At 44.0% G+C, this 72,089-nt stretch overlaps 4 protein-coding genes and 1 pseudogene across 5 annotated transcripts in view; all 5 read right to left on the reverse strand.

The window, feature by feature from the left end:
- LOC310789482 (WAS/WASL-interacting protein family member 1-like) overlaps positions 1-4,447 on the reverse strand; it is a 42,250-nt gene extending 37,803 nt beyond the window's left edge. The window contains 1 exon segment of the mRNA XM_083651128.1: positions 4,309-4,447. The gene's annotated coding sequence lies outside the window, so the exon portion shown is untranslated.
- A 2,506-nt stretch (positions 4,448-6,953) lies between these two features.
- On the reverse strand, positions 6,954-14,076 carry LOC310788941 (tubulin beta-4B chain-like). The gene is made up of 7 exons (XM_083650529.1): positions 13,957-14,076; positions 13,475-13,583; positions 10,813-10,923; positions 10,373-10,617; positions 9,472-9,794; positions 8,477-8,821; positions 6,954-7,810 (listed from the first exon to the last, which is right to left on the reverse strand). The coding sequence occupies exons 1-7, from the start codon at positions 14,011-14,013 to the stop codon at positions 7,663-7,665; spliced, it is 1,338 nt and encodes a 445-aa protein (XP_083506655.1). The 5' UTR covers positions 14,014-14,076; the 3' UTR covers positions 6,954-7,662.
- Positions 14,077-16,371: 2,295 nt separating this feature from the next.
- LOC310789470 (tubulin beta-4B chain) lies at positions 16,372-22,618 on the reverse strand. Its single transcript, XM_083651116.1, has 7 exons — positions 22,487-22,618; positions 21,267-21,375; positions 19,734-19,844; positions 19,294-19,538; positions 18,391-18,713; positions 17,851-18,195; positions 16,372-17,265 (listed from the first exon to the last, which is right to left on the reverse strand). The coding sequence occupies exons 1-7, from the start codon at positions 22,541-22,543 to the stop codon at positions 17,118-17,120; spliced, it is 1,338 nt and encodes a 445-aa protein (XP_083507242.1). The 5' UTR covers positions 22,544-22,618; the 3' UTR covers positions 16,372-17,117.
- Positions 22,619-24,546: 1,928 nt separating this feature from the next.
- LOC310789489 (receptor expression-enhancing protein 5 pseudogene) lies at positions 24,547-25,107 on the reverse strand (annotated as a pseudogene). The gene has a single exon. The product of its transcript is annotated as a receptor expression-enhancing protein 5 pseudogene (transcript).
- Positions 25,108-28,845: 3,738 nt separating this feature from the next.
- LOC310789598 (acetylcholine receptor subunit alpha) lies at positions 28,846-49,861 on the reverse strand (the record flags this gene model as incomplete). Its single annotated transcript, XM_083651244.1, has 10 exons — positions 28,846-28,983; positions 30,835-30,959; positions 31,117-31,231; positions 33,551-33,774; positions 34,319-34,556; positions 35,313-35,508; positions 35,670-35,779; positions 36,068-36,112; positions 36,332-36,474; positions 49,807-49,861. The coding sequence occupies 10 exons, from the start codon at positions 49,859-49,861 to the stop codon at positions 28,846-28,848; spliced, it is 1,389 nt and encodes a 462-aa protein (XP_083507370.1).
- Positions 49,862-72,089: the final 22,228 nt, after the last annotated feature.

Raw genomic sequence — 72,089 nt, forward strand, 5'->3', positions numbered from 1 at the left:
TCCCACTGCGTCAAGAAGGTTTGTTGTAGTCCCACTGCGTCAAGAAGGTTTGTTGTGGTCCCACTGCGTCAAGAAGGTTTGTTGTAGTCCCACTGCGTCAAGAAGGAATGCCAAGAAGCCACAACTCGACTGAACGAGAACTAGTTCTGTGACAAAGCACCTCCAGAGAGAAGACGAGACACACTGACAGAATGAGAAGATAAACCTCCAGAGAGAAGACAAGACACACTGACAGAATGAGAAGATAAACCTCCAGAGAGAAGACGAGACGACACACTGACAGAATGAGAAGATAAACCTCCAGAGAGAAGACAAGACACACTGACAGAATGAGAAGATAAACCTCCAGAGAGAAGACAAGACACACTGACAGAATGAGAAGATAAACCTCCAGAGAGAAGACAAGACACACTGACAGAATGAGAAGATAAACCTCCAGAGAGAAGACAAGACACACTGACAGAATGAGAAGATAAACCTCCAGAGAGAAGACAAGACACACTGACAGAATGAGAAGATAAACCTCCAGAGAGAAGACAAGACACACTGACAGAATGAGAAGATAAACCTCCAGAGAGAAGACGAGACACACTGACAGAATGAGAAGATAAACCTCCAGAGAGAAGACAAGACACACTGACAGAATGAGAAGATAAACCTCCAGAGAGAAGACGAGACACACTGACAGAATGAGAAGATAAACCTCCAGAGAGAAGACAAGACACACTGACAGAATGAGAAGATAAACCTCCAGAGAGAAGACGAGACGACACACTGACAGAATGAGAAGATAAACCTCCAGAGAGAAGACAAGACACACTGACAGAATGAGAAGATAAACCTCCAGAGAGAAGACGAGACGACACACTGACAGAATGAGAAGATAAACCTCCAGAGAGAAGACAAGACACACTGACAGAATGAGAAGATAAACCTCCAGAGAGAAGACGAGACGACACACTGACAGAATGAGAAGATAAACCTCCAGAGAGAAGACAAGACACACTGACAGAATGAGAAGATAAACCTCCAGAGAGAAGACAAGACACACTGACAGAATGAGAAGATAAACCTCCAGAGAGAAGACAAGACACACTGACAGAATGAGAAGATAATGAGAGACAGCACATGAGCACGAGTCGAGTCGGGCCCCTGGCTTCTCTGCACTGCAGCACATGGCTCTCCATCGACCACACATTGAACACATTTGAGGCTTTGATCAGACCCTTAAAATAGCCTCGGTGTATATTTAGACGTTTAAATGTATGATGAGGCTATGCGAGAATTAGTGAACGCCCTGTGCAGAGCAGTGCTAATGTTACTTTTCAGACACCAGCAGCAGCACAGGAACCCATGTGTCGTCCAAAATAACCTGCTGCACATTTAGAAGTCTGTAGAGTTTTTTTTTTTATTATTATATCAAAGAAATAGTGCCTTTTAATACAGGGACGTTTCACATGGCAGCTTCATCAGGTCCTCTCACTGATGGTATTGTTATATTAGGTTCCTCATCAAAGTTCAGTTAGTGTCTCAACGTATCTATGGCTTTGGTTCAGTTCAGAAAACTATTTTAGTCCATTTTTATGGATGAATCAGAATCAGAGTCTCTGTATCCGTGTCTAAGTATGAGAAATATACAGGGATTTGTGCTGGTGGTGCAGAAAGATATAGGCAACTCACATAGTGACCATAGTTCACCAAAAGATCATCAATAAATACACACACATACATACAACACATACAACATATATATATATATATAATATATATATATATATATATATATATATATATATACAGTATATATATAGCCTATATATATATAGCCTCTTCAACATGTTTCTCAAAGTAAAGACGTAAGGTTCCCATGCAAGACCGACCCCCCCACTCAAAACACCACAATCGGAAACGGAATAATTTCTCTACATCTATTTTACAATTATGAAATAATTTAGGTTGCTACAATAATTAGGTGGCCGTCTACTTGAGATTTTTATCATTTAGGACTACTTTTATCGATTACAGCCAAAATATGGACAATTCTGCAATATTCCATCATGTTTTACAGTTGACTCCATTTTTATGACCAAATTGCATGATTCTGTGTGTTTTGCAGAAATCCTCTGGCCCCAGCAGAAGGCAGCATGCCATGATACAGAGATGCTGGTATGTGTATGCTGCTTAGGGAAAACTGTTGACTCTCCACCATCCAAAACCAGGTGGACCCCCCGCTGAGAGTGTAAACACACAGGATGAACTCGAGCTGCTTTCATAACTGTTTGTCCACAATATGATTTCATCATCTGCCGTCTAACAGTTCCTTAACCGTACATAGACTTGCCTGTGACTCTCGCTCTCAAGCTGTCTAAATCAGCGATTTTTTACCGAGCTTTCGACCAGAGTGGCGCTGTTGAGGGCTGCGACGGCTGGGAGCTCTAACCCGGAAAAAATTATATCACCACTGGCACAGAATTCGGATAAAAAGAGGCATTTATGATCAGCATCAAGCTTTCAAAATGTTTCTGTGACACTTGTAAATATGTGCGTATCGCTGATTTAGACAGCTTGAAAGCAAGAGTCGCAGGGAAGTCTATGTACGGATAAGGGACTCTTGTAGGGGTAGACGATCACGTGACGATGACGTCATACCCGGAAGAGTCCGAAAGGGGCTAGATGAACTCTGGCACCACATCAGTGCAGCCTGTTGGATTATTCTATAAGTCAAAAACACACAAAATCCACTACCGATACAAAGTACTGTAGATGGAATGAACCCACAAGAGAAGAGCTCACATATCTTGGAAGTTGGAACCACTGTTAGATATGATGGAGGAACAGGCAGTGACATCAAAAGCCGTCTCAACAAGGCCAGAAACACCTTCAGAATGATAAACAGTGTGTGGAAGTTCCTCCCAGTAACACCAAGCTAAAACTGTAGCAGAGCTGTGTGCTTTCTACCCTGCTATAGACGGTTTTCACGGAATGGTCAGTCCTGCACTTGAATGTTTTTTTATTTTTATTTATGTCCATAGCAAAAACTGCAACAGGAAGTGAGCGGGGGTTCAATTTAGAAAGTTTTTGTTGTCAAGTTAAAACCGTCTATATACAGCTCAGAATGCTGGAGTATGACAGAGAATGACCTCTCCAAGCTGTCAACATTCCACACAGAGCCTGAGAAAACTCCTGCGTATCTTCTGGCCTAACACCATCTCCAATCAACAACTACCTGCCCGGACCAATCAGGAGGAGAGCATCGACACCATCATCATGAGAAGATGGTGGAGAGATGGATGGGACACATCATGTGAAAAGAACAGGATGACATCACAAGAAGCACCCTGCACTGACTGGACACCAGAGGGAAGGCAGGCGGAAGAGAGGAAGAGCCAAAGAAAGCTGGTGTGGAAACAGTGGAGAAGAGAACTGAAAACCCTGAAGCAGACCTGAGGCACCATCCAGAAGTTCACCCAAAATAAAACAGAGGAGTGGAGATCCTCTGTTGCTAGTATTAACTTTAGCAGACTAGCTAATGTAGCTGGTGGTGGTGCTGTCTGTGTGTGTGTGTGTGTGTGTGTGTGTGTGTGTGTGTGTGTGTGTGTGTGTGTGTGTGTGTGTTGCTCTGCTGCCGATCAGATTAGTGTCACACTGTTTACTCTGAATTCCTCTATTCAAAACTAGCAGCTCTCCATAAGCTAAATGTTTACAACACCGCTCAACCCCAGAGCCTGTGTGTGTGTGTGTGTGTGCAACCAGTTTGACAGAATGCCTTTTGGCTGTAATCAGTACATGCACTTACACTTACAGTACACACGTGCACACACACACACACACACACACACACACACACACACACACACACACACACACACACACACACACACACACACACACACACACCTTGTCTTACTCAACATTCAGACTTTATATTTAATGTCTGTCTGCAGTCAGGACTATTTTCCTTGACATACAAGTTTAAGTGTGTGTGTGTGTGTGTGTGTGTGTGTGTGTGTGTGTGTGTGTGTGTGTGTGTGTGTGTGTGAATCAGCCCTTGCTCCTCTCTCGCTCTCTCAAAAACACACATGCATTTTCTTCTTCTGCAGACTAATGAGGTGTCCCATATCAGCACAGCTGTTAGAGGCGCCTACAAGCAGAGTCAGACCCATGATGACCTGACCATCACTTGTGGATGGAAGAAGAACATAGTCTATCTATGGGAAGCTTTTGGCCCGTTGCCAAACCCGAATAGGATTTTGCAGCCGACTAAGTTAAATGTCGTTGCAGGTGGTAACGTAAAGGGAAATCATTCACCTTAAATCATCCGGTATCACTGCTGAAAATCACTCCCAACAACACAACTCCCTCCAAGAACTAGATGACAACTTCTTCTGTGGTTGTAAAATGTTACACCGACCGAACTCCGATCTCACGGTTTCCGCTCCACCAAAGCTATTTCCCCGGCAAAAAAAAAAACCCGACTCGAAACTAAAGCGAAATGTTTGCCGAGCCTACCTGAGAGAGTGTGGAGTTACTTTGCACGGCTAATACTCTTCCATCCAGCGGTCACTGTGCTGCTGTTAGCAGGACTCGTGTGCAGGCAGCAGATCTCCTCTGTCTGCAGCAGCACTGCACGACTGTGAACGCCACAGGCAGCCTTGCCAGAGCTACACACACAGGGGGTTGGGCCTGCGGAAACATGCCCCGTGTCAGTGGTCAAACCCGGTAGTAGAAAAAGGAACTATAAGCTACAGTAGGGCTAGGCTGCTGCAAGTCATTTATAACTTTAGTAGCCTACTACTACTGACTGACACATTCATAGCTTTCAAGGGGCGTTACGTGCTGCCGGGAACGCCCACCTGACGGTCAAAAAAAAAACTTGTTCATTCTGCTGCCCGCCGAGTCGACTAGTTTCTCACGCTGTTTGTTTTAGAGCTGCACGCTTTGCATATTAAGGACACGTCAATTGACACGCAGCCGCCCCGTGAAGTACTGTTTGAGCGGACGACAGCCCAGGCATCACTTTTTAGCAATAGTCTCACTAATCCCACAGTGGTTTACCTGCTTTTGAGATCTGCAAAAAATAGTTTGCTTCTGTCTCACCCGTTCTCCCTCTCTCTTCACACGCGACGAGGGCTGGGCTCCACAACATTATAAAAACGAGTCCGCACTCCGCACGCAGTCTCTTGTTGTGAAACAATTTCCCCCGAACTGCCATGTGTTGGACAGTAACGTTAACGATAGTTCGGTTTGTTTGAAGTGCCCAAAACGTGTAGTTTGTTTAGATATCGTTCTTTTTCAACGCTTGATAGATGGTCTAAATATTCCTGACTGGAAACTGGTGGAAAAAAGACCGCTTTTTGCTGCAGCTGCGTCTGGAGTGTTCAGCGCCATTGATGTTTTGAGTTTTGACCGCCAGAAGGGGCGTTCCTTGTACTTACGTAACGCCCCTTGAAAGCTATGAATAGGAGTAGCTGTTAGAAGTAGGCTACTATTGTGATTTTGTCTAGAAAAATATTGGGACATTTTTCAATATATTCAGCATTCTGTGAATAAGTTGAGCATCACTAGTTAAAGAATATATTTAGTTAGCTCGTGTTTAGTTAGGTTAATAATATGGCCTTGGTGAAACAAAACATACGGCTATTATGTAAACATTGCATTTATATTTATTTATCAGCCCAATGTGAATGATGTGATTGCCTGACTACTTATTATTGCCCAACTGTGTGTCTGTGAGGCTCTGGCCTGCGTCTGCTGGGTCTCTGATCCGGGGCTTCAGCAGTGCAGTGTGATGTAATGTTTCCAGATGTGGAACAAGTCTGGTCTGTCTGGAGAACAACAATGTCCCCGAAAGATCTGATCCTGTAGTAACATCTTATTCCTGTAGATACCGACAAATCCTGATGTCCCTCAAATATTTACTTCATGTGTTTATGGTCCTCCGTTGTGAGTTTAGTGTTCTTATCTTACTTTATGACATTTCTTATCTCTTATATTCTTTAGTGTCTGTGATACTCAGCAATGATTTTATTGTGGCTTTTTTTTAACCTCCCGTGGACTCTAAGACTCTTATAAAATTCCTATAAATATACATGTTTTTCCCTGTTAATTGTATAGTATATTTAAAGTAGTAGGCCTAACCATAATTCCACTTGCCTGTTGCATTAATTTACTAGCAATATAGTTTAATTATATTATTTCATTATAAAAAGGTGGTTTAACTATGAGCAACTGTTGAGCAGCCCCAATAAAAACAAACAAAAAAGCCACATTTCACTTCCTCTTCCTATCGTGGCATTTAGTCTGTAGTCAGATCAGTCAGTAGATGTATAGCATGTTGGACATCATTGTAGTTTAACCTCTTCAAACCTACACAACCAGCCTCCAGCACTATACTGATCATCTACTCACCTGACTGCCTGTGGATTTGGATGTTGACAAGCTTTGTTCCATATCTGTGGACCTTTCCCGACACTCATAAAGCCTTCAGATTATCAGCCACTGCAATGTTCTCAGGCCTTCAACTCAACCCTATTCAAAGAGATTTTCCATGACCACATGGTTATGATCTTCATCTTGGCAGCAATGATGCTAAAGGAAATGTCCAATCTTGTGCGCATAAACTAAAGTCCATTGCTGATCAAATTATAAATACTTTTACAGGCTGGATCCTCCATCTAGGAAATACCTTTATTATTAACATGCCACTAAGATCAAACCAAACAAGTGATAATGTAGCCTACTTTTAAAATGTAAATTGATGGCTTCCCACCAGCTAGTTTTGTCAGATCCTTTTCAGCTTGACTGGACACACATGACATTTCCATCTGAGACGGACAGATTTGAAGATGAAATGACTGTACCGGTTAATTCTGTTTTATTTGCAAGTGTCTGAAGACAAAAAAGGCGTAAAAAAGACATGTACAGCATTTTTGTCTTAAAGACACTGTCGACAGACACTTGCCTAACAACCATAAAGCAGCCCTTACAATAGCAACACATGATACTAAGCCAAACCTATTAAACATTTTTTCCCAGGTTTATTCCACACAGTACAAGACCATTACAAAATTTTCCGTCCATTAGACCAACTTTTCTTTCTAACATTGCAGAAAATGCACATTCCTGATCATGTACCAGTGGCCAATTTCAGACATACTCTTTGCATCTTTCAGTCTTGTAGTGCAATTCATTTTAGGGTTTTGTGCCTAAATGATAGAAATGAGTACAAAGAGCAGAGCACCCTTCATGTTTAAAGCTAGACAAAGCCTGGCAGAGCCAGCAGCAGTTAAAACGCCTACATTGTGCAGTACCATCGCAGTTAGCTAGTTGTGATAGTTTGAAACATGCGTCTCTGCCTAGAGAACGAATGAACAGTTTCACTTGGGATGCAACAAATGTAAGTCAATATCATAGCATGTGGAATTTGGCAAAGGGTGTCCAGAATTAGCTGCTGGTACATTAACAGCTTATAGCAGATCGACTTTTAATGTAACTTGTTTCGAACTTGCAGCCTCAGAGCCACAGAACTAACATAAACCGTGAAAAAGAGGAGTTACAAACATTCACACGCAAAAGAGAACAGGAGCAGCAGAGACAAATACGAACAGTGAAAAACAGTGAAAACAGAGAAAGCCTTTGAACAGCTGCTCAGCCCACTGGTTTCTAGGCCAGGTCCTCCTCCCCTTCTTCCTCAAACTCTCCCTCCTCCTCGGCGGTGGCGTCTTGGTACTGCTGGTACTCTGACACCAGGTCGTTCATGTTGCTCTCCGCCTCGGTGAACTCCATCTCGTCCATGCCCTCGCCGGTGTACCTGCAACAGAGTCCAGGATGATTTAACAATGACCACAATGTTCATTTGACAAAACTACAGTTTGGGAGAGGGAGAAAAAAAAACAAAAAAAACACTGCTCCTCAGGTTGAAATACTACTAGCCTCTCTGTATCTTTCGAATGCAGCAAAGACATCGATGCACTGGAAATTCAGGGACTTTTTCAAGGACTTTCCAAGCTTAATTCCCTCAAATTCAAGGACCCAACATGACATAGTTTGAGACACGGCTCAAGGTTAATTCAAGTTACAACACAGAATTCTTATAATGAGAACGAACAGTTTTACAGAAGCTCACAGACAATTAAAAAGAGAGAGAGGCTGGAACTTGCAAGGATTTCGAGGACCTGTGGGAACCATGATAGTCTAGTACAGTGGTACCCATACCACAGGTTGAGAACCACTGGTCTAGTATACCTAGTAGAGTAGTACCCATACCACAGCTTGAGAACCACTGGTCTAGTATACCTAGTAGAGTAGTACCCATACCACAGCTTGAGAACCACTGGTCTAGTATACCTAGTAGAGTAGTACCCATACCACAGCTTGAGAACCACTGGTCTAGTATACCTAGTAGAGGGTATTTCCCAGTAGGAGTTCTGGGTACAGGGAGCTCTAACTAGCGTGAACGACAGCCGTTGCTACGCACCAGTGGAGGAAGGCCTTGCGGCGGAACATGGCGGTGAACTGCTCGGAGATGCGCTTGAACAGCTCCTGGATGGCCGTGCTGTTGCCGATGAAGGTGGCGGCCATCTTGAGGCCGCGGGGCGGGATGTCGCACACGGCCGTCTTCACGTTGTTGGGGATCCACTCCACGAAGTAGCTGCTGTTCTTGTTCTGCACGTTCAGCATCTGCTCGTCCACCTCCTTCATGGACATGCGGCCGCGGAAGATGACGGCGACGGTGAGGTAGCGGCCGTGGCGCGGGTCGCAGGCCGCCATCATGTTCTTGGCGTCGAACATCTGCTGCGTGAGTTCGGGAACCGTCAGTGCTCTGGAAGAGGATGGAGACAGGAGTCACTCCCGGGAACGCAAATTATTTTATTGCACTGTACTAGGGCTGAGCGATATGGACCAAAAATTATATCTCTGTATTTTTAGGCGGAATGGCGGTACACAATATAGCAATGTATATATGGTACACAATATACATGTATACAATATACATTCGGTATTTTCTACTAAATGTTCAGCTCTAAGTCAAAGCCACATGTGAGATGTCACAAGCACTTTTATTAAAACAAGACTGATCAAAATAAAATGCAAAGACCGGGTTTCCTTCTCTGACTATTACTACTTTTGCAAAATAGTAACACAAGATTTTGGATATATAATCAGTAGTAATGTGAATATAATTACTAAGTGGGTAAAGGCAAATATTAGAACAGCTAAAACACTCTGGTAAGTTCAGAAAATGACATCACTTCACTGTAATGCAGCCTTTAAAAGCAGGTAAAGACAACACTTATGGTATGCCATATCACACCACAATATTGCAATATCCAAAATCTAGGACGATAGTCTGATATTGCGATATCCATATAATATTGATAAATTGCCCAGTCCTCTTGCACACACCGTCTTCAAGCTATTAAAATGCAAATGAAGGGCCCGATGCGGTCTCTGCAAAGCGGGGCTGTGTACCTGTACTGTTGGCTCCCCCTGCTGGTCAGGGGGGCGAAGCCTGGCATGAAGAAGTGCAGCCGGGGGAAGGGCACCATGTTGACTGCCAGCTTCCTCAGGTCGGCGTTGAGCTGGCCGGGGAAGCGCAGGCAGGTGGTCACCCCGCTCATGGTGGCCGACACCAGGTGGTTCAGGTCCCCGTAGGTGGGCGTGGTCAGCTTGAGCGTGCGGAAGCAGATGTCGTACAGCGCCTCATTATCAATGCAGAAGGTCTCGTCCGTGTTCTCCACCAGCTGGTGGACGGACAGAGTGGCGTTGTAGGGCTCCACCACCGTGTCCGACACCTGGGGAGAGAAAGATGAGACAGAGGGAATGACGTGTGTGTGTGTGTGTGTGTGTGTGTGGGGGGGGAAGACAGAGGAAGGGCATACAACAAAGATCAGAACATGGCTCAAAATGCAGCATCAGATGACATCCTGTGCAAGGATGACAGATTAGCGCTGCACGATTATGGTCACAATGATAATCACAATTATTTTGATCAATATCGAGCTCACAATTACTCTTTGGGAATATCAAGCATTTATTGAACTAGAAAATTAATGAATAAATAAATACATAAATAATGCGCCGGATTTACAACAAGACAAAACGAGAGCAACATTGCTAAACGGAACATCTCGATTTTCTTGCTCTCATGATTGTGGGGGAGCCAAAATCTTGATCACAATTAATATTCGACTAATTGTGCAGTCCAAGATTCTAGGCAACCGTCCAGCAATGACGGTCATGTCTATATGTTTGTTCTGTTCAATCCATATTCTTTAATTCCAGGGCAATTCTGGACTAACAGTGACAGAAAAAATAGTAGCCTCAGACATACAGGCTTGTAAGATTGGCATGCATCACGTGTTTCCTGTACCTTAGGTGAAGGCACCACACTGAAAGTGTTCATGATGCGGTCGGGGTACTCCTCTCGGATCTTGCTGATCATCAGGGTTCCCATGCCGGAGCCGGTGCCTCCGCCCAGGGAGTGGGTGAGCTGGAAGCCCTGCAGGCAGTCGCAGCTCTCCGCCTCCTTCCTCACCACATCCAGCACCGAGTCCACCAGCTCCGCTCCCTCCGTGTAGTGGCCCTTAGCCCAGTTGTTACCTGCTCCACTCTGACCTGTGGAGCACATACACACAGGAATATATCACTGCCATCATGTCAAAACCTACCAACTCCTATATTACTTGAATTATGCCTATAATGTTGTCTCTTGCGGATTATTAAAATATACATTTGCCAACAATGAAGATTGAGTGGGTCAGCTGAGACAGAGGCTTGTTTAAACTCGAATCACCACATTAAAAATCTCACCAAAGATAAAGTTGTCCGGTCTAAAGATCTGGCCAAAGGGACCAGACCGCACAGAGTCCATGGTGCCTGGCTCCAAGTCCACCAGCACAGCACGAGGAACATACTTGCCACCTAGTGATGCAAACACGGGGTTAAGAATTATTGGAGGACAGATATACAAAACAATTTACACAAACAAAAATATCGCCATTTCAGAGAGGACATTAAAGGTCCTTGCACATAGAGTCCGTTTTTTCGTCCGAAATTGACGCACGAAAAAAATAAAAATACGACCTCATTTGTGTCAATCATCATTGACACACCGAGTCCGACAATTACGTCCGTCATTTAAGTTTTCGGACGAGGTTCGATTTTCTGCGTTTTTCCGCATCCATGAAATCGTTTTGACAGGTGTTTGACCACCCAGAGCTGCCGTAGTGTTGCTATTCACAATGAAAAATGGCATCTGAGAAGTTAATTCAGTTCGTCTCCCAGCACAAAGCATTTTATGGCAAAGCAGGAATACAGAGATTCGGAATTAAAAGACAGAATGTGCCGGGTGATTGCAGACCAGCTTGGAATGCGGGACGCGGTGTGTGTGTGTGTGTGTGTGTATGGGGAAGGGGGGGGGGGGAGGAGAGAGACAGAGAGCCACACAGACACACTGCCAGTTGTGGATCAATAGGATCGCGGTAGTTTTCTTTTCGTTGCGAATCTTCGCAACGAATATTGGATAATTAACGCATCGGACTCAGTGGGCAAGGTATCTGTGCGTGACGTGTTTTTTTCGGATGACGGATTAAAAAAACGCAGCGAACAATTCGGACTCTGTGTGCAAGAACCTTAAAGATGTGGATTTACAGGCTTAGTTTAGACAGAAATAAAGGGAAATAGAGGAGGGGGGGGGGCATTGTGGTTTCTGTCTGGGATATGGTGATACAATTACACCAGCCTGGCTCAGTGTAATAACATTTATTTATTCACAAGGCATGGAGCTCGATCGGTGGTGACATCAGCTGTCTAAACTGCCTTTCATTTGGCAAGATGGTGGTGACGGTTTCATGTAACGTTCATGTATGGCGTCAAGCTCATATTACAAAGGAGACGCTCTCTCTAGGTATTAAACGGCGCTCCCCAGGTTCTTACCTGTCGATATTGCAAAGTATAAATACATACGATTATAACGTTAATGTATGTTGACAGTAACTTAATGCAGCCACATGTGATAGAGCGGACATGCGGATTGGGCTATTAAAAATAATCATAATAATTGTGTAAATTTTGGTTAACGAACGACAGAAAATCTGTGGTTTGGATCTAGCCCATGGCACACCAATCAAACTTTCTACAACAAACAAGGACCAACACAGATGTTTGTTAGGTGTGCCATGGTTGTCTGTCCTTGTTTGGAATCAGAATCACTTTATTGATCTGTGGGGGGAAATTAATTAGGTCATGCTACAGTTGCTCACTCAGATAGGGAAGAATATAAACAGAGACATTGTATGAAGCATAGAATAGACCAAAAAAAACAACAATAAAAAAATATATATACCGGTATATAATTTAGGTAGCCTTGGAATTGCCTTGGAAGCCTAGGAATTGTTTGGTCAGATTCAACTGCCCATCCTTTGTACGTGTTTAACCCATAGCACACCAATCAAACATTATCCAACAACTGCCAACATTCTTGTGGATGTTTGGTGTGCCATGGGCTATTAATTATGTTACATGGTTATCAGGTTGCACCACTTTTTCCCGCTACTTTCCCAGTGATACTTGTCATTCGGTTTCTGATTATAGAACACTAACGTTAAGGTCCTTGCACATAGAGTCCGTTTTTTCGTCCGAAATTGACGCACGAAAAGAAATAAAAATACGACCTCATTTGTGTCAATCATCATTGACACACCGAGTCCGACAATTACGTCCGTCATTTAAGTTTTCGGACGAGGTTCGATTTTCTGCGTTTTTCCGCATCCATGAAATCGTTTTGACAGGTATTTGACTACTCAGAGCTGCCGTAGTGTTGCTATTCACAATGAAAAATGGCGTCTGAGAAGTTAATTCAGTTCGTCTCCCAGCACAAAGCATTTTATGACAAAGCAGGAATACAGAGATTCGGAATTAAAAGACAGAATGTGCCGGGTGATTGCAGACCAGCTTGGAACGGGGTGTGTGTGTGTGTGTGTGTGTGTGTATGGGGAAGGGGGGGAAGGGGGGGGGGGAAGGGGGGGGGGGGAAGGGGGGGGGGGGAGGGGGGGGGGGGAGAGAGAGCCACACAGACACACTGCCAGTTGTGGATCAATAGGATTGCGGTAGTTTTCTTTTCGTTGCGAATCTTCGCAACGAATATTGGATAATTAACGCATCGGACTCAGTGTGCAAGGTATCTGTGCGTGACGTGTTTTTTTCGGATGACGGATTAAAAAAACGCAGCAAACAATTCGGACTCTGTGTGCAAGAACCTTAAATGCTACTTCGTGTCTGCGTGCGTATGTCTGTTACACATCAAAAATATATCAGCCAAAGGCTAGTAATATCCATAACGTTAGTGGTTTAAGCACGCCTCCTACTGGAATAGTGTGTAATTAACAACAAGTCCTAAACCTAATTTTTGTAATTACCATAAATTCCCCGCAGTACAGTAATTCGGCTCCAAAAAGAGTAACGTTAAACGTACCTGATGCCTCGTTGTAATAGACGTTGATTCTCTCCAGCTGCAGGTCGCTGTCACCGTGGTATGTCCCGGTGGGGTCGATGCCGTGCTCATCGCTAATCACCTCCCAGAACTACACATGAAGGAGAGGGAGGACAGGTGGCTAGCTGACATTAGCTTGGCCTACCTTGGCAACGCAAACACAACGATAGCTATGAGCACCAAGCTAACATTAGCGTTGTCACGCTAGCTAACTTACCTACCCGCCCAAACCAATTCAACGTCTTTATCATGAATTTAACGTGCATAATGTATGAAGGAAGGACAGCAGGTGGGTAGCTGACGTTAGCTTGGCAACGCAAACACAACGGGAGCTATGAGCACCAAGCTAACATTAGCTTTGTCACGCTAGCTAACATTACCTACCCGCCCAAACCAATTCAACGTCTTTATCACAAATTAACGTACACAATGTTACACAATTTCAATCACAAAATCATCCCAACCTTGGCTCCAATCTGGTTGCCGCACTGGCCCGCCTGCAGATGCACGATTTCCCTCATTTTTCTTCTGGTGGATTTCTGAGTGAAGACGACACAACGGTGCTCTCTTCACAAATCTCCTGCAACTAGTTCTGGCACCTTCCACCCCGCTTTATGGGGCGTAAACCACGGAACCAGAATGAACACCGGAAAGCAGTGCGCCAAAAAACATCTGTGTTGCTGTTAGCTTGATGTCTCTTCCCTCGATTAATTGTCTGATGCAAAGCTTCTGTATTGGCTTAAAAGATGTGAGATTGTGAATCCGCAATGTTTCTAAAATAACTTCGGTACGTCCATCTTTTGTTTTGTTGTTTGCCGTTCTGATACTTGGGTCAAATTGTCAAGTTAACGTGAAAGTTGACGAGCTAGAAACGCTGCCATCCGGTCTAGGGCGGGCTCTAGGCCGGAACCAGTAGGGTGACAAAATCAATTGTGGGCGGGTTACCTGCAACGAATAACCTGAAACGGTATGAGCGTGCCAACCACTGAGCTACATAGTGCCAACCCCGAGCCGCCAATCCAAAACCAGGTGGACCCCCCGCTGAGAGTGTAAACACACAGGATGAACTCGAGCTCCTTTCATAACTGTTTGTCCACAATATGATTTCATCATCTGCCGTCTAACAGTTCCTTAACCGTACATAGACTTGCCTGTGACTCTCGCTCTCAAGCTGTCTAAATCAGCGATTTTTTTTACCGAGCTTTCGACCAGAGTGGCGCTGTTGAGGGCTGCGACGGCTGGGAGCTCTAACCCGGAAAAAATTATATCACCGGCACAGAATTCGGATAAAAAGAGGCATTTATGATCAGCATCAAGCTTTCAAGCTTTCAAAATGTTTCTGTGACACTTGTAAATACGTGCGTATCGCTGATTTAGACAGCTTGAAAGCAAGAGTCGCAGGGAAGTCTATGTACGGATAAGGGACTCTTGTAGGGGGTAGACGATCACGTGACGATGACGTCATACCCGGAAGAGTCCGAAAGGGGCTAGATGAACTCTGGCACCACATCAGTGCAGCCTGTTGGATTATTCTATAAGTCAAAAACACACAAAATCCACTACCGATACAAGTATTGTAGATGGAATGAACCCACAAGAGAAGAGCTCACATATCTTGGAAGTTGGAACCACTGTTAGATATGATGGAGGAACAGGCAGTGACATCAAAAGCCGTCTCAACAAGGCCAGAAACACCTTCAGAATGATAAACAGTGTGTGGAAGTTCCTCCCAGTAACACCAAGCTAAAACTGTAGCAGAGCTGTGTGCTTTCTACCCTGCTATAGACGGTTTTCACGGAATGGTCAGTCCTGCACTTGAATGTTTTTTTATTTTTATTTATGTCCATAGCAAAAACTGCAACAGGAAGTGAGCGGGGGTTCAATTTAGAAAGTTTTTGTTGTCAAGTTAAAACCGTCTATATACAGCTCAGAATGCTGGAGTATGACAGAGAATGACCTCTCCAAGCTGTCAACATTCCACACAAAGAGCCTGAGAAAACTCCTGCGTATCTTCTGGCCTAACACCATCTCCAATCAACAACTACCTGCCCGGACCAATCAGGAGGAGAGCATCGACACCATCATCATCATGAGAAGATGGTGGAGAGATGGATGGGACACATCATGTGAAAAGAACAGGATGACATCACAAGAAGCACCCTGCACTGACTGGACACCAGAGGGAAGGCAGGCGGAAGAGCCAAAGAAAGCTGGTGTGGAAACAGTGGAGAAGAGAACTGAAAACCCTGAAGCAGACCTGAGGCACCAACCAGAAGTTCACCCAAAACAGAGGAGTGGAGATCCTCTGTTGCTGCCCTAAATGCCAGTATAAGGACAGGAAGGAAGTATTCATGTTAAAGTATTAACTTTAGCAGACTAGCTAATGTAGCTGGTGGTGCCAGCTTCATTGCTCTGCTGCCGATCAGATTAGTGTCACACTGATGGCTGTTTACTCTGAATTCCTCTATTCAAAACTAGCAGCTCTCCATAAGCTAAATGTTTACAACACCGCTCAACCCCAGAGCCTGTGTGTGTGTGTGTGTGTGTGTGTGTGTGCAACCAGTTTGACAGAATGCCTTTTGGCTGTAATCTACATGCACTTACACTTACAGTACACACGTGCACGTGCGCACACACACACACACACACACACACACACACACCTTGTCTTACTCAACATTCAGACTTTATATTTAATGTCTGTCTGCATTCAGGACTATTTTCCTTGACATACAAGTTTAAGTGTGTGTGTGTGTGTGACACACATGACATTTCCATCTGAGACGGACAGATTTGAAGATGAAATGATGACTGTACCGGTTAATTCTGTTTTATTTGCAACAGTGTCTGAAGACAAAAAAGGCGTCAAAAAGACATGTACAGCATTTTTGTCTTAAAGACACTGTCGACAGACACTTGCCTAACAACCATAAAACAGCCCTTACAATAGCAACACATGATACTAAGCCAAACCTATTAAACATTTTTTCCCAGGTTTATTCCACACAGTACAAGACCATTACAAAATATTCCGTCCATTAGACCAACTTTTCTTTCTAACAAACATTGCATAAAATGCACATTCCTGATCATGTACCAGTGGCCAATTTCAGACATACTCTTTGCATCTTTCAGTCTTGTAGTGCAATTCATTTTAGGGTTTTGTGCCTAAATGATAGAAATGAGTACAAAGAGCAGAGCACCCTTCATGTTTAAAGCTAGACAAAGCCTGGCAGAGCCAGCAGCAGTTAAAACGCCTACATTGTGCAGTACCATCGCAGTTAGCTAGTTGTGATAGTTTGAAACATGCGTCTCTGCCTAGAGAACGAATGAACAGTTTCACTTGGGATGCAACAAATGTAAGTCAATATCATTGCATGTGGAATTTGGCAAAGGGTGTCCAGAATTAGCTGCTGGTACATTAACAGCTTATAGCAGATCGACTTTTAGTGTAACTTGTTTCGAACTTGCAGCCTCAGAGCCACAGAACTAATATAAACCGTGAAAAAGAGGAGTTACAAACATTCACACGCAAAACAGAACAGGAGCAGCAGAGACAAATACGAACAGTGAAAAACAGTGAAAACAGAGAAAGCCTTTGAACAGCTGCTCAACCCCCTGGTTTCTAGGCCAGGTCCTCCTCCCCTTCTTCCTCAAACTCTCCCTCCTCCTCGGCGGTGGCGTCTTGGTATTGCTGGTACTCTGACACCAGGTCGTTCATGTTGCTCTCCGCCTCGGTGAACTCCATCTCGTCCATGCCCTCGCCGGTGTACCTGCAACAGAGTCCAGGATGATTTAACAATGACCACAATGTTCATTTGACAAAACTACAGTTTGGGAGAGGGAGAAAAAAAATACAACAAAAAACACTGCTCCTCAGGTTGAAATACTACTAGCCTCTCTGTATCTTTAGCCTCTCTGTATCTTTCGAATGCAGCAAAGTCATCGATGCACTGGAAATTCAGGGACTTTTTCAAGGACTTTCCAAGCCCAATTCCCTCAAATTCAAGGACCCAACACGACATAGTTTGAGACACGGCTCAAGGTTAATTCAAGTTACAACACAGAGAATTCTTATAATGAGAACGAACAGTTTTACAGAAGCTCACAGACAATTAAAAAGAGAGAGAGGCTGGAACTTGCAAGGATTTCGAGGACCTGTGGGAACCATGATAGTCTAGTACAGTGATACCCATACCACAGCTTGAGAACCACTGGTCTAGTATACCTAGTAGAGTAGTACCCATACCACAGCTTGAGAACCACTGGTCTAGTATACCTAGTAGAGGGTATTTCCCAGTAGGAGTTCTGGGTACAGGGAGCTCTAACTAGCGTGAACGACAGCCGTTGCTACGCACCAGTGGAGGAAGGCCTTGCGGCGGAACATGGCGGTGAACTGCTCGGAGATGCGCTTGAACAGCTCCTGGATGGCCGTGCTGTTGCCGATGAAGGTGGCGGCCATCTTGAGGCCGCGGGGCGGGATGTCGCACACGGCCGTCTTCACGTTGTTGGGGATCCACTCCACGAAGTAGCTGCTGTTCTTGTTCTGCACGTTCAGCATCTGCTCGTCCACCTCCTTCATGGACATGCGGCCGCGGAAGATGGCGGCGACGGTGAGGTAGCGGCCGTGGCGCGGGTCGCACGCCGCCATCATGTTCTTGGCGTCGAACATCTGCTGCGTGAGTTCGGGAACCGTCAGTGCTCTGGAAGAGGATGGAGACAAGAGTCACTCCCGGGAACGCAAATTATTTTATTGCACTGTACTAGGGCTGAGCGATATGGACCAAAAATTATATCTCTGTATTTAAATTGCCCAGTCCTCTTGCACACACCGTCTTCAAGCTATTAAAATGCAAATGAAGGGCCCGATGCGGTCTCTGCAAAGCGGGGCTGTGTACCTGTACTGTTGGCTCCCCCTGCTGGTCAGGGGGGCGAAGCCTGGCATGAAGAAGTGCAGCCGGGGGAAGGGCACCATGTTGACTGCCAGCTTCCTCAGGTCGGCGTTGAGCTGGCCGGGGAAGCGCAGGCAGGTGGTCACCCCGCTCATGGTGGCCGACACCAGGTGGTTCAGGTCCCCGTAGGTGGGCGTGGTCAGCTTGAGCGTGCGGAAGCAGATGTCGTACAGCGCCTCATTATCAATGCAGTAGGTCTCGTCCGTGTTCTCCACCAGCTGGTGGACGGACAGAGTGGCGTTGTAGGGCTCCACCACCGTGTCCGACACCTGGGGAGAGAATAATGAGACAGAGGGAATGACGTGTGTGTGTGTGTGGGGGGGGGGGGGGGGTGGAGAAGACAGAGGAAGGGCATACAACAAAGATCAGAACATGGCTCAAAATGCAGCATCAGATGACATCCTGTGCAAGGATGACAGATTAGCGCTGCACGATTATGGTCACAATGATAATCACAATTATTTTTGATCAATATCGAGCTCACAATTACTCTTTGGGAATATCAAGCATTTATTGAACTAGAAAATTAATAAATAAATAAATACATAAATAGTGCGCTGGATTTACAACAAGACAAAACGAGAGCAACATTGCTAAAGGGAACATCTCGATTTTCTTGCGCTCATGATTGTGGGGGAGCCAAAATCTTGATCACAATTAATATTCGACTAATTGTGCAGTCCAAGATTCTAGGCAACCGTCCAGCAATGACGGTCATGTCTATATGTTTGTTCTGTTCAATCCATATTCTTTAATTCCAGGGCAATTCTGGACTAACAGTGACAGAAAAAATAGTAGCCTCAGACATACAGGCTTGTAAGATTCGCATGCATCACGTGTTTCCTGTACCTTAGGTGAAGGCACCACACTGAAAGTGTTCATGATACGGTCGGGGTACTCCTCTCGGATCTTGCTGATCATCAGGGTTCCCATGCCGGAGCCGGTGCCTCCGCCCAGGGAGTGGGTGAGCTGGAAGCCCTGCAGGCAGTCGCAGCTCTCCGCCTCCTTCCTCACCACATCCAGCACCGAGTCCACCAGCTCTGCTCCCTCCGTGTAGTGGCCCTTAGCCCAGTTGTTACCTGCTCCACTCTGACCTGTGGAGCACATACACACAGGAATATATCACTGCCATCATGTCAAAACCTACCAAGTCCTATATTACTTGAATTATGCCTATAATGTTGTCTCTTGCGGATTATTAAAATATACATTTGCCAACAATGAAGATTGAGTGGGTCAGCTGAGACAGAGGCTTGTTTAAACTCGAATCACCACATTAAAAATCTCACCAAAGACAAAGTTGTCCGGTCTAAAGATCTGGCCAAAGGGACCAGACCGCACAGAGTCCATGGTGCCTGGCTCCAAGTCCACCAGCACAGCACGAGGAACATACTTGCCACCTAGTGATGCAAACACGGGGATAAGAATTATTGGAGGACGGATATACAAAACAATTTACACAAACAAACAAAAATATCTCCATTTCAGAGAGGACATTAAAGATGTGGATTTACAGGCTTAGTTTAGACAGAAATAAAGGGAAAGAGAGGAGGGGGGGGGGGGCATTGTGGTTTCTGTCTGGGATATGGTGATACAATTACAACAGCCTGGCTCAGTGTAATAACATTTATTTATTCACAGGGCATAGACCTCGATCGGTGGTGACATCAGCTGTCTAAACTGCCTTTCATTTGGCAAGATGGTGGTGACGGTTTCATGTAACGTTCATGTATGGCGTCAAGCTCATATTACAAAGGAGACGCTCTCTCTAGGTATTAAACGGCGCTCCCCAGGTTCCTACCTGTCGATATTGCAAAGTATAAATACATACGATTATAATGTATGTTGACAGTAACTTAATGCAGCCACATGTGATAGAGCGGACATGCGGATTGCGCTATTAAAAATAATCATAATAATTGTGTAAATTTGGTTAACGAACGACAGAAAATCCGCTGTTTGGATCTAGCCCGTGGCACACCAATCAAACTTTCTACAACAAACAAGGACCAACACAGATGTTTGTTAGGTGTGCCATGGTTGTCTGTCCTTGTTTGGAATCAGAATCACTTTATTGATCTGTGGGGGGAAATTAATTAGGTCATGCTACAGTTGCTCCCTCAAATAGGGAAGAATATAAACAGAGACATTGTATGAAGCATGGAATAGACCAAAAAAACAACAATAAAAAAAAAATATATATATAATATAATTTAGGTAGCCTTGGAATTGCCTTGGAAGCCTAGGAATTGTTTGGTCAGATTCAACTGTCCATCCTTTGTTTGTATGTGTTTAACCCATAGCACACCAATCAAACATTATCCAACAACTGCCAACATTCTTGTGGATGTTTGGTGTGCCATGGGCTATTAATTATGTTACATGGTTATCAGGTTGCACCACTTTTTCCCGCTACTTTCCCAGTGATACTTGTCATTCGGTTTCTGATTATAGAACACTAACGTTAATGCTACTTCGTGTGTGTGTGTGTGTGTGTGTGTGTGTGTGTGTGCGTGTGTCTGCGTGCTATGTCTGTTACACATCAAAAATATATCAGCCAAAGGCTAGTAATATCCATAACGTTAGTGGTTTAAGCACGCCTCCTACTGGAATAGTGTGTAATTAACAACAAGTCCTATCCCAATTTGTAATTACCATAAATTCCCCGCAGTACAGTAATAATAATAATAATAACAATAACTTGGACTTATATAGCGCCTTTCTCGAACCCAAGGACGCTTCACAGGAAATAACAAAACAAGGAACGGTAGACACACAAAAGACGAGTAATTCGGCTCCAAAAAGAGTAACGTTAAACGTACCTGATGCCTCGTTGTAATAGACGTTGATTCTCTCCAGCTGCAGGTCGCTGTCACCGTGGTATGTCCCGGTGGGGTCGATGCCGTGCTCATCGCTAATCACCTCCCAGAACTACACATGAAGGAGAGGGAGGACAGGTGGCTAGCTGACATTAGCTTGGCTTACCTTGGCAACGCAAACACAACGACAGTTATGAGCACCAAGCTAACATTAGCGTTGTCACGCTAGCTAACTTACCTACCCGCCCAAACCAATTCAACGTCTTTATCATGAATTTAACGTGCATAATGTATGAAGGAAGGACAGGTGGCTAGCTGACGTTAGCTTGGCAACGCAAACACACAACGGTAGCTATGAGCACCAGGCCCGCTCCAACCCATTACGCAGAGTACGCAGACTGCGTAGGGCATCACGTGACTGAGGGCACCAAAAAGAAAAAAAAAAAAAAAAAAAAAAAAAAATTTTGGTGCCCTCAGTCAGGCCACTCACTGAACAGCAGGCCAGGCGCCGCCTACTGGTTTACTAGTGGTTTTATTACTTTATTCAGGGTGCATCTCATTGTAAAATTGGACTCGGCCCAAATTGGGCTTCAAACGGCCCAAATTGGGCTTCAAGCGGCCCAAATCTGGCTTCAACCGGCCCAAATGTGGCTTCAACTGGCCCAAATCTGGCTTCAACTGGCCCAAATCGGGCTTCAGACGGTCCAAATCTGGCTTCAAACAGCCCAAATCTGGCTTCAAACGGCCCAAATTGGGCTTCAAACAGCCCAAATTTTTCGCCGCCGCCCTTCGGACGCCGGCACGCACGTCGGCCTGTATCGGCCTGGCCTGCTTGGTATCTAATGCCCGGCCTGAATTATGATCCCAGTCCGCCCCTGCTTGCATGTAGTTTAACAATCACTTGTTTGCTGACATGTACAGTAATTCTAACAATTGTTTGTTTCCCACATGTAATGAAATGTGAGATACACTAGTATCGTTCATAATTAATGATTTTGCAGTCTTTCGTTTGACAGTTATTGAAAGTTTTACGGGGGGGGGGGGGGGGGGGCACCACAGAACAATTACGCTTAGGGCACCCAAATGGCCAGGAACGGCCCTGATGAGCACCAAGCTAACATTAGCTTTGTCACGCTAGGTAACATTACCTACCCGCCCAAACCAATTCAACGTCTTTATCACAAATTAACGTTCCACAATTTCAATCACAAAATCATCCCAACCTTGGCTCCAATCTGGTTGCCACACTGGCCCGCCTGCAGATGCACGATTTCCCTCATTTTTCTTTTGGTGGATTTCTGAGTGAAGACGACACAACGGTGGTCTCTTCACAAATCTCCTGCAACGAATAACCTGAAACGGTATGAGCGTGCCAACCACTGAGCTAAATGGTGCCAACCCCAAGCCGCCAATAAACACAATTGGTCTAGACAAATGTCAGTCATGTCAGCCATACATTTCATTGGTCAATGAATCCTCACGCGTAGTTGTGATTGGTTTCGATCAGGTTGGTGGGCGGGAACTCAGTTGTCAGTGGTGACAGGAATGGAAACAAAATACACACACAACAAACAACCCTCACTCTCTCTCTCTCCCGCTCTGTCTCTCATGATTTCCCTTCGCCTCAATAGTTTCATTTAGCGTTGTAGTTATAGCTTACTGTCGATCTCCAAAACGATCTACGGATGGTTGGGTGTACCCTACTCTATTTTGGGGTAACTTAATATCATTTAGTATCGTTAATTTAATATCGTTTAGTGTTCGAGAGAGGGTCAGGTTGTACCTTCCTCAGCCATGAGAGGGTGATGGAGAACTTTGTGGAAATCTACCTAGAATCCACGAGAAACACCCATCCTGCAGCAAATCAGTTGTTGCTTTATGGTGGCAAATTACGCTTCTTCGCATTTAAGCGTATAATTGTTCCTGGCAGGTGTATTTATTGTCACTCCTGTATCATAGTCAGTGTTGAAAAAAAAAGATAGCAGAGGATGGTTTCGATCCATCGACCTCTGGGTTATGGGCCCAGCACGCTTCCGCTGCGCCACTCTGCTCTATAGTGCGGTAGCCATTAACAGCCTTTTAAAGCCAAGAGAGGTGTTTTTCTATAGTAGGTGGCACACTCCCTCTGGTGGAGAAGGAAAGTAGTACAACTCCACTATAATGTGTTTGAAATAGCCTGATATTCAGACTGAATTGTCAACTCGTAAACTAATTTTCATCTTCAAGAACAGCCAACTCCACAACTCTGTGGAGTGGGCGGGACTTCGAAGGTCTGGAGCCAGGCTACATGAGTAGAGCTATTTTGTCATTTGGGTGGACTGAGAAATAAGATGTAATTTTGAAGGGTGGTATTATGGTTGTATGTATTAGCACCTGGGTGTCGGTCTGGAAACAAAATAAAATCACTGGACTTTTTGCAATGGCTGCATAACGTTAATCTTTAATAGGCTACATAATAAATTCAAGTTGTGCATGTATATGTATGTACCGGTATGTATGTCTGTGTGCACCGGTGATGTGTGACATAATCAGTGAGGAGAGGAGTGAGGAGAAGAGGAGGAGAGAGGAGAGGAGAGGAGGGGAGAGGAGAAGAGGAGAGGAGAGAGGGGAGAGAGATGATGTCATAGGCATTGATGATGTCACAATGCCATCAGTGATGTCACTCGAGCAATTGTGGTTTTTCGTTACACTTGGGTAATTCTGACATCACTGATGATATCATAGACATTGTGACGTCATTGTGATGTCATCGGCAAGTGAGGTCATCAGTGATTGAGTGTCATAGGCATTGTGAGCTCATCAGGCTTTAACCCCTGGTATTGCCGCTTGCGGCTATATTTTTATTTCATTGTATATACATCTTGAAACATGACTTTTGGGGGGGGGTCTTTAACTTGAATAATATTGAGCTTTCCTCCACCCACTACTTGATCTCCAGTGTTACTGAAGAGCACAGGTGTATCATAATTCTTTGCGATCAACTATCTTTTCCCCCACCGCAACATCGTCAGAGTAGTGCAGATGGACAGGAGAGAAATAAATGGCTGTTGAGATGTCAAACAGCATGGCCCAGTTTAGCATTGACGTACTCAAAAGATGAGAGCAAATCAGAATCAGAATCACTTTTATTGCCACAATATGCAAATTACATACGAGGCATTTGTCTTAGTGTCTGCAGCCAGGGTGGCAGTCTTGGGAGTAAACTGATGTGATCAAACACACACACACACACACACACACACACACACACACACACACACACGTGTAGCCTTCCATCTGCCCATCACTGGTCTTTGTCATGGCTGAGGAGCAGATTAGTAGTAGCCTCTTTGGTGACGTCCTTTATCATGTTCTTAGCCTTGTTGCTCAGGTCGTTGATCATGTTATCCATGGTGACCTGGTGCTGCATGAAGAAAGGCCGGACCACACGCTTGTACAACAGGTTTGAGCCGTTCCCCTGCCCTGGAGCCATACACCATATGAGGAACAGGCACTTGGCAGCATAGTAAAAGGGGCACCGGCAGAGGAAGATGTCAGAGAAGGCCTCTACGATGCTGAAGACCCCATAGACAACCCAGTAGGTCAGCCACTGTGTGTCGTCATCCTTGTTCTGGCTCTCAATGGCTTTGATGGAGAAATAGGCTGGGTAGGCAAAGGCAATCAGGTTGCAGAGAAGTGAGGCGCCATGTCCAAGTAGAAGATACAGTCCAACTAAACCCACGACACGCACGGCGATATATTCTCTCTGAACCCCGGTTTTTTGCTCCAACATTGCCAGCTGGTCAGTCACAACGTTCTTCTCATACAGCAGAGTCGTGTAGCGGTCCTTCAGCTGGGCAAACATCTTGACTTTGGGACTCTCTGAACCAACCTGTGGTTCACTTGCTAGTGGGCAATATGTTTACATTTTTCTCCCACTGATGATGATGTCACAATGTCTATGACATCATCAGTGATGTCATCAGTGACATAATTATTTCCCAAAATCATCTTATGACATGACTGATGATGTCATAGGCATTGTGACATAATCAGTGACAGTGATGTCATCAGTGATGCGAAGTTGAACAATTGTGTGCTGGGCATTCGAGGGATCAGCCAAGCAGCATTTGGGTAAACAAACAAACCGCGTTTCCTGGGGGAAATGGCAATGGGACCCTATGGAGCCACCTTGAATGTCTCACTCTAGCCCCGGCTATGTTGTTTACATTTTAAAAACTGCGACAGTTCACACACGACATGTATTATTAATATTATACATCAAACTCTTGAGCTACTTCTGCTCTCACTCAGAATGTCAAAATATAAGTGATGTCATGTATAGTTTTAGAGATATGAACGTTTGTTTGGTACAACTCATACTAGTTAACTGCTGCACTTCCGGGGGATTTGCGGTGTCGTGACATCACGGTGATTCCTCGTATAGAGCAGGCAAGGCCACGCAGCAGCCGAGCTGCCGAGCCCAGCTTAGGGTTTCGTCCCCGAAGCGTTTCAGTCTCGAAGGGGCGGATACCATAGTAGCGAACACAACAACCAACAATAAGCATATTGGCAATCAGTGGAGCCTAAGTTACTTCCTGATGATCTTATTCTTTATCATACATAACATACAAAATAAAATAAAATACTTAAAATCATTTGTATCTTATTGCTTTTTATTTGTCACTCTATTCCACATCTGACATCCAACTCCATATATATATATATATATATATATAAAAACACACAATAGGTGGCAAACAAAATGGTTGGTGCAAAATGACAGCAGAACACAGCTGTGACATTAAAGGGATATTTCACAATTTTCAAAGTCTAGCCCTATTTGCTACTTACCAATGATGATTGGTAAGTACTAAAATTTCATCCACAGTGCACACAAAGTAAATTTCAGTGAGCTTCAGTCAGCTTGTAACATAGCTTGTACATACAGGAGGAGCGTGACCCCATTGACCTTGCATGGGGAACAGCATGGATTGTGCTGAGAAAGAACTCTACCAAGCAACATCATCATTGTTAAGTAGCAAATAGCGCTAAAACGTGAAATATCCCTTTAAACTGAAATAACACATGGATGGTCGTTCTGAGGAATCACCGCCTGCAAAATAAATCACGTTGCCTAGCTGGTCATGTTTAACGCCGGCAGCAACACTGCAGAGATGGTAAGCAAACCAAAACACTTTAAAGGATACAATGGGAATTCCCAAATCCATTTCAAAATGACATTTCCTAAAAGGTTTTTGGACTTTTAAAGCTGCACATGGCAATTTTATACAACCTTCTTATTAGTCTGAATGACAAAGTCCCATCGCAGCTGAACTGAGAAACCGTGGATTCACGGATTTAGTGTTGGGTACAGACACATCAAAAGGTAAGGGTGAAACACAAAACTGATGTCATGTCACATGATCTATCTTGTTACCTCTCGCTGCCACTTGGAGGAGCCACTGTGCACAGTGGCCGAGTGCAGCTTTAACCCATTGATACCTGATGCAGCATTTGTGTGTGTATCCCTTTAAGACCGCGAACCGCGTTAACGCGGTTCGCGGTCTTAAAGGGATACGCACACAAATGAGGGATATACACGCAAATGCTGCATCAGGTATCAATGGGTTAAGATGGCCAGTAGACGTTTGATCATGTTATTATGGAAATGAGGATCAGTACATCCAATACCTCTCTTACCCACAAAATACAGTACAAGAGAGTTAGAGGAATTGACATGCGATCAGTCACAAAGCAGACCTTCAATTAACAGTAGAAAAAGGGTAAGAATTTTACACATGAACCCATAAATATAAATAAGTGAGGTCAGAACTCAATAGAGTGGCAGAGTAAACGAAACAATAAAGCTTCCTGGTAGGAAGAGCCCTTGCCCTGCACTCAAAGAGAAAGATACCCATGTACAATAATACAAAAACACATGAGATCAGTCGAGTCATGAACCAGACTCCTTATTATATACAATTGGAGAAGGCTAAAAAGTAGACCTTGTTATATTTAAATTGCCACTGAAATGCAATTTAGATGCTGTGTTGTTTAGAACTACATCCTCCAACAAATGCAGCTTAGATCAACTCCCCACAAACCAACATCCCCTCTCTATAAAGACCTAATACTGTCAGTAAGGTTGAATGACTCATTTCTGGTGACTTTTGAGGATATAATAGTTTTCTGCCATTATTACATCTAATGCTTCAAATTATGACTGTAAAAAAGGACAAACAGCCAGTCATACCTGGAGAATGTAATGCCGGAGCAGGCCTGGGTTCACTTACCATTCATGTCAGTATACCAACATGTAAATAGCAACATACAGTAATGATAAACCCCCAGGAACCTGACGCAACCTGAAACCAAGCTGCAAAAAAACATCAGTGAACAAATACAATTATTGAGCCCTGCCAGAATGAATGGCACACTTCATAAAAGGCCATAAAAAAAAGTAACAACAATAATAGAAAAATTGTTATTCACTAGAACTGCTTCAAGTATATGATCCATCTAAATCACCACACTCATACCTTTAGAGATGCTTCTTGGTTTAGCCTTTTACTGCATTCTCTTGACTTTGGATAAAGTACTGGAACACGTGTGCCTGTTTCTGTGTGTGTCTATACATACAGCATGCATTACCCATGATGCATCTGTGTGTGTCTATACATACAGCATGCATTACCCATGATGCATCTGTGTGTGTCTATACATACAGCATGCATTACCCATGATGCATCTCCCAACATCTCAGTGAGGCCTGCTGTCATGTATGTTTGGATGGATGGATGGATTTGTGTGCGTGAATGTTGTGTCTACAGCACAGAAGTCACACATACACTCTTATGTACTGTATGCATGTGTGTGTGTGTGTGTGTGTGTGTGTGTTTGTGTGTGTGTGTGTGTGTGTGAAGTTTTTACAGCATTTCAAAAACAAGTCAAAAGCTCAAATAATCTGTCAAAGAACCCAGTAATGATACGTACCATTATGTATGTATGTATGTATGTATGTATGTATGTATGTGTGTGTGTGTGTGTGTATGTATGTGTGTGTGTGTGTGTGTGTGTGTGTGTGTGAGAGAGAGAGAGAGAGAGACACACACAGACAGAGAGAGAGAGAGAGAGAGAGAGAGAGAGAGAGAGAGAGAGAGAGAGAGAGAGAGAGAGAGAGAGAAAGAGAGCGAGAGAGATCTACAACATGTTAAAATCCAGGTATATGTCAAACACCTCAACCCTTTGAAAGATACATACCTTTTAGGGCTGGCTATTCTAGCTGTTCTATTATTTGCCTTTACCCACTTAGCCATTATATCCACATTACTGATCATCAATTATAAAAAAAAATCTCACTGTGTAAATATTTTTGTCAAATCACCAATAGTCATCAATTGCAATATCGATATCAAGGTTTTGGTCAAAAGATATTATGATATTATTTTCTGTCGATATCGCCCAGCCTTAACACATTTGAGATGAATCTGCATCTGCATAATGCGTGCATGCATGCATGTGTGTGTGTGTGTGTGTGTGTGTGTGTGTACACAAGTATGAAGTGTATTCTGACGATGTGTGTGTGGGTGTGTGAGTCAGATCAGCCACTATACAGCATGTTGAGTTCGATGAGTCTGCCGGCGAAGACGCCGAGCGTCCCGATGATACACACCGCCATGAACACACACAGCAGGATGTGATCCAGCACCATGGCAACGAACTTCCACTCCTCTGCTGCCTGGGAGGGGATGGAAGGAGGAGGAGGAGCTTAGGCAGGGAGGGGATGGAAGGAGGAGGAGCTTAGGCAGGATGGATTTATAACATCTTAGAACACGGCTCTCTTGAATACTCGATTCTGATTGGTCAATCAACAATATTCACCGGTCATTATTTCTCGACAACCGACCGCTGCTCTGCCACACCTGGATTAATCAGTTGATAAGAGCTTTTTGTCAGCAAGACACTACTAATTAGGCCAACCAGTTGCAGCTGTGGTGTCTTGTGTGCCAATTACGAATGAAACCGCTTTGTCGTTGAAAACGCTATTAAAAAATCTATTTGAATAATTATTTTTGTCAGATTATTGAATGATTTAGTTGTAGGCCGTGTTCTAAGCGGGATAATGTATATAGAGGGAATGCACGTGACGTCACGGACGCGACAGTCAGTGCGGGTACGCCCACTCAGCTGCAGTGAGTGTCAAAACGTCTAAACAAGCCAGGTGGCGCCGCCGGGTCACGGTGTTTAGCGTTCAGCTTCCGCGAGAAAACAACGAAAATGGGAAAGTGCTGTTGTGCCATTGACTGTAAAAATAGATTCAACAAGGCGTCTTCTCTGCAGCTATCCAGGGTTTCAATGAGGGCTCATTAATTCTCTGGCTGTGTTTTATCTGCACAGATATAACGTTACATGAGTGACAGTGTTAACTATGAACAAAGCTAGCATGTGTTAGTGACAGCGTATGCTATATTTTTCTTAATAAAAGTTGTAATAAAATAAATATGTACCTCTCCACATACAACCAGAATATCCATTGCTGTCCTCGTTACTTTAATGTCGCCAACAAATCCAGCCTTGAAGTACGACCACGCGTCCAGGCTCTTGTATGCTTTCATGCTTTGGTTTGTGTATTTCCCCGGCGTCGATATTAAGTACATATAAATGTCAGGAAACCCTATTCCTGGCCACATGTCTACGTCCATGGACCACTGGTTCTTTGGCAAGCTGTAAGGGTCACATTCGAGTCCAACTGCCTTTATTTTAAGCAGATAATCGTTTATATTAGCCGTGGTTTCGCTACTACCCCTGGCGGAAGCCACGTTTGTTTTGGAAATTTGACACTCAGTGCTGCTCAGTCCGGCTGAGGGGGCGTGTTCGGGAGGGGGCGTGGCGTCTGTGCATTCCCTCTATAGAGGCGGTGATTACTGGGAAATAATGACCTTCAGGTGAACGATTAAGCCCTCCGCTGGCGCGTCGGGCTCAATCCACCTGTTGGTCATTATTTCCCCCGTAATCACCGCCTCAATATACATTATCCCTTACATAAACCAAACCACCCAAAAGTGACAATTCCGGGTGACGTTTTTTAGTTCACAAAACATTTGTGGGGTTTCACAGTCCGAGCCATGAGCCGAGGCCACAGCATCGTGAATAGCGACATTCCTGGAATGCGTGTTACGATGATCCAATTACATAGCCTAGCATTTACACATTAACCAAAGATATTGAAAAATATGTTGACAATGTCATTTTTGCATATTTGCGCATAATAACATTTCTGGTGGCCTGAAAATCCCCCGTGTGCCTCCATCTTTTCTTTCGATTTTCTATGGCAGCAGCTAGGCACCAATATTTAAATTGCGCCCCCTGTAAGATGTCTCATTGCTGCAATGTAGTGAAATTCATTCATTTGATACCAACGTTTGATTGATTAAACTCCACGTGATCAACACAATCCTTAACAATCAATCATCGATCATTGATTAATCATGTCCCATCCAGCTACTTCTTGGAAATACAAGGTTTTCATTTTGACAACAGCATGGTGTCGTACAACTTGTATCCACTCTCCATGCAGGGCTCGTCTTACGTTGTTCGATTCCTCGTCTGACTTCATGGTCTCAGCGATGTACTTCACCCCATCAATGGCACTGCGGACATCAGGGTTTTTAACGATGGGAGACTGGTAGGTGACACTGGTGGGGGTGGGGTTGCCTGTAGAGGGGACAGCAGGGACAGTTACATACATGAGTATACTTTGCTAATATTGAGTTGGACTGTTGGACTGCACAAAGTGTGTGAGCTGTGGTGCGTCGTCTGTTGGACTGCACAAAGTGTGTGAGCTGTGGTGCGTCGTCTGCTGCAGTCTCGCCTGAGATGTCGGAGATGTCCATGTCAGTCGGGAACAGCCTCTTCTGCTGGATCTCCTGACTCGGACGCTTCATCGTCGAGAAGAACATCATGTTGGGAATGGTTTCAATGAAGACCTGAAAGAGAGAGAGGGAGGGAGAGAGAGAGATAAAGATTAAATATGAGGAAAAAAATAAAAAATATTAAAATTTGAAAGTACATTCCATAATTGACATTTTTATTGACATTTTTTATTCATATATTCCTCTATATTGTAGGCTACCTTATCTTATCCTGTACTATTGTAATATAGGCTACTTTCGCAATGCTCATTGCTCAATACTACTTAATTCCTGCCAATAAATCTTTTTCTGAATCTGAATTTGAGAGGAAGAGAGCAAGCGAGAGGCAACGAGGGCCATGAGTCATGTAGGTGTGTGTGTGTGTGTGTGTGTGTTTGTTTGTGTGTGTGTGTGTGTGTGTGTGTGTGTTTGTGTGTGTGTGTGTGTGTGTGTGTGTGTGTGTGTGTGTGTGTGTGTGTGTGTGTGTGTGTGTGTGTCCCTTGTTCTTGTAAGTGTATGCAGTTATGTTTTTCCATCTCCCTCCCTAAGACCTGCATACTTAACTTCCACACATGCTTTGTTTTTATCCACATTCTAATGGAAAGGTTTAGGCCTACAGAACGTATATATAGCGTGTTTAAACTCTTGTCCACAGAGCACCCGGCTTCAAACCGGTTTTCAGTTACTCGCCACAATCAGCATTTCCCACATGCATCTGTAGCACTGCCAGCATAGCATAGAGGTAAACGGTGCCAACATGGTGCATGTGCTCTGGTCTGGGGGGTGTGTTGATCCAAAACCAGGATAAACAGCGGGCACCTCATGCCCAGTGCCATGGGGGTGGGGTGGGGTGGAGGTTGTTTGAATTGAACTCCTCTTCGACTCCTCGCGGCACTACATTGCTGTCATTGCTGACAAAACTAGAAGACCTAAGCAGGCATCCATTGGTACCAACCATGTCATGCTAGCTTGTCGGGAAGGGGGTGCTATAATGCTCTAAATTTAGGCTGCTTTTAGTCTTTTTTTTATTATTATTATTATTATTATTATTATTTTATTATTTTTATTTTTTATTATTATCTATTACTCAGGTGAGTTACATGAAAATTTACCCCCTATACAGTTGTCACGAAAGGTGAAATTAGTTATAGAGACCAAAACCTTTTCTTTTTTCCTGTACCAGGCTGTTAACACATTCACTGCCAGCCTTTTTTTTTTTACTGTAGGTAGCTTTTGCCAGAGGGTTTTTTTGAGGATTCTGGCTCATTTTACAAGAGCCAAGGATAATTTTCTGCTTGGAGTTTGTCAACACAAAGTTCACAAAAGTACTAATAGAATGTGTGCTTTCTCTGTCTAAAAGAGTTAGTTTGTAGAGTTAGTAGTTATGTAGATATTAGCCGTTGAGTACAGCATGGTTTCAGCGTCTGAGACAAAAAGCTGAGATAATCGCAGTTTTGTGAAATTCAATATCAAACAGTCACTTTAACCATTTATTTTTGGCATCAGTGAGACATCAGACATAAACAATATAGTTCTGAACAGTAATTTCCTCCATAGCAGCACCCGCACCCCCTCTCCTTACAACTCCTCCCTCCGTGGGCGTGTCTCCGTGTTTGTCAGTCACAAGCCAGTCTCTCCTGCCTGTCTGAGCAGTGAGCAGCAGCCTCTCTCTGGCGGTCCCTCGTCGGCGAGCGTGGATGTGGCTTAATCCGTTCTTGGATTTTCGGTTGAGAGCTTTGACGAAGCCTTGTGTGACTCTAGGCTTATGCTGCGCGCTTCAAAGTGTGCTTTCCACCCAGTCCACCTGTGGAAGCCCCCACCGCCGTGCGCCCATGTGAAAGGTTTTCGCCTACAGTATGAGAATGAGGCTCGTTCGCTTCTGGGTCCTCGGTTGAGCTCAGCTGGAATGCGTGCGTTTCTGGCCAAACAACACTCAATAGTCTGAGCACCGTCGCCACTCAGTGGGTCGGCGGAATGGATTGCACACGCCCGGCGGCTCTAACAGTATAATAGAAGATGCAAAAGGGCCAGATCAAGGATCCACCGTCAAAAAAAAAAAAACGATTTTTTTGACGTATCCATACGTCGCTGGCAGTTAACGGTTGGATTCTGCTTGACGTATGCATACGTCGCTGGCAGTTAACGTGTTAACATGTTTATTTCTGCTGTCAACTCTTGGCATTTTAACATGGGCCTCAATGGGGATTTACTCGCTTTTGGAGTCAGTCTCAAGTGGCAATTCGAGGAACTGCAGTTTTACTTCCGCATTGGCCTCAATACGACCGGCAGAAACTGGCCCGTCGGTGTGTGTTTATGTATATGTGTTTACACTGTGTGTGTGTGTGTGTGTGTGTGTGTGTGTGTGTGTTTATGTATGTATGTGTTTACACTGACCTTGCGGACCCACGCGGGCATGGTGTGCGTGCTGGGCGAGCGGTGATGCGTGTTGATGACGATGACGGTGATGATGATGGAGGCGATGACAAACACCATGGTGAACAGCATGTACTTCCCGATCAGAGGAACGGCGCTGGACGTGGAGGGGATCAGCTCCACGATGACCAGCAAGAAGACAGTGAGGGACAGCAGGACAGAGATGGAGAGAGTCATCTTCTCGCCTAGAGAGAGAGAGAGAGATATCACACCTGTAGTTTGTTTTCTTTGGTTGGAGCCATAGTGGAAAGGTTTTTGTTGCATTTAGTTTTTGGTTCTTTCAGGTTCACACCGCTCAAATACGAGTCCAGACCTTCAAATCTGGACTTGGTCTGGTCTGACATTGTGACATGTTACAGTGGTTTCTTATGCTTGGTTCACTGCACCAAAAGCATCTCAGAAGCATCGAGCAACGTCGATCAGGAGCCTTGCCATTCACACCAGAAGCCCTCTGTTTTGCCCGACGCCTTGCTCTGTTTTGCCCCGCGCTGGGCACAACTTGCATTGACTTCACGCCTGCATGGCTGCTCGTGCACTGCTCGCGGCTCATGTGAAAAATAGACCAGACCAGACCAGACCAGCATAGGATAGCTATTGCCAGTGGCATCTAAATGCTATCATATGCTGAAGTGCATGCAGCATGACACCTACCAGAGTCAGTGCAGTGTGACACCTACCAGAGTCAGTGCAGTGTGACACCTACCAGAGTCAGTGCAGTGTGACACCTACCAGAGTCAGTGGGCAGGTAGAAGACGAGTCCGGTGAGGAAGGAGAACAGCATGCAGGGGATGATGACGTTGACGATGAAGTAGAGAGGCAGTCGCAGCATCAGGAAGTGGTAGGTGATGTCCAGGTACGGCGTTTCGGGACAACATGTGTAGTAAACCCAGTGCTTCCAGCTCCTGTAGTCCTTCAGCACCCATTCGCCAGACTCCATGAAGTTACTGAGGTCTGGCCGATCACTGTCCTGAAAGATGGTGTAGAAAGCAGAAAAATAGATTAGAATAGGACATGGGTATGTGGCGTAACAAGAGTTAAATCAAGTGATTTCAACGTGACTTGGACATAACAAGCAAGCTATGAATCGATCTATCAACATCCCCCCCTAGCTATCAACAGCTCCGCTAGGCCAGGCTGAGCCGGGGCATTTCCTTGGGCGGCTGGCCGAGCAGAGCTTCACTTACCGCGGGGCCGCCGTAATGTTACTCCCCACCCAGACAGATAAAGAAGCTCCAGCAGGCAGCCATCTCTCGCAGGCAAGACTGACTGACTGACAACAGCGTTAACCAATCAGCTCCCGTGATTTGGATTTTCAACCGGAGAAAAAGCTTTTGCACATGGCGATGCCAGACCAAGAGCCAAATCCACAACTGTGGAGTGGGGCGTGGCTTCGACGGTCTGGAGTTCAACGCACGTTCATTCATTTTCATAAGGTCTGGCTGAGCATGGTCTTGGATAAATTGTGGAGTAGAATACATTAGAGTTGCAATTATAGAGTTATGCTAATTCACAATGCCTGTAACCTTCTGGTGTTCTGGACAGCTTTACATTCGACAACTCATTTTACTGTAACTTTTTGTATGCTTAATCATCAACTACAGTTTTTAAAATCAAAGGACTGAGAAGACGGTTTACTGCTGCAAACTTTGAAAATGTCAACTGTATGAGTGTAGAAGTTAAATTGACAGAAGTCATGCCGTGATCTATATCTTTTAATACTCACTGGGTTGATGGTCACCAGGTTTCCGTCGTACGTCCAGGTTCCCAGTTTCATGCTACAGTTCTGCAGGTCGAAAGGGAAATGGAGGACAACAATCTCACAGTAGCTCTTGAAGATGGCAGGGGGGTTCCAGATGATCACCCCGGTGTGGTCCAACAGCACTTTGGTCTCATGGATGATGGCAAAGTCACCGTCAGCACTGTGGAGGAGGAGATACAGGAGGCACCATGGATAGTATGAGTAGAGGAGGAGATACAGGAGGCACCATGGATAGATGAGTAGAGGGCATTTTGGGAGAGAGGGATGAGGAGACATATTTTTCAAAGTGGAGAAAACGAACAGCATTGTTTGTTTGTTTACTTGTTATATAGGACCAGGTCAGGTCTCCATATGTCAGTCGAAGGAACTCTGATCTTCTTGATTCCACCGTAGTCATCAGGATTCCACTTCAGGTTGACGTCCATCCATTGCTGTGGTAAAGATTGGAGACTTCCAAAGTTACAGCTGCCTCACATCCGTGATCACGGTGTCATTATTATAAATATCAAGGCTTTCATCTCAAAATGAGATGACCATTTGAAGTATACAGTATTGTGTCCTAATGTTAAAGCTGGTAAAAATGATCGATGTTTATGAATGCGACCTCTTGCAGTTGTAACTGTTCATACAGTATCATGGTCACTCCCCTCGTACTTTGAGTGATTGCAAAAGGAGAGCTTACCAAACCTTCTCATCCTGACCTCCAGGCTCAGTCTTACCTGTTTGAGGCGGACGTTGCTCGTCACAATCTGGTTCACTTCATCCTGGGAGACACGCAGAGACATGAGAGAAAATCTAAACTAATGCTGCTACTCATTCTAAAGCAATTTTGCCATGCATGTATCAAGTATCATCTTGGAAGTAAAATTTCATATTTCCTATTCCAGAATATTTCAATTGAGGACACACACACACACACACACACACACACACACACACACACACACACACACACACACACACACACACACACTGTGCCTTACCACACTGATGAGCTGGATCAGCTGCAGTCCCACGGTGACGACGACAGCGTCACTGAAGTGATTGACAGGCCGGACCACCTTGTTGTAACCAGTAAACAGGGTCTTCACCAGACGAGTCTCATCCTGTGAACACAATGCTGGGCCTAGGACACACACACACACACACACACACACACACACACAGAATTGATTGATTGACAAAGTCACTCTGTCTATTGCAGTAATCTATTCATTAGCCGACTATTAAAGGGACAGTTCACCCAAAAATGAAGATTCTGTCATCATCTACTTGCCCTCATGCCAGTTGACTTCAGTACAGTTCAACTGAAGTCAATGGTGACGGGTTTTCTCTCGACTTCTGCTGGCAACCTCTATGTTGCTCTATGCTCTATGTTATATGGACAAAGAGTCAAACTTCACCTGTGTGAGACCATTCTTTTGGGTGAACTGTCCCTTTAAGACGGTTCTTTATAAGACGTGTTTTTCCTTGGAAAAATACTTGACTGGAATGTTCTTGAGCAAACACACATGCGCGCACACGTGTGTGCACACACACACACACACACACACACACACACACACACACACACACACACACACAGATGTACTCAGCCCGAGAGCCAGTCTATATTTCGCTAAACAGTCTTCGCCAGATTGGTACAAGCCACAATTGGGCTGTACAGGTCGGGTTCTGAACCCATTACGTAATGTATGCATTGAGTGACCAGTGATGTGTGACTTATGAACAAACTCCTTGGAACTAATCCCAATCATTTAGGTACATGGGACTGGATAATAATTGCACTGCTTTTCAGTAGAATCATATTGTGATTGTGATATGATTTGTGATATTGTGATACATAATTGTTCTCTACATTGATGTCAACAAGCAACATTTCAAAGAATATGATTCAGTTTGGCATCACACCTAACATTACCCTGCAGTTAGTTCTATGCAATGAACATCAATGTGATTCTTCTACGTGTGATCATATGTAAGCCATATTGTGATAACGTATATATCAATATCAAAAGAAAAACCTATGATTATTGTGATACTGATTTCAAACATATGTCCAGCCCTAACGGTAGGCTACATGAAGCCCAGTTTACCACACTTCATTACCACTACAGCATTAAATATGCCCTCACTCTGGCTAAGGTTTACACACCTTGCCATACCCAGCTGCCATTCCCCCCCCCCACCCCCTCTCTCACACACACACACACACACACACACACACACACACACACACACACACACACACACACACACACACACACACACACACACACACACACACAAAGGGTTCTGTAGCGGAACTGACTGGACAGCTGAAGCGAGAGGCGAGCCAGCAGGTTGCGCTGAACTCTGATTCACACGCTAAACATTTCCCTGGCTTAGCAACCTGAAACCCTCAATGTGACTGAAGAGAGAGAGAGAGAGACAGACAGACAGACAGACAGATGGACAGACGGACAGACAGACAGACAGACGGACAGACAGATGGACAGATCCACAGTGACTGGCATTCCATATTGGTGAAAAGCCCCCACACCACACATCCCCATGAGCTCTCTAAGCACTGCGATCAAATCTGTTCCAGCATAAGTCCTCAGGAGTAAACTTCATCTGGGTGCTAAGAGGCTGTTTGGGAAAAGCAGTTCCGGCCAATCCACATGAAGCCTGGATCAGTTCGAGTTCAGAACCCATCCACTTGACATGAAGCCTGGATCAGTTCGAGTTCAGAAGAGTTAACCTGCTTTTAACACCTCTGTTATAAAAGGTGTTTCCCGCTAAGCAGTCTTCCAGCTTCTTTAACCTTATGAGCCCATAAACGACGCCCAGCCTCCGATTCGCGTGTCGTGAACATCCAGTACATCGACTTTGTGGAATATTCACTTCCTGTTGCCCATGTGAAGGTATTTTGAAATGTGAGAGGTGTGTTTCATAATCATACTGTGCCAGCGAGGTTCATTTCTAATCACTGCAGATCACTTAACCTGAGCGAGAAACTTGGCTTTATTCAGATTCAACACAAAACGTTTGATAGCTGGTTCGAGACTGCAGGACAATCTTATAAACACGTTTGTTTTACATTACTATGGTTACAGGCCTGGCTACTGTGTAGCTCGTTACTAGTGATACTGTCGTTTCTACGGTTACATACCTGCTAATGTATAGCAACAGGTTTCTTCAGGGGCGATACAGTCTGTGACAACTTATCTCTCCTGCCTATTGTTTTGATTTTCACTCGTAGGTATGTGCACACTGTGCGTGCACTATACCTTTAGTGAACTTGTCGGACACCGTGAGAACTTGAGCGGTTATGAAAAGCCAAGTTTTAAAAACCAAAAAGTTGGTTGCAACATGTCAACGTTGTGGCGAAAGAGTGACTTTTCAACTTTTGCGGTAGGAAAAATCCCAAACAAGCGATTATTATGTTTGCACATCATGAAACGTCATGGAAAGTCAACAGACTCTAGATGATGTTGTCAAAAATGGAGCTGCTTCACAGACGACGAATTGAGTTGCTGAATGACTTTGTGTAGTCATCATAAAGCGAGCTTTATGTCTCTATAGTGCCAGCTGTTCAAAAACAACAAGATTATGTTTGTGTGTCTGTCTCTCTTAAAGGAGACCATAAAACCTGTATAAAAGATTGTCCTTCAGCCTCTAACCAGCTATCAAAAGTTTTGTGTTGAATATGAATAAAGTAAAAGTGGAAACATCTGTTTCCCAAAAGGAGAGTTCTGCCATCATCTACTCTCAGACCAGTACAGGTGAAGCTTGTCCATGTAACACACAGGGAGGTTATTGTTATTACAGTATAGCAGCCTGATCCAAAACAACTGAAATCAATGGTGGAGGTGTGTGTGTGTGTGTGTGTGTGTGTGTGTGTGTGTGTGTGTGTGTGTGTGTGGGGAAGGGGGTTCTTTAGAGCAGTGGTTCTCAACGTGGGGTCCGGGGACCACCAGGGGGTCACCAGCAAATTGATGAAGTGTTCAACTTTGCCATTATTGCATTGACAAGAAGTTGACACAATTTGAGAATGTGTTTTTTGTAAGATTATTTTTGGGGCATTTTTGCCTTGATTCAGATAGGACAGTAGGCAGACAGGAAAGGTGGGGAGAGAGAGAGAGAGGGGATGACATGCGGCAAAGGACCTCAGGTCGGACTCGAACCCGCGTCGGCCGCGTGAAGGACCGAGCCTCCGTCATACGTGTGCTAACAGTACCAGGTGAGCCACCAGGACACACAGAAGAATGACTGTTTTGATCATAGTTTCACTGTTACCTCATACCTACAATATGGACTTCTGGACAAAATCAGACGTAACAATACAAAATATTCTCAGATTTGCGTCTGAGAGACCTTGAGGGATCAAATGGAGGTCCATGGACCTAATGTGGACTAAATAAGGGCTCCTTGATATTGAAAAAGGTTGAGAATCACTGCTTTAGAGTTCCAATACAAACAGATGCAAACAATAACACTGTGAGTAGAAAGATCTCTAGTTTACACCATTATTTGTTGCAAATCGATCGACTGCAATTTGTACAAAATGATGGTGTAAATATAGGTAATTATAATATATGTGTTATATAGACAAACTTCACCTGTGTTTCAACTGGCATTAACAGAGGGGAATAGGAAACTCCAGCAACAACAGTTGCAGGACTGAAAAGAATATTACGTTCATAAAAGCAACATGTTTGGGCTTGTGGCCTTCATCGGTGTTGATCCAGTGTGAAGACAGGATCAGACACATCGCAGCAGAATTAACCCATCTCTTAACTTGTTTTTCATCTGGTTCACTAAACATCAAGGTGTTCTGAATACACTGCCAGCAGTCTGTTGCCTCACCCTTGTTCAAATTCCCAGAGGCAATAAAGGTTTCATTCATTCATTCATTCATAATAATCACAGTAAAGTGCGCCCCCTGTCTGCTGTTATTGCTGTATTCTCAGCCTGCAGATTTGCACGGTGCTGCTAGCCAGGTTGTGGCACACGTTGTATGCCCTCGCATGTTATTTGTGGAATCTGCTGGCTGTGTACACGCTATAGCCCCGACTGAGCAGGCTGCAGGGATCTAGTTTCAGTTAGCCAGCAAGAGCACAGCCAACTCACACACAGACACGCACGCATGCGCACACACACCCACACAAACAGCACTGACTCAATCTCTCTCTCTCTCTCTCACACACACACACACACACACACACACACACACACACACACACACACACACACACTCAAACACAAACACACACACACACACACACGATCCAGACAAAAACAGGTTTGTTGTTGGTGTGTTGGTGTGTCAGTATACGGATGCTCATTTCCCTGAACCTGTGTCATTGTACCTGCATGTCTGTCTCTCTGTTTGTCCCTGTCTGCCCACTGGCCCGTCTGTTGTTCTGCTAGCATGCTTTGATCTGGCAACAGACAGAAATAGCAGAGAGGCAGGACAGAGGAGCCACTTGGAGCTGTCACTCACTGCCGGCCTGCTTCCGCATGGTGCACTGATAGCCTACTACTGATAGCCGCAAAAATGAGACTACAAAATAAAAGCTCTCTTTTCCATTTTCCTCCATTTTTGAACAGAGCCGTGGCAAAGCAGCGGTGTGGTTGAAGGCGCGTGGACTATCTGACTGGCGAGCAGAAGGTCACATTGATTGGACTCTGAGGACAGGCTGGGAAAATGTGTGAGGAAAAGTGAGGAGCAGCACTCCCTCAACAAGGACTGTCACGGTTCCCTTTAGCAAGGCATCTGAAGGAAAACATCACTCCTTGGACTTTGGATATTGCAGCTGTTAGCTATACCATCAGTTTGTAATGTTCAGTGTATTCCCAAAGGTTTTTTTTTCTTCAGATTTTTCTCCCATTTTCTCCCCAATTGTCCTTGGCCAATTCCCCCCCCCCCCTGCTGCTCCACCCACTCTGCCCATGGGGAGAGTTGTAGACTAGCACCATGCTTCCTCCGATACATGTGCAGTTGACCGCCGCTTCTTATTTTTATTTATTTATTCGTTTATTTGTCAGGGACAATGCAAGAATCATTGTAACAAGTTACAAGAACATGAAACATATGCGATGAATATAGGATATCTAGCCTGACAGCGGGGAGTTTCACCGGCAGGACGTAGCGCATGTGAGGATCACGCTATCCCCCCCCCCAGTTCCCCTCCCACCCAAACGGGTGCCCCGACCAACCAGAGGAGGCACTAGTGCAGCGACCAGGACTCATACCCAACCAGCTTCCCACCCACAGACACGGCCTGTAGGAACGTCTGACCAAGTGGGGATTACCACCTTTATTTAACCTTAGCGATTTACTACATTTCCCAGAATGCCTTTCGACAACCACCAGAAAACAAGCTTGAACTTCTCACTCTTCAATCAAAGGACGGCCTATGAGTCTATAAATATAGTCAGATAGCCAACTAGTTTATGAACATTCAGACACGTTTATGATCCACTTACTCAGAACACACTCATGTTGCATTCTGGTCTATTGAGGCTAACTGTGCATCATGGGTGGAGACACTGCTCTCTCTGCTCTTCTATGACGGGTTTCTCTCTGTGTGATTGTTGAACGTCTCTTGGTGCAAAATGGCGTCTCTAGAAAGAAGCCCTCACTCTTTGATTCAGAGGGACGGACACCAAAAACCAGATTATTTTCTGTTGATGTTTTAAATAGTTGAAAATCAAATCAAAATCTATTGTTGCACGACTAGAAATATCTAAAAGTGATGTCAGCTCCAGGTCTACGCTTAGTTATCCACATGGAATAAGGAAAATAAGAAAAATTAGTGATTACACTCAAAGTCAAAGGTTTGGACAGACGACATTTCTGTATTTTTTACTATTTTTCACATTTAGAAAAGGACTACCGCAGGAATGAGTCCTTAACACCCAAATGTTAGTACTTCCTTTTCCCTCATCTCAAAGGCTATGGGAGTTTAGTATGGGGATTTTAAATGCCTGAAATAAGCTCTGCGGTTAACAAAAGTTTATGAAACGGCAAACTTTGTGTTCAGCAAGATAATATTCACAAATGAGGACACACTTTTATGATTTTTGAAGCGTAAATGTGATTTTTTAAAATTTTCAGAACGCTTAAAAAAATAAAAAATGTGCTCCTCTACACTTCTACAGTATGTGAAGATCATCTTGCTGAACATAAAGTTTGATGTTTCATAGTCTGACTTCGGCCGCGGAAGAAAATCCCTTTCGCTCTCTGCTCTACCATTGGCTCCGACCCATTCTGTCAATCTCAAATGCCTCCGCTGCTGTGAAACAACAACAACAATGCTATAGCTCATTGCTACATGCTGAAAATGGCGAGTTTTGATGAAGATTTGGATTGTGCAATAAAGCAGGCCTGCTTGGTACTTTCGGTGGATGGTTGTAAAGGGAAACAGAGACTTTCCCCCCGCTATACCACAGTGGAGGTATTACCAGCCAGACTCTCTCCCGGTGCAGGGAGATACAGTAGATAAATTGTATCTAAGAAACCAATTTCAAGCATTTAAGCGTACGGCTTGAGATCAAAAAAAGAATAAAAATCAGAGTAGCCTATATTGAATCAGCTGTGCCCAACCTTTTGACTGGTGGTGTACAGTGTTGGGGGTAACTCATTACAAAAGTAACACATTACATGTAATATATTACTTTTAGCAGTAACTCAGTAATATAACTTATTACTTATAGGATTTCAGTAATATTATACCAGTTACTTTGTCAAGTAACTCAAGTTACAAATTGATTTTTTTTTTCTTTTATCAAAGCACATATTTGAATAAAGATACAATCATTTCCTAATCAAACTGTGTGTTTTTATGCAAATAACCACTATAGATGACAATAACAAAGGAAAAGAATAACATTTTGAATTTTGGATTGGTTACACTGACTTCAAGGCAGTTGAAATTAGTTTTCGGGATGGTTCCGGGGCAGCGATGTCATTCTGCTGCTGCTGTTGTTTTGGTAAAAGTAATGCAAAAGTAGTGTAATAAGTAACGAGTTACTCTACAAAGACAGTAATATTGTAAAGTAACTTATTACTTTCAAATTAAAGTAACTAGTAATATGTAGTATATTACATTTTGAAAGTAACTTGCCCAACACTGGTGGTGTATGAGGACAGCCCTAGAGCTGCCTCTCTGACCTTTCAACATGCCATTCTGACGGTGACCAATCCAAAGTCCAGGCTAAAGAGCGAAGGTGACTGGGTCTGATACATCCAGGCTGTTCAAAAAACTCTTTCACAACACTGCTATGGACACTCTGGATAGAGGATTTCTGTATTGATTATAGTAAGTTGATCAAACCAGTATATTTGAGGAAATTAAGAAGATCATTCCAAAATATAATATCAATCCATTGCAAAAAAAACAACATAATGTAGCAGACTACAATATAAGACAGAAATCATAATTGCAGTTGTGCAGTGACTGAGACACCTACGCGGCTCCTTTAACAGTGAAGCGGCCACACGAGGCCAGCACGCAGCTGTACATGCTAGCTAGCATTTGTCAGGTTAGTTAGCTCATGTAGCCTAGCCCTCAGGCCCGCCGCACCCCATTACGCAGAGTACGCAGACTGCGTAGGGCATCATGTGACTGAGGGCACCAAAAATTTTTTTTTTTTTTTTTTGCCCTCAGTCAGGCCACTCACTGAACAGCAGGCCAGGCGCCGCCTACTGGTTTACTAGTGTTTTTATTACTTTATTCAGGGTTAAAGTGGGTGCATCTCATTGTAAAATTGGACTCGGCCCAAATTGGGCTTCAAACGGCCCAAATCTGGCTTCAACCGGCCCAAATCTGGCTTCAACCGGCCCAAATCTGGCTTCAACCGGCCCAAATCTGGCTTCAAACGACCCAAATCTGGCTTCAAACGGTCCAAATTGGGCTTCAAACGTATCAAATCTGGCTTCAAACAGCCCAAATCTGGCTTCAAACGGTCCAAATTGGGCTTCAAACGGCCCAAATTGGGCTTCAAACAGCCCAAATTTTCACGTCGGCACGCACGTCGGCCCGTATCGGCCTGGCCTGCTTGGTATCTAATGCCCGGCCTGAATTATGATCCCAGTCCGCCCCTGCTTGCATGTACAGTTTAACAATCGCTTGTTTGCTGACATGTACAGTAATTCTAACAATTGTTTGTTTGCCACATGTAATGTAATGTGAGATACACTAGTATCGTTCATAATTAATGAATTTGCAGTCTTTCGTTTGACAGTTATTGAAAGTTTTGCGGGGGGGGGGGGGGGGGGGGGGCACCACAAAACAATTACGCTTAGGGCACCCAAATGGCCAGCAGCGGCCCTGCTAGCCCTAGCTGTATTATTGCATTGTGGATACGGTATAAATGATCCATGCTGGAGGAAACAGAGAAGCCTTTTCATTCCTGCGTCCCTACATTGGTGACCCCGTTAGTTGCGCTAACGGATGTAATAACTATGAAGACGCAACATTCCTGGACACGATGCTAGCGTTAGCTCTTGACGACCAGGCCGCAGCCGCCTCGTCCTCATCTTGCTAACCCCGGAGGCAACCACTTCCCTGCCAGCCTGCTGGTCCGGTTCGAGGAGCAGCTGTTTTCTATTTTTCATCTCAAGTAAGTAAGTCTGTGCGGTATTTGATATGCTGACTGTTGCATTTCAGGTACATTTTGTAAAATGGACATTTAAAACCCCTTTTTTTGTGATGCAGACAAAGTTCAAATGGAGGCCCGCAGGCTGTATCCAGTCACGACACCCCGCTTCTGTCTGGCCTTCACATCAATTTTGTGTGCAGTAAAATGCACCAATGCCTGAATCATTGAATTGAGAGGGATACAAAAATCGTTGCTTTTGAATTTAATAGACTGGTAATCTCTCTGGTGCCTTTGGCAGCGTTGGGATTTCTGATACAGCTATTCACCTTACTGTATGTAGAAGACACAGTCTGGCTTGAGAGACTAACAGGAAGTGTAAAACACAATCGGAAGTGCCAATTGTGTTTACACTTCCTGTGAGTCATAAACCTAGTCTGACTCATATGTGAGTCAAACTAAGTGACCAGGTGAGTCAGACTAGTTTGAGCAGGTAAAACAGCCGGCGTTTTGAACAGGAAGTCGTGACACAATGGGTCAAGTGGGCGGGGCTAGATAAGGTGAATCGAGCTTTATGCAGAGAAATAAACGCGGCTGCATTGCTTGATACGGGTGGTGGGGGGGGGTAAAATATAATGGTGTTCTGTGTGTTACAGGATAAAGAACATGCCACTGTGATCTTGTTCACACATTGAGTCTATTTCACATTAAACTAATCAAAACTCTCTGGCAGGCAGCCATACTGAGAAGAGATGTATAGAAGGATGAGTACATTCTATCCATTCCAATGTTACGCCCTCAAGCATTTTTAACTGTTTTCTGAGCTCTTATGATCTCACATTTGCATGCATTTGGTGTATTTGTTAACATAATCTCCCCATGTTTTATTTGATCTGTATATCTCCATGTGATCAACACAGAAGGCATTGGGGGGATTTGTCATCCTCATCTAATTTCAATTATACTTAATCACAAATCATCTGTTCCTTTTTGGGATACTGCCAGAGGCATAATGCTTCATAGCAGGTATATGAGAGGACCATTTAAATGTTAATTATGTGTTTTATGTCACAGAAGACAATTTCGCCTGATTTGCGTTCCGCTGCTTACCAGATAAAGACGTCACATCGTGAACTACAGTACTTAATACTGACTATGTTTCAAAGCAGAGTCTGCAGGCTACAGCTGTGTACTGTATATATATATATACTGTATAGGAGTTAAGTGAAGTGAAGTAACTATGCTTGTCAGGGCAGCACATAATTAGGCCTAAACATCATTAGAGACAATTTGAGTCAGTGCACACTGAATGATAATAATAATAATAATATTATTATTAATAATAATAATAATAATAATAATAATAATAATAATAATAATAATAATAACAACAACAACAACAACGACGACGACGACGACAACAACAACGATAATAATAATAAAAAAATCCATCTTATTAACAAGTTATTTTGTCTCTCATTGAGTCATAAAATCATAATGGGAAAAAAATCTGTCAATGGAGTTGGATCAAATCAATTTCTTCCAAGAATTTTGTAGACTTAAGTGTCATTTTCAGTGATCTGCATTATTCTGATTTGTTTGGAGATACTGACACTCATTTATAGAACATTTCTGAAACTGGAATTGGAAACAAGCAGACTTATCCCACCTGGCAGAATTTTTAAGAAAACTGACACAATTTTAAGAAAAATAAGATTTCTATACTGAATTTGAGACATGTTAAGATGAATGCTAAGAGGTCTGTAAACTACCGGACATTTTGGGGCGTGACTAAGAGGTCACAGGTTTAATCCCCACAACAGTCAGTTCAGTGTGTGCATCAGAAGCGGCTGTGTGTCCTGTCGAGGCGTCCTTGAGCAAAGACATTCCTGCCCACTCATTATAAATCACTCTGGAAAAGAGCCTCGGCTAAATGCCTTAAATGTGAATGTAATGAGGAATGCTAACGATAGCCTTTTTTTTTAGGTTACCTGAAGGACAAATGCTAACACATTCTCATTTCCCTAAGAGCCTTGCAAAGAAGGAAGCAGGATTTCAAGATTAAAATGTAAACAGTGAAGGTATTCCTGTATAATTAGGCTGTGTCGCCTTTATCCTGGTTACCAGCCCGCTGTCTCTGTACTGTGATGCACCATTAGTTTATCCCCAGAGCCCATGAATTAAAGCAGCTACGAGCAACTTTTTCGATTGTTATTAAACAGTATAAATTTAATATCAATGCATCACATCTTACCTCTAATAGTCGACGAGACCAAAGCCGTGTGTATCTGAGATTGCTCCCTTAGGTGATTATTAAGTCTACAGTCTGTCTAAACTCGCGCCAACAGGGGGCTCTCTAGAGCGACCGGACCGGGTAACCCGGAAGTGAAACGCGGAAGTGAAACCAGGAAGTGAAACGCAGCTGCCTTTTTACGCCGTTTGCGCTGCCTAGCAACATAACATAAACAATGTGAACGCCACGCATACTCGCGGGAACATCTCTCGTTATATTCTAACAGGTTTTTTGGAAGTTATTTTGTGGTTATGGCCGAAGTGGCTGCTGCAAACCGTTTCATTTCACTTCCTGATCTGCCCTGGCTACAGACACACTAACACTGGCCGATTCACTCGGGGTTCAAGCGAGACTACTCTGCGTTGGTATCGTCGACTATTAGAGGTAAGATGTGATGCATTGATATTAAATTTATACTGTTTAATAACAATCGAAAAAGTTGCTCGTAGCTGCTTTAAGCAAACACATTATATGTTTTTGTATTAAAACTTAATAACTTAATTAATTATTTCATTACATTTAAAGGATAATTCCCTTTTTTGCAACCTGGACTTTATTTCCAGATTTAAATATGATTTTTAAGTCACCCTGATAAGTTCAGTTTGATATACAGTACATGCACTGAAACGATCATTTCTTTTGAACTGCGACCTGAAAACGAGGGAAACGGGGCATGTGAAATGCTATTTACGTTCTGTAAATAGCTTATTTTCTGACACGCAGCGGCTATTATCCTTATTATATCATATATAGACAATAAGAAAATTGACAATGTATTTACCTTGGTTCACCCTGGCTCTGCTGTCCATCACATTGACAGCAGCTTGGTTCACCCTGGCTCTGCTGTCCGTCACATTGACAGCAGCTCCTGTTCCCTCCCGCTCCTTGTAATCTATATAACATTATTCCAGACTGGCTCAAATAAATACAGGCAGCCATCCAATTCAAATGAATCGTCTATATTCTCAAAACCAGAGAAATATCAGCAGTTAGCATCCTAGGCTAACGACATATCACAGACCATGCAAGTCCCCCGGAAGTGCTTTGACACGACCCTTTGACGTGACCTGGATGTAGGACTTGCAGGGCAGAGTTCAGCGCACAGAGCAGTCGATCTGTAGCTACTGTAGCATAGCATGCTAAACACTGCTGATAAATAATAATAATTTCGAGATTATGGACGATGGATTTGAATTTGATGGCCGCACGTATTTATTTGAGCTCTAATAATATCATATCAATTACAAACTGAGGAGCTGGGGGAACAGTAGCTGCTATGTGATGGACAGCAACCAGAGCTGATCGTTCCTTTTCTCATTGTCTCAATTCACCTTATGTAGCCCCGCCCACTTGACCCAGTTGTGTTATGACTTCCTGTTCAGAACACCATCTGTTTTACCTGCTCACTATAGTACTGTACTGTCACAGGAAGTGTCAACACAATAGGAAGTGACTGGCTGACCCCTGCGTTGGAACATAAGGTGAATAATAACGATAGGAGCCGCTGCATGTCAGAAAATATTACCGGACGTAAATACAAGCATTTCATACGCCCCGTTTTCCTCGTTTGCAGTTTGCCGTTCAAAACAACTTATCGTTTCAGTGCATGGGAATTAAAACCAGACTTATCAGGGTGACGTAAAAATCATATTTAAAGCTGGAAATAAGGTGGTTCTAAAGAACCGGAATTCTCCTTTAAGTTGGGAGGTTGGGAGTTTTTGCGTAATATAAGATCAATTTCACTATTTATATTTGTCTAAGAAACAAATTCCTTAGCCGTGCGAGGCAGCTGGATTTGCACGAGATAATGAGATCACGATCACATGACAAATCCGTCTTGCCACGCTCCAATCTATTGGTTTGAATCTGAACCACCAGTGGTTCGCACCAATCAGCATTCAGAGAGGCAGCTATACGGGTGGGATTTAGGTGTGACAGCGAGAAGCGAGCCTGTGATAGATGTGATAGACAGATGTTTCATCCAATCTCCTGCCAGCCAGCCAAGTAGCTTTTTGAAAAGTGCCTGCCCCTTTCAAAGGTTTGTCAAGCACGTGCCCAGATGGCGTGAAAACAAACCATCTGGCAGCATCACGTTACAAATGTCTAATTAAGCGTAATTGCCTTTAGATCAAAATGTCTTAAGACAATGAAAAACATAATACATTCAACCAGGTGTGTCCAAACTTTTGACTGGTAGTGTAGGCGGGGCTTCTTCAACTATGGGTTTTATAAGCTGTGGGTAATCCACACCTGACCAGAGTACCACCGGTACCGTCTACTTCAAAGAGTAGACTCCCATGAGTGAGAAGCTACGTTTGCTCGGTTTGGGTCCCTACATGACGAGAGTACTAGAATATTTTCATGAACGAGACAACGTGGACCCCATTCAAAAAGTTGCTTTGCTACAAAACCAAACAACAAACAAGAAATCAAGAGGTCGAAATAGGAAGACACAACACACACACACACACACACACACACACACACACACACACACACACACACACACACACACACACACACACACACACACACACACACACACACACACACACACACACACAGAGGAATACTCACAGGCGACTCCAGCGAGAATCCAGGCCAGCAGGATCTGGACCTTGGGGAGTTTCATATCTCCAGTAAGCGATTGAAAGCCACGCTCCTCAAAAATTACACCATCCGCTTAATATCTAAGTCAACCTGTTGAGTGGCCTACCTAGGAACAACATATATGCATGTGGACCAAACAGGCCTACGCAGGCAGTCACTGTGGAGCTGTGAGTCGGTGGTTGGTAGGTTGGCTCGGCCAGTAAATGAACTGAGCCACTCTGGTTTCTTATGGCAAACTCTATTCCACCTCCCCCACCCCCCACCCCCCACCCCCCCCACCCCACACCCCACACCCCCCACACCCAAACCTCTCAGCACATGGCGTGGCATGCATGGGGGACAGCTGGGTGGGAGGGCGGGGGGGGGGATGAGGGGGATGAGGGGCCAGCTTGAGAGAGAGAGGGGGGGGGGGGGTGGTCACATAAACACAAATCACCAGTGTCATCATCTCCCATACGTATGGTATGTATGTTTTCATACGGGAATCACTCCAGTATAACATCTGAGAGATAGAGAAGCAGAGAGTGTTGAGAGAGAGAGAGAGAGACAGACAGCAGAGCAGACAGACAGAGAGGCAGGCAGACATGCAGGCAGGCAGGCAGACATGGAGACAGCTGAGAACTGTCATTATTGATGGAATGAGAGGCATGTTCTCACACACACACACACACACACACACACACACACACTGCAGTCCCGTAACACACACAACACACATACACACAATACACACAGCTGCGAACCGTGCCCTCCACCCTGCCAGCATGAATGCTTTGACAGGAAACCTACCACTGTGTTTGTGTGTGTGTGTGTGTGTGTGTGTGTGTGTGTGTGTGTGTGTGTGTGTGTGTGTGTGTATCGGGTGGTGTATGAGAGAGAGATATACAGACAGACTGAGAGAGAGAGAGAGAGAGAGAGAGACTGAACAACTGACCAGTTATTAATCTTCTAAAGACAGCACGACTAAAGCTGTGCAAAGGTCTCACTCCATCTTAAGGCCCATTTTATGATACTACTGTACACATAGAAGTTGTCCAATCAACTGGGTTGTGTGAGTGAGCCCAAGATTCTCCAACAACCACGGACAAATGCAGACAAACAGATGTTTGGTCTGCCATGGCTGTCTGTCCTGGAGATCAGATCAAAGACGATGGGATTTCAAGCAAGACGGCCCAACTTCAACTCACTTCCTGTCATGTTGTCGCATGGATTTTGCCCATGATTTTCCACGGACACGCCCACTTAGGAGACTTTCGGCAGGTCTGAGTCAATGGTTGACCACGCCCATTTAGGAGACTTACTGCTTCCATTTGTTAGAATTGGCGGAGCCTGCGGTGACCCATCTATAGTAATATAATATCTATGGTCAGATTCCACAAGAATGTTGGCAGTTGTTGGAGAATGTTTGATTGGTGCGCCATTGGCTTAACACTAGAAGGACCAGAATTCCATGACTACTAGAAGGACTATGTCATTGACTGTGGTCATTTTGACCGCTAGATTCCAAACTCTATAATCTCTCATGATAAATAGGCCTATACCCAAATGTGAGATTAATGCATTTATTGTCTTAAGATATATTTTAAAAAGACAAAACACCAAAATGTAAAAATAGACAACAAAAATAGGCTAGAACCCTGGGAAATTCAGTGAGGTCAAAATGACCGTCTATGGTCTTTCTAGGTAAAAATGATATTTTGTGTAATTCATATAAAAACTACTTTAAATGAAAATGCAGACAAGTCAGGTAGCAGCAGCAGCATTGTATTTTTGAATTCAACAAAGTTATTGCACATAATACTGTATTTCAAAAAGGTCAAAATGACCACTATGGACGTTCTAGCGTTAAGGCAGACGAGAATTATAGATTGTCATATATAGTTATCTCAGCGGCTGTAATGGACGCAGGAACGAAGAACAAAACTATTTGTGTCACAGGACTGATCCTCAAAACAGATTCCATGTGGCATCTATCTCCCAGTTGAAACAGCCATGTGCAGACTTTGATGTTTGCCATTTGGTACGTCCTCTTCTGCTGTGAGCGCTGGCTTTCATCTGCAGTGTTTCCCCCTCTCAGTATAAACATCACTAATGTGGAGATCTGGAAGCGTACATCATCTCTGGAGTGCTGAACCGTCCACCAAACGGTTTGCCTCTTTAGTCATAATGAAGTGAATGCTGCCAGCTGGCCTCCAACTGATTTGCTATTGATGGATAACTCATTCTCACTTTCTTACAGTAATAGGTGGGATATGACAACCTTCTCGTGCCAAGAGCTCATCAATATTTCAATTTGTAAGACAAAACACTTCCTGATTTGTGTTAAATAATACTATTAGGCGGTGGCCACACTGATCCGTGGTGTCTGTCCGTCTGGGTTCATTTCTCTAGTTCACTTCCATTCATTTTCAAGACAGCTGTCCGTCTGTCCGTGGAGCACTGATGAAGCATACGTATCCAGCAAATTTGCATACGTTTGGATGGACAGAAAAGTTCCAAAGGGCTGAACTTTTTCTGGATGGACGTATCGGATGGACTGATAGTCACCGTCTGTTTAGCCAATTAAGAGTCGAGGACGCGTTCTCAGAGCGGGTTGTCCGCATCGATATAACGTGATGTTATTTTACTGTTATAAATACCAACAACTAGCCAACAGATATCAAAGCCGGTGGGCTTTATGGAAACAACATGACTTGAACTGGCCCGACCATTACATCAATCTGGTCATTCAGTGGCATTTTATTGCCACACATAAGTAACGTAGCGCATGGAGCTAACAGCTAGCTGACGCCAGCTTTCTTCTTCTCTCGGTTTATAGGCGGGTCGCTGACACCTTCAAGGTGCTGACCGCCACCTGCTGTACAAGTAGGTCAGTTGTACATGCGACGGACATACATCTATCCGTTTTCTAATTCTGTACATTTTCTGACGGATCAGTGTGGCCACGGCCTTAGAAAGCAAATTGAATGCATGCATGCGTTCTTGTATTATGTTCCCTGTCCCTTGCTCCTAATAGGCGCAGAGGATGTGATGCTGCTGTTTGTCCACTAGATGGCAAGAAGCAACTCAGTAATCCCAGAGCAGAGCAGAGGGTTTTTAGGATCAGAACAGTTACAAATATTAGGACATTCTGGCTGTGAAGATTGATTTTCTGGACCGATTAATTGTGTGGAACCAACTGGACCCAGCCTCTATGGAATCTCTGGGATAAAAAATGAATGGCACAAGCGTTTCAGTGGGAGGAGCTTTGCAGTTGCATTCAAGGGAACTGAGGAACTTTCTGACCTCCACAGATCTTGTCAGCACAGCCTGAACTGCAGAACATCTCACTGAGCTGGTTTGTTGGTTTGCTTTCATTTGATGTTTAGCTTCCCATGACGACTCCTCATGTCCTCTTCTCAGGTCAGAATCCAGTTCCCAGGTGTTACAAATGTATTTCATGACTGATTGAGACATCTTTGAATTTGACCATTTTCACACCAAATAATTTCAATAATCCGTATTTTCCTCTAGAGCTGTTCTTTTCAGGGTGGAAAAGAGTACTGTAAGAGTACTGTATAGGCTCTCCTTTTTGGCTATACTAGTGCAGTGCCCATTCCTCTCCCTCTCCTTCCCCCCATTCACACATCATGCTCTCCCACTCTTCACCCACGACATTGCAATTGCTTGGTCCCCAACAGCCCGCCAGAAGTCGATCGGATGAACGCTTCTCGAGATAAACATTTTTTTGTGTTGTCAGGAGTTGGCGCTATGATATGTCCGAATTGCACGAAATTCAGCACTGCACTCTGTCGGGTCCCCAGCAGCGCACCCGCAAGTTTGAAGTCGATCGAATGAACGGTTCTCGAGATATTTTTGTGTGTGTGCTGTCAGTAGGTGGCGCAATGACTATGCGCATGTCTGAATTGCACGAAATTAGGTAGCACACTCCGTCGGGGTCCCAGCAGCGCACTCCCTGAGTTTGAAGCCGATCCGACGAACGGTTCTCAAGATATGTGAAGGACAGACATACAGTACAGACAGACATACAGTACAGACAGACATACAGTACAGACAGACATACAGTACAGACAGACATACAGACATAATCGCCTTTATAGAGTACCGCAGGGATGACATATTTTGATAGGCTTACCCAGAATTCCCTGCACTTCCTGGTTCTTATGTGTAAAAGGACTTGGATTTTGGATCTTGGATTTTTGTCCTCAGAAAATCTGAGGACAGGTGACCTCACTGTGAAATCCCCAGCTCCCAGTTTAAATGTAATGCAGCATCTGGCCTACTGACTTGTTCTTCTGTGGTTTCTGCAAGTCGCTCTGCATAAAAAACTCATTTGAGTGACTAAACAGAAACCTGAATGTTAACTGGTATCCCACTAGATGGCAGTATAATATTGAAGAATCTCACTGTACAATGCAGGGCTTGTGTGTGTGTGTGTGTGTGTGTGTGTGTGTGTGTGTGTGTGTGTGTGTGTGTGTGTGTGTGTGTGTGTGTTACAGGCATGCCAGTGTTGTCTTGCAGTTTATGTGATTATATGTGTGTGTGTGTGTGTGTGTGTGTGTGTGTGTGTGTGTCTTCCTTTCTGTCTGCTTGTGTATAGCTTGTTTTCTGCCTGCCTCCCTTTCTGCCTTCATGTCTCTCTTCCTCCCCCCCTCTGCCTGATGTATCTGTCTGTCTGTTTCTCTACAACCTGTCTGTCATCTGTCTGTCTGTCAGCATGTCTCTCTGCCCATATCTTTCTACCTCTGCCGGCCTGCCTGTCTGTCTGTCTGTGTGTCTGCCTGTCTGTCTGCCTGCCTGTCTGTCTGTTCAGCAGACACACTGTGACCTCCACTTCTCCTCCCTCCTCACTTATACATGGGGATTAAAATCGAGGCTCTAAATTTTGAATGGAATATGAAAGAGCACTTTAAGATGAGTTATGAAAGCCTGCTGTCGCCGTCTTACAGAAACCTCACATTACTGACACTGGCAGGAATGTCATTCACTCCATTTAAATGTGCCCATAATTTTACAAAAAATTATTACCTGAGGTTCATCAGTCAGTCTCTCGATTATAGAGGTGCAAAAGTTTTGTCAATCAAGGACAAAGGTTACAAACTCTTCCTTAAAAAAACATTTAATTTCAGAGATTTCTGTTAGCAGACATCACATTTTGCAGCAAAACTAATTTCTCCATTCACGAAAACATCATTTTCTTAAAGAAAGGAGGATTGTGCAACACACTGACAATAAACCAGGTGACTAGACCTTGTACATGCAGAAATTAGGTGTGTTTTCAATTTGCTCTGTTAAAGAAGGTCTGATTCCATTGAGTCGTTCACCGTCTTTATCTATCATTTTCGATCCGATGATTGTGACGATTTAGGAATTTCAGCTTATTCCATTCAGTGCAAGTTGCTCTGAATGTGTGTCAGGTAAAAGTCTAAAATAAACATGCATTTCCTCTGGCTCCCTCTGGAATTACCATGTACCATATGATGGGTATTCTGTCATACAGTGTAAAAATAATAGCATGTCCAATCCTGTAAGAAACTGTGTTAGATTAAATAAATGCTAAACTTTCTGCTATTGTGTGCTCCGTTATTGCTTGACTTTGCTTTGTAGTCATCAAAGCAAAAATCATCAGAAATATTCTGACTTGTTAAAGCATTACATTTTAATTTGTATTTAATTCTTTGCCTATTGAACTGAAGGTGAATCAGATGTCGCCTGTGGTATTTTAATTGGCAAAGACACATTTTTAGAAGGAGAGATTTTTTTTTACGAGGTGACGCTTCTATATCAAAAGGGAATAATTTACATTTACTGCGAGAGGGAGCTGTCAGGCTGGTGAATCCATAAAGGAGATAGTGAAAAGATAACTGGGGTGCATTTTTAATGTCAGGTGCAGAGAAAATGTGGATGATTCATATCTGGATAGTCCTTGGAGACGAGGTGCATGTAAATCCAAGGTGTGAAGTGTAAAGTGGTTTTGCTGTCTAAACTGGGAGAAACAGCATGGAATCAGGTGTTTGGGAAACCTTGGTCATTTGGCAGAAAAAAATACAACAACAATATAATAATAATAATAATAATAATAATAATAATCATGATAATAATAATAATATGATTGTGGAAATCTTCTGTAGCCTAAATGCAGGCAAAGAGTGAAGACTCCGGTGTTTAACAAGTCCTTACAGAGCACAATATGGCAGCTAAGCCTGCTGCAGTCTGAACTGACATTTATCCTTTAGAAATACAGCTAACTGTCAAAGAAAAGGAAAGACTTGAATGATTCCACACAATTCTGTCTTGTTATACAGCAGAACAAAACGGGTATTTGAATTATAATCAATAAACGTAAATGTGAATTGAAGACACTAAATTACCTAGAGTGTGTTGTGTGCGCTACAGTATGATATCTCACGATCACATATCACAGCTAGGGGGCGTGCTTCCACGTCGGGTGAAAAACGCCATGTGATATAGCCTATAATTAGCATATCTATCACAGCCTGAAGTGAGCTATTGCTTTTATAAAACGGTTACCAAGTGTAGCAATATGAATTTTCAAAATCAAAGAGTCCCTCCTGGCTGCCTGCACAGAGAACGAGGAAGTTGCTGTGCAACGTAACCTTAGGTAAGCTACAGCAGCTAGCTAGCAGCTCTAACAACATTTTTTAACATAACAAAGAACAAACATCTACAAAAAACATATAGGCCATACATACGCACATAAAGATTATTTCAGAACATATCCCCTCTCCCCGCAGGACATTTTTCAGCATGTACAAAACTCAATCATCACAGAACTTATTTCATAGGTAGAATTAACGAGAGAGCAGTCCCCAGTACCACAAAGTAAAGAAGAGATAAAAGCAACCTATCGCTATCTAGCACAATTATCTTAACAACCGAGGAACGGATTCCAAAACAAATTTCACCATGGACAAAAAGGTGACTTGTACATGCTAACATGGTAGCTCTGGTAATAGTTGCTATACCAGAGCCATAGAACCCCCCCCCCCCTCCCATCAGAGGCAGAGTAGTGCAGGACATGCCTTCACCATGGGGATTTTACAAAGTAAAATGACATCATAGCCGTTGTACTGTAGATGCTCAATATACCAGGGCTATGCACCAACCAGATCGCTTTATTTGAGCTACCAGTTTTATAAGAGGAAGGCTAGTAAAGTAAATGATGTATATAGGCTATAAAGTATGTATATAATGTAGTGTGTATTATATTATGCAGTGTGTTTGACATGATGGTATGTAAAGCCCTTTGAGACTTGACTGTGATAAAGGTATTTATTTATTTATTTATTTATTTTGGCCAGGTCTTACTCGAAAAAGAGATCTTGGATCTCAAGTAATTTTCCTGGTAAAATAAAGGTGAAAAAAAAAAAAAAAAAAAAAAAAAAAAAAAAAAAAATTATAAATAAACTAGACTAAGGCAATGGAAACTGAAATATCAAGTGACCAGACTAGTCCTACCATCTGACAGCTAAAGAAAACTGAGATTTCTAAGCAATTCCTGTTGTGGAAGGATTCAAAGTGCAGCAGTAGTTGAGCAAGCATGCAGTAAAAAAGTGACTTGTACAGTAAAAGTCGTGACTGTGTTTTTGTCGCCTATTCACCTTATGTAGCCACGTCCATTTGACCCGGTTGTGTGGTTGTGTCACAACTTCCGGCTAAAAAAAAAAAGAAAAAGAAAAAGGCTGGCTGCTCCAATATCATCTAACTCTGAATTAACTACCGGTAATCATTTAGTCAATTGTATGGAACATACCAGATAAGAGCAAACGGCAATGTCTAAGAATGCAACGCCATGTAACTGGCTCGTTAAGTCTCACATTCCAGGGAATTACGTTAACGTCTGCGGGTCTTATAGACGTAAGTGGCTCGCGCTGCGCTCGGAGGAGAGAAAACTATCTGAAGCTTTCTTTGTTGGAGTCCAGGTATGTTTTGTACAAGAAAGTGCTCGTCATTGTCGACGATAACGTTATCTGACCTGACTAACAGTGGATACTCCTTGCTTGCTTGCTGTGTACCGAGCTCAAAGTAGTAGGCTACGTTCTTTGTTTTACCCCCCTGCACTGTCCGCTACAAAAACAATTTTCTTCTTCTGACGTTCTTTTGTATTTGGCGCCGTGACCGCCGGAAGTGTTAACACGACCCGGAAGAATTTGGCCCACCCCCGCGTCTGAACATATTGGTGAATAGGCGCTTGGGGGTTATCTCAATTTGGGCTCCATTTCACAGTCCTGTTTTGGCTCTGCCGCGGATATCAAGTGCTAAAACTGTTCTGGAATGCTTTACTGGCACTCCAAGTTATAATGTAATTTCAGTCAAAACGCTCGTTGAAATTGCCGGGTTTCTATTTGTTTGTATTTGGGGAGAATTGCAGAGCTCAAATGTAAATGGAGCATTTGAGTGCAGTGCAGCAGCGTTGCAGCTGTAGAGCGGAGATAGAGGAGACACCGGTGGGAGGCTGGATGTTAGTATTCCATCTGTACATGATGCTCCCACAGATAAACTGTACTTTCAGATGAGACAAGAGCACAAACTCCCCAGCTGGAGAAAAGATGCCCGGAGAAGCGTTTATACCAATCGCTGGAATCTGAAAAGAGCCGACAGAAATATGTTTAACATATGTCGAATAAAAAACGTTTGGCCGCGTGAAGCACTTTAAGATGATTTAAGGCGACGTATATATCAGCCATATGCCTGATGTGGAGGGAATGATTATCTGATGAATATGGAAAGTTAATAACTCACAGAGAGAGGGAGGGAGAGAGAGAGAGAGAGAGAGAGAGAGAGAGAGAGCGAGAGAGAGAGACTAAATAAGAACCGGCCTGAGTTCTTCTATGAATTTCTTTCCCCCTGAATAAAATCTGTTTCAAGTGCTTTCAGACATGATTAGATGAGCTGTTCTTTCCCTGCACAAAAATCAGTTTCATCCCATCATGGTCTCTCAGTACATGCAGCTTTCTGTAATAAGTGACTTTGTGTTGGAGCAGCAACTTTGCCCAAAAGACGATAGTAATGGCAGCTGAGCACGTGAACAAAGTGCGCCGGTCAATAATTCAACCTCCACAAGTCTTAGCTGTTAGCCATGCTAACACCCCCTCGCTCATGCGTCTCGATGATTCCCCTAAAGTTGTTCTCTTAAACGTTTAGTATCTAACACATGAGAATCATTTAAAGGACTCCCCTTTAATACAGAGACATTTACACTTGAGTGAAAACATTATCTTCAGACTCGCCGAATAGCAGGTTCAACTCCTTTTCATCATTCGCCTGAGCTATGAGACAATTGAGCTTGGCTGTTGTTGTTGACTTGACTTGAATTCTGACAGTTTTCGATTTTAATAATTTCTCCGTTTTACCAAGACCTCCTGGGTTGTTTGGTGCTCTGGCGCTGCTGGTGCACTGACTTAATTGAATTATTGCCAGCTGACTTTAAATTGTAATCCCGTATCTTTGCATGTACCCTCTGCCAACTGCTCAAGTACCCCTGTACTGGTTGGGAATCACTGGACTACTAATCTCTCCAGACTGACTTTCGACTTGCATCGGAAATCTGTCGGCAAGCTCTGTGAAAAGCCGAATAACAGCGCTCGTAGGGGGCAGGCTCTCATGCTGCGCGTTACCCAATCAAAATGGAGTGGGCGTGACCGAGAGTCAACCGTATCAGCCGGTGTGTAGCCTAGTAAAACTTGCTATTTTCAGCGTTTAGCAACGAGCTAGCGTTGTGCTTGTTGTTTCACAGATTTGACAGCAGGGAGCAGAGAGGAAATGCATAAATGGTCGGAGCCGGTCGGTCCGAGCGGTCCGAGCCAATGGCAGAGCTCACAGGGATCGGAGAGGGATGTTCTTCCGCTGCCGAGGAGGAGCCCCTTGAGTTCCAGTTATTCAGGCATTCAAACGAGCCTGAGCCTGCCCCCAGAGGTTAGACATTTATTTATTATTTATTATTTATTATTTATTTGTTTATTTTTACCGTTGGATTCCCAGATTGCTGGACTACTGCACTGCATGGAAGTGGAGAGAGAGGAGAGGGAGAGAGAGAGGGGAGCGAGAGGAAAGAGAGAAGAGAGAGAGGAGGGGGGAGAGAGAGATGAGAGAGGGGATAGAGAGAGGAGAGAGAGGAGAGGGGGGGAGAGTAAGAGAGAGAGAGAGAGAGAGGATAGAGAGGAGAGGGGGGGAGAGTAAGAGAGAGAGAGAGAGAGAGAGAGAGAGAGAGAGGGAGAAAGGAGAGAGGAGAGGGAGAGAGAGGGAGAGAGGAGAGAGGAGAGGGAGAGAGGAGAGAGGAGAGAGACAGGAGGGCAGAATGAGTCCATTTAGAAACAAAAGGTCCAGGCATAAAAAAGAACATTTCTTCAGTCAATGTTTTGTTCTTATTCTATTATTTTCCTCTGTGTTTCATTGTCGATTCAAATGAAAGGAATTCAAACTGACGATGACAAATAGTTTGTTTTCATATAAAACCACCTGGGATTTTTTTTATCCCTTTTATTTATACAGGGGGAATGAGTTGTTCGGGAAACAGTTTCAAAGGGCAGGCACTTTCCAAAAAGTACCTGGCAGGTGATTGGATGAACCATCTGTCTATCAGGTCTAGCACAGACTCTTGCAGCTGCCCGCCTCATAGGATGCTGAATGGTGCGAACTGCACACACACACATGCACACACACACACACACACACACACACACACACACACACACACACACACGCACGGACGCACGCACACACACACACACAGAGAGTATATCTATATAATTCAGACAATACACAATAAGATCACAACAGTACTTTCACTCCCATAGCACTGGGGGTCGCTGTGTGTGACCTGTGTATAATGGAGTCATGACCCCTGCATCCACTGTGGAGAACTCATCACTGGCTCTGAGCTAAGTACACCTGACAGCACTGGTAACCACAGACACACACACACACACACACACGCTCATACACGCACACATACACACACACACACGCGCACGCACACACACACACACACACACACACACACACACACACGCTCACAGGCACACACACGCCTATAGACACGCGCAAACACACACACACACACACACACACACACACACACACACGGTGCCAGCTGACAGCTGCAGTAATCACATCCACATTCACACACAAAAATGCACACATTCAAGTACACAGAGACGGACAGAAACGTAAAAGCATAACAGACAGATGGTTAGAAATGGAGGCATGATTTCACACTCACCCACACACGCTCAGTCTGGTTGTATAGACCCCGCTGTGTGTGTGTGTGTGTGTGTGTGTGTTAGTGTGTGCATGCGCACGTGCTGCGTGCACGCGTGTGTCTTTGTGTGTGCATGCGCGTGTGTGTCTGTGTTAGTGTGTGCATGCGCGTGTGTTTGTGTGTGCATGTGTGTGTTTGTGTGTGCATATGCGCGCGTGTGTGTGTGTTAGTGTGTGCATGCGCATGTGTGTTCGTGTGTGCATGCGTGTGTGTGTGTGTGTGTGTGTGTGTGTGTGTGGTGATTGTGCTGCCTGCTGCGTATGATTGGATAGAGGAGGGCAGATCAATCTTTACCCTGCACTGAGAGAAGATCATAAGACTGGAAATGTCCCACGTTAGATAGATAGGTAGATAGATAGATAGATAGATAGATATAAAGATAGACAGATAGATAGATAGATAGATAGATAGATAGATAGATAGATAGATAGATAGATAGATAGATAGATAGATAGATAAATAGATAGCTAGATACGTGACCACTCTGTTTCTGTCCTGCGTGTTGACCCATTTATGGCACGGGAGTCGAGATGGATGGAGCACTTCAATATTTCTTCGTCTGTCTGTACAGTGGGACACACACAACCAGCAGGTCAGCACTACTGCAAGACGATCGGCAACTTGCTCCAACCACAGTTTGACGTAGTCTTTCTGTCTGACTTAACATTGTGACTTAACATTGTGATCGTATAGTGAATTACTAATCCATAAAAATAACAAAATAAATCTCATAACAAAAATAAATTATATTGTTTACCAATTTACAGTAACATTTTATAGCCCAATATTCGACATATTTGATAGCTAAATAAAATGTAAACACTCCACACATACTGTATAGCCATTTCAGTTACAGCAAAACAATGAAATGCAGTTTCAACAGTAGTCAACAGTCTCATCCCCATACTTGAAATGCCCATCGTTTTTTTTACAAGGAAATCTAATATATCGTGCAATGCTGCCACCTTCGGTGCACAAAAAGAACTGCAGTCACATTCCACAAACACAAATGAATGGCTTCTGCCTATTAACACATTGAGTGCCAGCCATTTTTTCATCCTGTAGGTAAGTTGTGCCAGGTTTTTTTTTGAGGATTCTGGCTCATTTTACAAGAGCCGAGGATTATTTTCTGTTAAGAATTCATGAACACCAATCATCTAAAAATAACTAATAGAATGTGTGCTTTCTCTGTCTAAAAGAGTTAGTTTGCAGAGTTAGTAGTTATGTAGATATTAGCCGTTGAGTACAGCATGGTTTCAGCGTCTGGAAATTTATTCAGAGATAAATGGCTTTTTGTGAAACTCGAAAGAACAGTCACTTTAACCATTCATTTTTGGCATCAGTAAGACCGTCAGACATTCTAAACAATAGTTTTGAACAGTAATTTCCTCCATAACAACAGGAAACACCCCTCTCATTCAAACTCCTCCCTCCGTGTGTCTTCTCCTCCTTCCTCCTGGCTCTACAGCGGGCGTGTCAGAAGCGCGTTGCTGCTGCCTGCCTGCCTGTCTGCGTGCCTGCCTGCCTGCTTGCCTGCGTGCGGACACTCCTTGTGCGAGTCAAGATGGGCCCGGGAATGCGTGGGCGATGGGCAGATGTTGATTCTGGCCTTTCTGAGGTGTTTCAAAGTGTGTTTCACCTATAATCTATTTTGCAAATCGCTCTCCGCTCTCTGTGTGCGGCTGCCTGCGCGGCCGCTCTCAGGCAAGACAAGTGTGGAATGGATTACTGTAAAATCGCCTCGCCATTTCCTTGAATGGCTTGCTCCCCGCGGCAGTTTTTTCTTTGATTTCGCTCGTCTGGGGGAGCACTGTCAACACTTAGTGGGTCGGTAAAATAGATTATACACATTCTCTTGCTCCAATAGTGATCTCGAAGATGTAAAAGTTGTTGATTGATGTCCCACCGTCAAAAAAAAAAAATGTTTATGTAAGACGTAGCCTGGGTAAACCCATCCCCCACGTGACCTGCTCTCAGACCTGTTCTCAGTCACTATGGTCTGGATTCCCACCATTGTTAAACGATTTCCTGCGGTTGTTGGGCCCCCCCGATAGACCACTCCATTACGCAACCATCATCCAACCAGTTTAGTGCACAGAGCACATGCGCAGTGCAGCAGATGGCGTCATCACTCTGCGACCTTTGTTGTTAGCGCATGAGCTAACACTTTTCATTTCAGTACTGCTAGCACGCAAATGGTTACAACCAGCTACAAGAAGAGAGAACATCGCGTGACGGTGGTCAGGGAATGAAAGAGGAACAGGACAACTGTACACGGACCCAAACCTCGATCCCTGCTGCAGATGGCCGCAGATCTGGAGAGATATTTGTGGCTGTGAAGAACAGTCATCATCTATACAGCTGCTGCCAACCTGATGAGGAAACAGGCGTGCTTGTTATGCTGGACACTGAATGCGAGTCTGCAGACTTCATCCTCCAGTGCTGTTCGCCTCAGGACTTGAAGGCCTAACGTTGTACCATGGACTGTATACATTCTGTGCTAATAATGCTAGCATGCTAACATCCTTTTCACACACACACACTGAATATACCGAAATGCTAGATTTGATCATGGACTTAACGCTAATGTTAATCAAAAACGGCCGCAGTCATAACGGTAAGGTGTGTTTGACCTAATTGAAATATTAACGTTAATGCCCTCACATTTCAGCGTGGTTACAGATAAACCTATTTAACGCTAGCTAGCTACAGTAGATTTTTGGAGGCGTTAATGTGAATGTCATGACGTAGTGAGCGTAGTATTATACTGTATATTATACATAATCCAGATGTAACCTAGCTATAGCTAGACGTTAAGAGGTTAGCGTGAATGCGACTGAGACCTGACATTACTGGCTTGATATCATATTCCAGATGCAACCTAGCTAGATAAGCGCCACACTGCTGTATGAGTAGCTACAATCAAATGTATCAAGCCTTGATATCATATTCCAGATCCAACCTAGCTAGCTAGATGTTAAGAGGTAGGAATATACCGAAATGCTAGACTTGATCGTGGACTTAATGTTAATCAAAAACGGCCACACTCATAACGTTAAGGTGTGTTTGACCTAGCTAGAAATATTAACGTTAATGCCCTCACATTTCAGCGTGGTTACAGATAAACCTATTTAACGCTAGCTAGCTACATTACTGGCTTGATATCATATTCCAGATGCAACCTAGCTAGATAAGCTCCACACGGCTGTATGAGTAGCTACAATCAAATGTATCAAGCCTTGATATCATATTCCAACGTGAATTCAGCTGAGGGGTTCGCTCCAGAACGAGACTGTTGCGTTCAATATTTGTACACGTTACTGTGCAGTAGTTAGTGCAGGCTAGTTAATTGTTGGAAGTAAGGTTTTTTAATTCTGTATATTATACATAATCCAGATGTAACCTAGCTATAGCTAGACGTTAAGAGGTTAGCGTGAATGCGACTGAGACCTGACATTACTGAAGTGAATACAAGTGACCTATATTTTTCAATCCTGTCTTTGAATAAAAGTTGTGTTATACTTGAAAACCATGTCTTTGCTCCCTTATGTGTTCACAATTACAACAAATCTGTATGGTTTATCTGTTGGCATTAAACCGTGGTATTTCCTTGGGTGATATTCCATATTTGTCATTAAACCTAGCTGTTCACATAAATTTGCAATGATGATCGACCACGTGAGATATCACAAGTAGCCTACTTTTATTAAAAAATAAAATGCAAAGAGAGGTTTCCTTCTCTAACTATTGGTGCGTTCACAAAATATTTACACGAGATTTTTTTTATAAATAATAATCAATAACGTGGATAATGATGACATCTGCAGCTGCTGGACGAGAGACAGAAGAAACTACGAACGAAGATTGGAGCAGAGGACATGACTACAGAGAAACTTAACCGACCAGCACTCTGCTTCAATCAATGAATGCTTATAAATAAACCATACACATGAGAATTACCGTTAACGTTACAGCATTTAATAACATAAATATGGTGATATCTGGTGGTCTGAAATTACTCTCTCTACAGTAGGGTAACTGGCTCCTATTGTGTCTTATTATTGTAACGTTTGAATCAGCGTTTCATAACTATAATAGCCTAATGTTACTGTAGCCTGGATGACGTCAGCTAATGCTACCCAGCCTTCCAGCGTTTATCTTCCATAATGCATTAAATCATAATCACAATGCGAAGACATTAGCTGATCACCACAGAGCTGCACAGACAAGTTTATCAGATAATTTCGCCGTAAAATGTGTCCAGGTGATCAGCTCTGAAGCCCCGGCTTGTATGGTCCGCTAAAATCCGATTTCGATATAGGTGTTATTTTGATCAATATTGTATAGCTGGCTAGACAGAGGAGTTTATCTGGAATCAGTGTGACAAGATCCCTGCTGCTAGCTTGTCTGCTTTTCTGTGTCAGAGTATCTAGCTACATTATCTGCATTACATGCTACACCATGCAAATATATTTCGATATAATTCAAACAATTAGCCCACTGTACTACTGGACTGTGTATTGCTGTGAATAAGTTAGATTTGATTGTGTAAAGTGTTACATGTTATATTTTTAACTGAGCTTTGCAGAATTACCTCAACACAATTGTGTTGTGTATCAGCTTTAAATATCCAATATATACAGCATTAAACAAACGACCAGCAGCATTCAAATGTGCAAAAACGTTATATTTATTGAAATGTGGTGATCTCATGTCACATTACATAATGTTATGCCCAAATGGTCTACTGCCCAGAAGCGTCACTTTACATGTTTGGTAGGGAATTATTTTAATTATGTTAAACCAGCGTTTATCTTCCATAATGCATTAAATCATAATCACAATGCTATGAAGACATTAGCTGATCACCACAGAGCAGCACAGACAAGTTTATCAGATAATTTCGCCATAAAATGTGTCCAGGTGATCAGCTCTGAAGCCCTGGCTTGTATGGTCCGCTAAAATCCGATTTCGATAACGCTAGGTGTTATTTTGATCAACAGACCTCAACCTCAACAGCTGTTTTCACTTGAATTTCCTCACGTAGTTGCATAGCCATATAGCTAGCCAGCTAGTAGCTAGCTCGGGAGCTATGCTTTAGAGAGGCCAAATGCTAACGGCTAGGTAGTGCTAAGCCGCTGCAGCTGTTACACGTCATTGACAAAGACGCACTCTCTGATTGGCCGATCACGGCAGGACTGATGTTGGCAGTCACGCCGTCACTCATTGGCTGCGGGGTGGCTGCGGGTCTGCGCGGGTCTTTCAATCGCCCCAGAAATCGTTGTGAATGGCCCGGAGTCTAGACGCTAGTGACTGGGAACTGAGAGAGCAGGTCACGTGGTGGCTGGGTTTACCTAGGCTATGTAAGACGAGTTATTTCGGCTCTGGCACTCAAGCGTTGGATTATGTAAGACGAATTATCTCGGCTATGGCACTTAACGTGTTAACATAGCGAACTAAAACAACGTGGTGATTTAACATACTAATTGACATACCTGTACAGTGGGACACACACAACCAGCACGTCAGCACTACTGCAAGACGATCGGCCACTTGCTCCAACTTTGTTCAAAAGACAGAAAACCCCACATTAACAAGCTAGTCGCACCATAGGTGCATTACAAGGTGTGCGTTTTCATCACGTTTCAATCAGCAGTAATGCATTTTAGCGAACGATCAGCTAACCAAAGTGTGGTCTACCTGAGTTACAGTAAGACACAACGTGATGCTGAGGACTTTTCCACACTGTGTGATGACTTAAATGATAGTTTTGAGAGCTTTTACACGGAGCAAGGAGCAGACCAACTTACCCACAGTTTGATGTAGTCTTTCTGTGGGATGATTGACCACAATGCACCTGTGAAGCCTTGGCTGTCCACTAGGTGGTGCATTGTTCATTAAAGAATGACCCTTCTGGCTGCTTGTCCCAAATTAAACATGAATTTAACAACATACTCAAACATTAATATAAACATTACTTAGCACTATTATTTATACCGTTACAGATAGATAGATAGATAGATAGATAGATAGATAGATAGGCAGACAGACAGACAGACAGACAGACAGACAGACAGACAGACAGACAGACAGATCAGACAGACAGACAGATCAGACAGACAGACAGACAGACAGACAGACAGATAGACAGACAGACAGACAGACAGACAGACAGACAGACAGAAAGACCGACCGACCGACCGACCGACCGACAGACAGACAGACAGATAGATAGATAGATAGATCGATCGATCGATCAATAAAACAACCCTGGTGCAGCCGATCGATTGATCGATCGGCTGCACCAGGGTTGTTTTATTGATTTTGCTTCCTGGCTTTCTGTTATGGCTTCTTCATTAGTTGATTTTCCTCTGTTCTCCTCCTCACTGAGTTTTGATGCATTCAGTTTCTGCTGCTGATTTCATTCGTTTGATCTCTGTTATCTCCAGTGGGAGTGGGATCTCTTTTTAAGCCCTGTGGACTTTCTTTACTGTATCTCACACATGGCAATTTGCATTCATTTTCTTTTCTTCACACGTATTCACAATCATTTGCACCTCAACCTGAAAATGAGCAAACAATCTGCTCTAAGTGAAGATCTGCACTTGTGACTTTAACGGTATCCATCGCTCGTTAAAGAGCTGCTCTCTCACCAAACAAAAGCGTAACACTTCTACAGCATTCTGGAACAGGAGGAAAAACCAGTTGACATTTGAAATATTTCAGCTTTCAAAACATTCCTCCATGACGTTCCCTGGACCCACTTTCTGTACAAACCAGTATTGTTAGATTTCCTAAATCCAATAAAGGTTATTGTAGTTACAGTTATATTATTTACCCTCTATAACTGATGCTTTGTTGGCCTTCTCATACACATCCACATCTAGACTAATACTAATACACACACGTGTGTGTGTGTGTGTGTGTGTGTGTGTGTGTGTGTGTGTGTGTGTGTGTGTGTGTGTGTGTGTGTGTGTGTGTGTGTGAATGTGTTCAGTTATGACTCATAGCGTGTGCAATTCTATGCACTAAAGCACTGTGCGAAGATGAGTTAGATGAGTCAGTGAAGGGCCCGCTGGTTTGGGCTCGGACCCCCCCCTCTCTCCACATCCTTCCTGTCTACCTGCTGTCCTGACGAATGAAGTTGAAAAAGCCCCCAAAAATAATCTAAAGAAAAAGGAGGAAGAAAAAAAATACACTTTTTGTTTGTTAGATTGAGATTAGATTAGATTACATCTCCAGATTACAGACATGACGTGATGCCACATCAGGCGCATCAACGATCCATTTAAGGTGTGTTCACACCTGGCTCGTTTGGAGCAGTTGTTTCGAAACTGGGAGCATTTCCCCGCCAACGATTGGTCCGTTTAGGCATAATGTGAACACAGCAATCGCACCCGGATGCCGGACAAAACAAGCGGACCGAGATCAACAAGAAACGGTGCTGTCGGTCCGGTTCCCAACGAACTCTGGTACGGTTCGTTTGTGGTGAGAACGTGATCCATGATCAACCGCAGTTAGACAAACGAAAAAAGATATGATGTCCATTGTTATTGACGCACACTGACAAATAACATCAATTAGCTATCTCTCTTTCTCTCTCTCTCTCTCTCTCTCTCTCTCTCTCTCTCTCTCTCTCTCTTTCTCTCTCTCTCTGGTTAAAATGGCTAATTACCGGAGTCTCCTGGCCAATCCTGGAGGGTTGTCAACCCTATCTGGACCATTTGATTTTTGGCTGTGTCAACACAAACAAACCAAGGGGCAAATGCAACAATTGTATCATTTTAGCCTCTGGATCAGATCAAAGTAAACAAGCTACATGTGTGAAAAGGCCCTTAGATAGAGCAACTTGTGATTGTGTGCCTCTGTATGGGAAACACTGCATCTCTATTGGCTTGTGAGGCCCTCGGCTGCACCATGGCAAAAGAGAGATACGAGGAAAGGAGTTTGGTAATCCTTATGTTCTCAGGCAGCTTGTTTCAAAGTTTATGTGCTTATTGTGATTATTAAAGGCAAGACTTTGGCTTCAGACCAAGTCATTTTCTTGCATTTCATGCCTTGTCATGGTGTGTTTGTAGTGCGGCGACTTCCGATGCAACACTTTCACACTCTGACCGCAGCATTGTCCCTGGTCATGCACGCACTCGCACACGCGCACACGCACGCACACACACACGCACACGCCCACGCCCACGCACAAGCACGCACGCACGCGCGCACGCACACACGCACACACACACACACACACACACACACACACACACACACGCCCACGCCCACACACATTGGCTGCTCATTGCAACAGGACGGCACATCCTCTGAACTCAAATAATGCTGTTGTTTTATTTGTGCATTTCATCGTCCCACACACTTCCTCTTCCTTTAATGTAGCAGTCAAAGCATGGATGTTGTGGGGGGAGGGGTGCTTTTTGGCATGTGTACATATTTCAAGAATGAGCTAGTAAGATGGTTCAAATAAACTTTAATGATACAATAAAACAAATTAAGTTTGGCATATGACTCCATGATAGGATGACGCTCCTCCTGAGATGTGAGAGGAGGGCCTCAGCGATGTATAGGATAGAGAATCCCCCCCATAGGGAATTCTTCAGGAGTCATGACGTTGGTGGTGGTCAGGGGAGGAGGTGGGGCGAAACAACTGCTTCAGCGATAGCAACTGAGGGTGACAGCACATAGGTGAGTAACAACATAGTAAAAAAAACATGGACTCTGATATACTACAAGCAGAAAAGCGAGGGAAAGGATGGCTTGAGCTGATTGGATATTGGAAAAGCGAGGGAAAGGAATAGCTTGAGCTGATTGGCTATTGCCACAGAGGGGAAGCATGGGAGACTGTGAATGGACAGGGAGAGAGGCATGAATGAAAGGGGCGTGCTTAGCAATGTATGGGGTGATATAACCTGGACTGGGCGTTGGCTGCAGAGGTGGTCTTCATTATTGAAATTAGTCTAAGACTAATTACTTCTCTATATTTTTCTTATTGACTTGTTCCCTCCCACCGCTACTTTCCCGTCAATTTCTGTATATCTCTCTCGCCTTGTGCATTTATTTTCTTATCTTTATAATCTTAGGCTACTCTTTGTAAGCGTACTGTGTATCAAGATCTCTCTCCCTTCCCCTCTCCCCTTCTCTCTCTCTTTATCTCACTCTTGCCTTGTTGTGACCTCTGTTTTGGCAGAGATATTAACACGCTGTCGAGGGAGAGATGGGAAGCATAGAGGACAAGAACCCGCGCCGCACACGAGCCATTGAATCCTTCAATTACGTAAATAGCGGCAGCACTAGTCACTCCATAGCATTTTGAAAAGCCCTTCAGTGCCAAGAGCACAACAGTGAGAAAGCTCCCCTCTGCCATCTGGTCACAGGCTCGGCACACTAAAGCCCCACCAATTACAACCACATTCATTTGGAAGGATTTTTGCCACCATTTAATTGACCTTATGTTGTAAACAAAGGTCTCAGTCTCAAGTCTTTCTTCATTGGTTCAGTGTTTATTCATGTTTTAGCAGCAGCACTATAACACCAGAATTCCATAACTACAGTATCACAACGACCGTAAGTGGGGATTTTGACCACTAGATTCCAAACTCGATAATCTCTCATGATAAGATAATACCCAATGGTGAGATGAATGCATGCAATGTGAAAATATAGACAAAACAATAGGTCTAGAACCCTGGGAAATTCAGTGAGGTCAAAATGTCTATGGTCTTTCAACGTAAAAATGATAATATATTCTTTGCCTTTTGTGTAATTCATATGAAAACTATTTTAAATTACACTACAGACGCTTATGTTATTAGGGCAAATGCTTTTAGACTGGGCCACAGCTGTAAGGGACAGCCAGCCTAGCCTTAGCTCTTCATAAAATGCATTTGTTTCTGAAATTAAATAAGTTTTCGACCTCAGGGGTCTTGTAGTGGACCTGAGTTTTCTTGGAGTTCAGGACTGCTGCTGCTGATCCAGGTTGGAATAACCAGGCGTTGAAGATGAGTGTTTTTAAGCGGGCTAAATTAACAGGTTAAAGACAAATCCTGACAGTCTCGATGCCCTCATCTCCCTAAAATAGACAACCGCCATTGTGAGCGGAGAAGGGAGAGAGAGCTAGCCATCAGTCCTCCTCATTGTCGATGTTGATTCAGGAGTGGATGAGAGCTTCATGCATTGTAACCTGGCAGCCCAAGCTGGGTATTCTTGGAATGAGCCCATTCAAGACGCCACCATTTTCTCCAAACTGGACATCTGGAACTCATACCATCGCGTCCGGATCCGAGAAGAACATGAGTGGAAAACTGCCTTTAAAATGCCTTTGTGCCGTCCGGGTAGTGCAGCAGTAGATACCCTGCCTACCAACACGTGTGGCGCAGGTTCGCGCACCCCCTCCGGCTTGGTCGGGCGTCCAGACAGGCACAATTGGCTGTGTCTGCGGGTGGGAAGCCGGATTAGGGGGTATGTGTCCTGGTCTCTGCACTAGCGCCTCCTCTGGTCGATCGGGGGGTACCTGTTCAAGGCGGAGGGGAAATGGTGTGAATAGCGTGATTGTCCCACATGCTACGTCCTGCAGGAGCTCCCCAGTCAGGTGGAAAGACGCGGCTGGTGACTGCACTTGTATCGGGGGAAGCATGGTGCTAGTCTACGGCTCTCCCCAGATCGGCAGGGGTGGAGCAGCGACTGAGGGCAGAAAAAGAGGGTGTGGACATCCTGCCCGGATGGTCCTCAAGGCGTCCTCGGGTGTCCCCTACCGAGGTCTCGTACAGCTGCTTGAAGGAGCATGATACGTTCGAACCCGTTGTCCAGGATGGCATAGGTCGCTAACCTGTGGTGCATGGTGGTGCATGGTGCAGGAGCACTGTGACAACCTTCAGCAAAACGCAGTTGCCTGTGGCTGATCTGTCCACATGTGGTGGCGTTCTCCACAGTAGCTGCCATCGTTGTCTCCTCCTCCTCT

The sequence above is a fragment of the Poromitra crassiceps genome (genome assembly GCF_964638095.1).
Source record: "Poromitra crassiceps genome assembly, chromosome: 14".
In the NCBI taxonomy this organism is placed as follows: domain Eukaryota; kingdom Metazoa; phylum Chordata; class Actinopteri; order Beryciformes; family Melamphaidae; genus Poromitra; species Poromitra crassiceps.

What these genes read in the sequence shown, in the direction of transcription:
- LOC310789470 (XM_083651116.1), bottom strand. Translation starts at nt 22,543, where the DNA reads ATGAGGGAAATCGTGCATCTGCAGGCGGGCCAGTGTGGCAACCAGATT. An exon ending in GCAACCAGATTGGAGCCAAG is followed by an intron (nt 21,376 to 22,486) that starts GTTGGGATGATT and finishes CTTCATGTGTAG; the next exon opens with TTCTGGGAGGTGATTAGCGA. An exon ending in AGGGGGAGCCAACAGTACAG is followed by an intron (nt 18,196 to 18,390) that starts GTACACAGCCCC and finishes ATCCTCTTCCAG; the next exon opens with AGCACTGACGGTTCCCGAAC.
- LOC310788941 (XM_083650529.1), bottom strand. Translation starts at nt 14,013, where the DNA reads ATGAGGGAAATCGTGCATCTGCAGGCGGGCCAGTGCGGCAACCAGATT. An exon ending in CTATTACAACGAGGCATCAG is followed by an intron (nt 10,924 to 13,474) that starts GTACGTTTAACG and finishes TTGCATCACTAG; the next exon opens with GTGGCAAGTATGTTCCTCGT. An exon ending in AGGGGGAGCCAACAGTACAG is followed by an intron (nt 8,822 to 9,471) that starts GTACACAGCCCC and finishes ATCCTCTTCCAG; the next exon opens with AGCACTGACGGTTCCCGAAC.